Genomic DNA, 72,089 nt, shown 5'->3' with positions numbered 1-72,089 from the left:
AACTCCTGAAGGTTGGGCGTTAGTGACAGACGCAAAAGAATCAACGGATTCTACTCCAACCTGATTGAGAACCGACAGATGATTATTCATGCTGTGACAGAGCATTTGGACCATTTTCACTGAGAGGATGGGATGTAGCCATCAACAAGGGTGATGCCTCCAGACGATTAGCCGTGCAGTGACAGCGCATAGGACCATTTTTCCGAGAGGATTAAAAGTAGCCATTGATGATGGTGATGCCCTACATACAGCTTGCCATGGAAAGGAGTAAGAAGGATTGGATGAAAGTAGTAAGAAAGTAGAGATTCGAAAGGATTCTAGCATCTCCACACGCCTATCTGAAATTCCTACTATTGATTTACATAAGTATTTCTATTTTATTTTATTTTCTGTTTATTATTAATTTTCGAACTCATCATAAACTATTTTAATCTGCCTAACTGAGATTTACAAGGTGACCATAGCTTGCTTCATACCAACAATCTCTATGGGATCGACCCTTACTCACGTAAGGTATTACTTGGATGACCCAGTACACTTGCTGGTTAAGTTGAACGGAGTTGTGGAAAGAAAGTGCTGAGTTAATTTTTATGCACATGCCAAAGAGCCATTATTGTTGATCACAATTTCGTCCACCAAGTTTTTGGCGCTGTTGCCGGGGATTGTTCGAGTATGGACAACTGACGATTCATCTTATTGCTCAAATTAGGTAATTTTCTTTTCAAAAAGTTTTCAAAAAATTTTTCAAATTTTTTTTATTTTTCGTTTTTCTAATATTGTTTTTCGAAAAAAATAATAAAAAGACAAAAAAAATTCATAAAAATAAAAAATATTTTGTGTTTCTTGTTTGAGTCTTGAGTCAACTTTTAAGTTTGGTGTCAATTGCATGCTTTAAAAAAATTTTTTTTGCATTTTTCGAAAATTCCATGCATTCATAGTGTTCTTCATGATCTTCAAGTTGTTCTTGATAAGTCCTCTTGTTTGATCTTGATGTTTTCTTGTTTTGTGTTGTTTGTTGTTTTTCATATGCATTTTTCGTTTGTTAGAGTCCATGCATTAAAGATTTCTAAGTTTGGTGTCTTGCATGTTTTCTTTGCATCAAAAATTTTTCAAAATTATGTTCTTGATGTTCATCATGATCTTCAAAGTGTTCTTGGTGTTCATCTTGACATTCATAGTGTTCTTGCTTGCATCATGTGTTTGATCCAAAATTTTCATGTTTTGGGTCATGTTTGTGTTTTTCTCTCTCATAATTAAAAATTCAAAAATAAAAAATATATCTTTTCCTTTTTTCTCTCCAAATTTTCGAAATTTTGGGTTGACTTGGTCAAAAATTTTTAAAATTTGTTGTTTCTTACAAGTCAAGTCAAATTTTCAAAAATTTAAAAATCTTATCTTTTCAAAATCTTTTTCAAAAATCATATCTTTTCCAATTTTTCCTCTTTTTCGAAAATTTCAAAAATCTTTTTCAAAATATTTTCAAAACTTTTTTCTTATCTTTATATCAAATTTTTGAAAATTAGCTAACAATTAATGTGATTGATTCAAAAATTTGAAGTTTGTTGCTTGCTTGTTAAGAAAGGTTCAATCTTTAAGTTCTAGAATCTTATCTTTTAGTTTCTTGTTAGTAATTAATTTTAATTTAAAAATTAAATCTTTTTCAAACATATCTTATCTTATCTTTTATATCTTATCTTTTTCAAAATTTTATCTTTTTCAAAATTTGATTTTAAAATATCTTATCTAACTTCTTATCTTCTTATCTTTTTAAAATTTGATTTTAATATCTTTTTCAACTAACTATTTGACTTTTTGTTTGTTTCTTATCTTTTTCAAAAATCACCTAACTACTTTTCCCTCTCTAATTTTCGAAAATACCTCATCCCTTTTTCAAAATTCTTTTTAAATTAACTAATTGTTTTAAATTTTAATTATATCTTATTTTTAATTTTCGAAAATCATTAACTATTTTTTTTAAATTATTTTTGAATTCTCTTCCTCTTCTCTTCTTCTATTTAATTATTTAATTACTAACACTTCTCTTCACCTCTCTTCATCTAAAAATCCGAACCCATTCTTCTTCACTCTTCTCCCCTTTCTTCTTCTACTAACATAAAGGAATCTCTATACTGTGACATAGAGGATTCCTCTTCTTTTCTTGTTTTCTTCTCTTTCATATGAGCAGGAACAAGGAAAAAGGCACTCTTGTCGAAATTGATCTTGAACCTGAAAGGACTTTGAAGAGAAAATTAAGAGAAGCTAAGTTACAACAATCTAAAGGTAACCTTTCAGAAATTTTCGAACAAGAGAAGGAGATGGCAGCCGAAAACAATAATAATGCAAGGAGAATTCTTGGTGACTTCACAAAGCCAACGTCCAAATTTGATGGAAGAAGCATCTCCATTCCTGCCATTGGAGCCAACAACTTTGAGCTGAAACCTCAGCTAGTTGCCTTAATGCAACAAAACTGCAAATTTTATGGACTTCCATCTGAAGATCCTTATCAGTTTTTAACTGAGTTCTTGCAGATCTGTGAGACTGTAAAGATGAATGGAGTTGATCCTGAAGTCTACAGACTCATGCTTTTCCCTTTTGCTGTAAGAGACAGAGCTAGAATATGGTTGGATTCACAACCCAAGGATAGCCTGGACTCCTGGGATAAGCTGGTCACTGCCTTCTTGGATAAATTCTTTCCTCCTCAAAAGCTGAGCAAGCTGAGAGTGGATGTTCAAACCTTCAAACAGAAAGATGGTGAATCCCTCTATGAAGCTTGGGAAAGATACAAGCAGCTGACCAAAAGGTGCCCATCTGACATGTTTTCAGAATGGACCATATTAGATATATTCTATTATGGTCTATCTGAATTTTTGAAAATGTCATTGGACCATTCTGCAGGTGGATCTATTCACCTAAAGAAAACTCCTGAAGAGGCTCAAGAACTCATTGACATGGTTGCAAACAACCAATTCATGTACACTTCTGAGAGGAATTCCGTGAGTAATGGGATACTGGTGCACGAAATTGCAATAACACTTTTGCAACTCCGCACAACTAACCAGCAAGTGCACTGGGTCGTCCAAGTAATACCTTGCGTGAGCAAGGGTCGATCCCACGGAGATTGTCGGCTTGAAGCAAGCTATGGTTATCTTGTAAATCTTAGTCAGGATATCAGAAATTATCAGGATTGATTGTAAAAAGTAAAAGAACACGAAATGGTTACTTGTATTGCAGTAATGGAGAATAGGTTGAGGTTTGGAGATGCTCCATCTTCTGAATCTCTGCTTTCCTACTGTCTTCTTCTTCAGTCACGCAAGTCTCCTTCCATGGCAAGCTGTGTGTAGGGTTTCACCGTTGTCAGTGGCTACCTCCCATCCTCTCATTGGAACGATTCCTAATGCCCTGTCACGGCACGGCATTCCATATGTCGGTTCTCAATCAGACCGGAGTAGAATCCAGTGATTCTTTTGGCGTCTGTCACTAACGCCCCGCCTTCAGGAGATTGAAGCACGTCACAGTCATTCAGTCATTGAATCCTACTCAGAATACCACAGACAAGGTTTAGACCTTCCGGATTCTCTTGAATGCCGCCATCAGTCTAGCTTATACCACGAAGATTCCGATAAAAGAATCCAAGAGATAACTACTTAATCTAAGGTAGAACAGAGGTGGTTGTCAGGCACATGTTCATAGTTGAGAATGATGATGATTGTCACTGATCATCACATTCATCCGGATTAAGAACAAGTATTATCTTAGAATGGAAGCAAGCATGATTGAATGAGAAACAGTAGTAATTGCATTAATCCATCAAGACACAGCAGAGCTCCTCACCCCCAACCATGGGGTTTAGAGGCTCATACTGTGGAAAGAAACGTGTACAAAATGTTATGGGGTCATAGGGTCGCATTCCGTCCTGATTACAAGGTCAAAAGGTCCTATAAGTAGTAAACTAGTATCCTAAGGTTTACAGAAATGAGTAAATGACAGAAAAATCCACTTCCGGGCCCACTTGGTGTGTGCTTGGGCTGAGCATTGAAGCTTTTATGTGTAGAGACGTTTTCTGGAGTTAAACGCCAGTTCTCATGCCAGTTTGGGCGTTTAACTCCAAGTTTTATGCCAGTTCCGGCGTTTAACGCTGGAATTTCTGAGGCCGGTTTGCTACGCAGGTTTGGGCCATCAAATCTTGGGCAAAGTATGGACTATTATATGTTGCTGGAAAGCCCTGGATGTCTACTTTCCAACGCCGTTGAGAGCGCGCAAATTGGGCTTCTGTAGCTCCAGAAAATCCGCTTCGAGTGCAGGGAGGTCAGAATCCAACAGCATCTGCAGTCCTTTTCAGTCTCTGGATCAGATTTTTGCTCCGAACCTTCAATTTCAGTCAGAAAATACCTGAAATCACAGAAAAACACACAAACTCATAGTAAAGTCCAGAAAAGTGAATTTTAATTAAAAACTAATAAAAATATACTAAAAACTAACTAAAAGATACTAAAAACATACTAAAAACAATGCCAAAAAGTGTACAAATTATCCGCTCATCACAACACCAAACTTAAATTGTTGCTTGTCCCCAAGCAACTGAAAATCAAATAGGATAAAAAGAAGAGAATATACTATAGATTCCAAAATATCAAAGAAACATAGTTCCAATTAGATGAGCGGGACTAGTAGCTTTTTGCCTCCGAACAGTTTTGGCATCTCACTCTATCCTTTGAAGTTCAGAATGATTGGCATCTATGAGAACTCAGAACTCAGATAATGTTATTGATTCTCCTAGTTAAGTATAATGATTCTTGAACATAGCTAATATATGAGTCTTGGCTGTGGCCCAAAGCACTCTGTCTTCCAGTATTACCACCGGATACACACATGCCACAGACACATAATTGGGTGAACCTTTTCAGATTGTGACTCAGCTTTGCTAAAGTCCCCAATTAGAGGTGTCCAGGGTTCTTAAGCACACTCTTGTTGCCTTGGATCACAACTCTATTTCTTTTCTTTTTCTTTTTCTTTTCTCTTTTTTTTTTTCGAATTTTTTTTTTTTGTATTCACTGCTTTTTCTTGCTTCAAGAATCAATTTGATGATTTTTCAGATCCTCAATAACAGTTCTCTTTCTCCTCATTCTTTCAAGAGCCAACAAATTTAACATTCTTAAAAACAACAAATTCAAGAGACATATGCACTATTCAAGCATTCATTCAGAAAACAAAAAGTATTGTCACCACATCAAACTAATTCAACTAGTTTCAGAGATAAATTTTGAAACCCTGTACTTCTTGTTCTTTTGTGATTAAAGCATTTTTCTTTTAAGAGAGGTGATGGATTCATAGGACATTCATAACTTTAAGGCATAACTTTAATTTTATTAATTATGAATTAAAAACAAGACTCAAAAATAGATATAGAATGAGACTAGAAAAAAACGAAAAATAAAAACAAAATAAAGGAAAATAAAAAAAACGAAAAACAGAGGCTCCTAATGATAGAGGTTTTCACAGAGTTAGGACTCAACAACCTTGATTTTGAGAAGTGGATGCTCCCTCAGCTTGAGAGGAGAGCTTTTGGCGTTTCAACTCTTGGAGTTCACGCCCCTGCTTCTCTTGTTCCTTCAGCAATTTGCAGAGCATGCAATTCTGATTCTGCTGTTCTTCCTTCAGTTGCTCCATAGTCTCTTGCAGCTTGTTAATAGATGCTTCTAGGCTGGACCAGTAGTCAATTCTTGGGAATTCAGGGAGGAATTCCTGCGCCCTCCTCTTGATGGAGTTGTCTTGCACTTGTCCTTCCATTGACTTCTTGGTGATTGGGTGTTCAATGGGTATGAACTCATCTACTCCCATCTTCACCCCAGCCTCTTTACAGAGCAAAGAAATCAAGCTTGGGTAAGCCAGTTTGGCCTCAGTGGAATTCTTATTTGCAATGGTGTAGATCTCACAAGCAATCACATGATGAACCTCCACTTCTTTTCCAAGCATAATGCAGTGAATCATCACTGCTCTCTTGATGGTGACCTCAGAACGGTTGCTAGTGGGCAATATGGAACGCCCAATAAAGTCTAGCCAACCTCTTGCAATTGGCTTGAGGTCTCCCCTCTTGAGTTGGTTTGGGACACCCTTTGAATTGGTTATCCACTTAGTCCCAGGGAGGCAGATGTCCTCTAGGACTTGATCCAAACCTTTATCTACTCTCACCATCCTCCTATTGAAGGAATCAGGATCATCTTGTAGTTGAGGTAGTTTGAAGATTTCTCTTATTTTGTCCAGATGGAAGTACATAACTTTCCCTCTGACCATGGTTCTGTGGGTATGGTAAGCGGTTCCAGTCATTCTTTGCTTATCTGTTAGCCACAGATTTGAGTAGAATTCCTGAACCATGTTCCTTCCAACCTTTGTCTCAGGATTGGTCAGAACTTCCCAACCTCTGTTTCGAATTTGCTCTTGGATCTCCGGATATTCATCTTCTTTCAGATCAAATTTAACTTCCGGGATCACTGACCTCAGACCCATTATTTTGTGATAATGGTCTTCATGTTCTTTGGTTAAGAACTTCTCTTCATTCCAAAGATTCTTTGGATTAGTCTCTTTCTTTCCTCTTGAGTTGGTTTGTTTTCCCTTGGGAGCCATGATCTTGATAGATCTTAGCTTAGTGATCACGGAAAAGCACACCAAACTTAGAGGTTTGCTTGTCCTCAAGCAAAAGAAAAGAAAGAGAGAAGAGAGAGAGAGAGAGAGAGAGGAAATTCGAATGGTGTGAGGAAGGAGGGGTGAGGAACGTTCATTTATAGAGTGGGGGGAGGAGAATTTCGAAAACAAAAGAGAGATTTGAAAGGAAATTTGAAAAGATTTTGAAAAAATTTGAGAAAAGGGTGAGTTTTTGAAGAAGATTTGAGATTATTTTGAAATAGATTTGAAGAATGGTTTTGATTTGTGAAGATTTGAAAGTGAATGATGAAAGGTTGAAGTGCATTTATGTAGAAGATTATGGGTAAAAAGAGGAAAGTTTGAAAAAATTTGAGTTGAAAACAAAAATGTGGTCCCCCCACCTTTCTAGCGTTAAACGCCCAGAATGGCACCCATTCTGGCGTTTAACGCCCACTTGGCACCCTTTTTGGGCGTTTAACGCCCAGCCAGGTACCCTGGCTGGCGTTAAACGCCAGAAAACCTTTCTCACTGGGCGTTTTTCTGAACGCCCAGTGATGCTGCACACCTGGCGTTAAACGCCCAGAATGGTACCCATTCTGGCGTTTAACGCCCAAAATGGTACCATTACTGGCGTTAAACGCCCAGAATGGTACCCATTCTGGCGTTTAACGCCCAAAATGCACCTTACTGGCGTTTTTTCGCCAGTAAGCTCATTTTCTCTGCTTTTTGAGCTGAATCCTTCTGTAACTCTGTGAATTCCTTCATTTTTTGATATTTGCCTCTGTAAGAACAAATCATACAACCTACTAATGACTGGGTTGCCTCCCAGTAAGCGCTTCTTTACTGTCTTTAGCTGGACTTTCACTGAGAATCACTCAAGTCTCAGTTTTGAGCATTCCTGCTCAAAATTTCCTTCAAGATAGTGCTTGATTCTCTGTCCATTAACAATGAACTTCTTGTCAGAATCAATATCCTGAAGCTCAACATATCCATATGGTGATACTCCTGTAATCACATACGGACCCCTCCACCGGGATTTGAGTTTTCCTGGAAACAGTTTGAGCCTAGAGTTGAAGAGCAGAACTTTTTGTCCTGGCTCAAAGACTCTGGTTGACAATTTCCTGTCATGCCATTTCTTTGCCTTTTCCTTATAGATTTTTGCATTTTCAAAGGCATTGAGTCTGAACTCCTCTAGCTCATTCAGCTGTAGCAGTCTTTTTTCACCAGCTAACTGTGCATCCATGTTTAGGAATCTGGTTGCCCAGTAGGCTTTATGTTCCAGTTCCACAGGCAAATGGCAGGCCTTCCCATACACCAATTGGTATGGAGAGGTGCCTATAGGAGTCTTGAATGCTGTTCTGTATGCCCACAGAGCATCATCCAAGCTCTTTGCCCAATCCTTTCTTCGGGCCATTACAGTCCGTTCTAGGATTCTTTTTAGTTCTCTGTTAGAGACCTCTGCTTGCCCATTTGTCTGTGGATGATACGGAGTTGCCACTTTGTGGCTAATTCCATATCTGACCATAGCAGAGTATAGTTGTTTATTGCAGAAATGAGTGCCCCCATCACTGATTAGCACTCTGGGAACGCCAAATCTGCTGAAAATGTTCTTCTGGAGGAATTTCAGTACGGTCTTAGTATCATTAGTGGGTGTAGCAATTGCTTCTACCCACTTAGATACATAGTCCACTGCCACTAGAATGTAAGTGTTTGAGTATGATGGTGGGAATGGCCCCATGAAGTCAATTCCCCATACATCAAACAGCTATATCTCTAATATCCCTTGTTGAGGCATGGCATATCCATGAGGCAGGTTACCAGCTCTTTGGCAACTGTCACAGTTACGCACAAACTCTCGGGAATCTTTATAGAGAGTGGACCAGTAGAAGCCACATTGGAGGACTTTAGTGGCTGTTCGCTCACTTCCAAAATGTCCTCCATACTGTGATCCATGGCAGTGCCATAGGATCCTCTGTGCTTCTTCTCTGGGTACACACCTGCGGATCACTCCGTCAGCACATCTCTTAAAGAGATATGGTTCATCCCAAAGGTAGTACTTGGCATCTGAAATTAATTTCTTTCTCTGCATGTAACTGTACTCTTTGGGTATGAACCTCACAGCTTTATAGTTTGCAATGTCTGCAAACCATGGAGCTTCCTGAATGGCAAATAATTGCTCATCTGGGAAAGTCTCAGAAATCTCAGTAGAAGGGAGGGACGCCCCAACTACTGGCTCTATTCTGGACAGATGATCAGCTACCTGATTCTCTGTCCCTTTTCTGTCTCTTATTTCTATATCAAACTCTTGCAGAAGCAACACCCATCTGATAAGCCTGGGTTTTGAATCCTGCTTTGTGAGTAAGTATTTAAGAGCAGCATGGTCAGTGTACACAATCACTTTGGATCCTACTAGGTAGGATCTAAACTTGTCAATGGCATAAACCACTGCAAGTAATTCTTTTTCTGTGGTTGTGTAATTCTTCTGTGCATCATTTAGAACACGGCTGGCATAATAAATGACATGCAGAAGTTTATTATGCCTCTGTCCCAACACTGCACCAATGGCATGATCACTGGCATCACACATTAATTCAAATGGTAATGCCCAATCTGGTGCAGAGATAACTGGTGCTGTGACCAGCTTAGCTTTCAGGGTCTCAAATGCCTGCAGACACTCATTATCAAAGATAAATGGAGTGTCAGCAGCTAGCAGATTACTCAGAGGTTTGGCAATTTTCGAAAAATCCTTGATAAACCTTCTGTAAAATCCTGCATGTCCCAGAAAGCTTCTGATTGCCTTAACATTGGCAGGTGGTGGTAATTTTTCAATTACCTCTACCTTTGCCTTATCCACCTCTATTCCCCTGCTTGAAATTTTGTGCCCAAGGACAATTCCTTCAGTCACCATAAAGTGACATTTCTCCCAGTTTAAAACCAGGTTAGTCTCTTGGCATCTTTTCAGGACAAGTGATAGGTGGTTAAGACAGGAGCTAAATGAGTCTCCATATACTGAGAAGTCATCCATGAAGACTTCCAGAAATTTCTCTACCATATCTGAGAAGATAGAGAGCATGCACCTTTGGAAGGTTGCAGGTGCATTGCACAGACCAAAAGGCATTCTCCTATAGGCAAACACGCCTGAAGGGCAGGTGAATGCTGTTTTCTCTTGGTCCTGAGGGTCTACTGCAATTTGGTTGTAGCCTGAATAGCCATCCAAAAAGTAGTAATAATCATGGCCAGCTAGTCTTTCTAGCATTTGGTCTATGAATGGTAAAGAAAAATGATCCTTTCTGGTGGCTGTATTGAGCCTTCTGTAGTCAATACACATGCGCCACCCTGTGACTGTCCTTGTGGGAACCAGTTCATTTTTTTTCATTATGAACCACTGTCATGCCTCCCTTTTTGGGAACAACTTGGACAGGGCTCACCCAGGGGCTATCAGAAATAGGATAAATGATCCCAGCCTCTAGTAATTTAGTGACCTCTTTCTGCACCACTTCCTTCATGGCTGGATTTAGCCTCCTCTGTGGTTGAACCACTGGTTTGGCATTATCCTCCAACAGGATCTTGTGCATGCATCTAGCTGGGCTAATGCCCTTGAGATCACTGATGGACCACCCAAGAGCTGTCTTGTGTGTCCTTAGCACTTTAATCAGTGCTTCCTCTTCCTGTGGATTTAAAGCTGAGCTTATAATCACTGGAAAAGTGTCACCCTCTCCCAGAAATGCATATTTCAGGGATGATGGTAGTGGTTTGAGTTCAGGCTTAGGAGGCTTATCCTCCTCCTGAGGAATTTTCGAAAATTCCTTTACTTCCTCTAGTTCTTCTTGATCAGGTTGAGCATCTTTGAAGATGTCCTCAAGCTCTGATTCTAGGCTTTCAGCCATATTGATCTCTTCTACCAGAGAATCAATAATGTCAACGTCCATGCAGTCTTCTGGTGTGTCTGGATGCTGCATAGCTTTCACAGCATTCAACTTGAACTCATCCTCATTGACTCTCAGGGTTACTTCCCCTTTATGTACATCAATGAGAGTTCGTCCAGTTGCTAGGAAAGGTCTTCCTAGAATGAGAGTTGCACTTTTGTGCTCCTCCATTTCCAGCACCACAAAGTCAGTTGGAAAGGCAAATGGCCCAACCTTGACAATCATGTCCTCTATTATGCCTGATGGGTGTTTAATGGAACCATCAGCAAGTTGGAGGCATATCCTGGTTGGTTTGACTTCTCCAGTCAACCCAAGCTTTCTGATAGTGGATGCAGGTATTAGATTGATGCTTGCTCCAAGATCACATAGGGCTATCTTGGTGCAGGCGCCTTCTAATGTGCAGGGTATCATAAAGCTTCCAGGATCTTGAAGCTTTTCTGGTAAGCTTTTCAAAATGACTGCACTGCATTCTTCAGTGAGAAACACTTTTTCAGTTTCTCTCCAATTCTTCTTATGGCTTAAGATCTCTTTCATGAACTTAGCATAAGAGGGTATTTGCTCAAGTGCCTCTGCAAACGGAATCTTTATTTCAAGAGTCCTTAGATAGTCTGCAAAGCGGGCAAATTGCTTATCTTGTTCCGCTTTGCGGAGTTTCTGAGGATAAGGCATCTTGGCTTGATATTCTTCAACCTTAGATGCTGCAGGTTTATTCCTTACAGAAATGGTTGAAGAGGCCTTGTTAGGGGGATAATCATCAGAACTCTCAGGTGCCTGATTCTCCTTGGGCGTTTGAACGCCAGGAGTGGATGAAGTTTGGGCGTTAAACGCCAACTTCTCCCCCTTTTCTGGCGTTTGAACGCCAGAACTGGGCAGGGAATGGGCGTTTAACGCCAACTTTCCTTCCCTTTCTGGCGTTTGAACGCCAATAATATTCCTCTCTGGGCTCTTACTGTCCTCAGAGGGATTTTGAACAGTGGCTTGGTCATCCTCTGTCAACTGTTCCTTAATTGACTTCTTGCTCTTTTGGGCAGTGGCATTCAGTGTTTTCCCACTCCTCAGTTGAACTGCTTGACATTCTTCTGTTATTTGTTTAGATATTTGCTGTTTTGCTTGATTCAACTGCAGTTCTATGCTCTTGTTAGCAACCTTAGTATCATGGAGCATTTCTTTAAATTCTGCTAACTGTTCTGTCATCAGGAGCAATTGTTGATTAAGCTCATTCATCTGTTCTTGAGGATCAGGATCATTGACTACTGCCATGACCTCTTCTTGTGGAACGAATTCCTTGCTAGAATATAAGTATTGGTTTCTAGCAACAATGTCTATAAGCTCTTGAGCTTCTTCAATTGTCTTTCTCATGTGTATAGATCCACCAGCTGAGTGGTCTAAAGACATCTGAGCTTTTTCTGTAAGCCCATAGTAGAAGATGTCTAACTGTACCCACTCTGAAAACATTTCAGAGGGGCATTTTCTGAGCATACCTCTATACCTCTCCCAGGCATCATAAAGGGATTCATTATCCTCTTGTTTAAAGCCTTGGATGTCCAGCCTTAGCTGTGTCATCCTTTTTGGAGGGTAAAAATGATTCAGGAATTTTTCTGATAACTGTTTCCATGTCTTTATGCTTGCTGTAGGTTGGTTATTCAACCACCTTTTTGCTTGATCTTTTACAGCAAATGGAAACAGTAACAGTCTGTAGACATCCTGATCTACCTCTTTATCATGTATTGTGTCAGCAATTTATAAGAACTGTGCCAGAAACTCAGTAGGTTCTTCCTCTGGAAGACCGGAATACTGGCAATTTTGCTGCACTATGATAATGAGTTGAGGGTTTAGCTCAAAGCTGCTTGCTTTGATGGGAGGTACACAGATGCTACTCCCATATGCAGCTGTATTGGGGTTGGCATAGGACCCCAGAGTCCTTCTGGACTGGTTAATTCCACTTAAGTCCATAATGGACAAAAGGGAAATGATAACAATTGCAAAGAGATAAATTTTGTTTGTTTTTTTTGTTTTTTTTTTTTTTGAAATAACCGAAAAATAAAAATAAAAACAAAAAGGAAATTTAAAATAAAAATTCGAAAGTCAAAAGGAAAATAAAATAAGATTTCGAAAATTAGAAAGAAAATAAGATCAAAGCAAATTGAGAACTGAATCAATTAGTTAATTAAAAAGATTTTGAAAACAGCAATTAAGAAGATATGATTGAAAAGTTTTTATGAAAAAGATTTGATTTTTTTAAAAAGAGGAAAGAGAAAAACACAAAATGACACCAAACTTAAAATTTTAGAAAATCAAACACTATTTTTTTTTCGAAAATTTTAAAGGAAAAACACAAAGGGGACACCAAACTTAGAACTTTTATGAATCAAAAAGGGACTAAGAGCATGCAGAAATCGAAAATCAAAAAGAAAAACAAAAACATGCAAATGACACCAAACTTAAAATATGAAACTAGACTCAACTAAAAGACTCTAAACCAACAAAAATAAAACAGTCCTAATCTAAGCAACAAGACAAGCCGTCAGTTGTCCAAACTCGAACAATCCCCGGCAACGGCGCCAAAAACTTGGTGCACGAAATTGCAATAACACTTTTGCAACTCCGCACAACTAACCAGCAAGTGCACTGGGTCGTCCAAGTAATACCTTGCGTGAGCAAGGGTCGATCCCACGGAGATTGTCGGCTTGAAGCAAGCTATGGTTATCTTGTAAATCTTAGTCAGGATATCAGAAATTATCAGGATTGATTGTAAAAAGTAAAAGAACACGAAATGGTTACTTGTATTGCAGTAATGGAGAATAGGTTGAGGTTTGGAGATGCTCCATCTTCTGAATCTCTGCTTTCCTACTGTCTTCTTCTTCAGTCACGCAAGTCTCCTTCCATGGCAAGCTGTGTGTAGGGTTTCACCGTTGTCAGTGGCTACCTCCCATCCTCTCATTGGAACGATTCCTAATGCCCTGTCACGGCACGGCATTCCATATGTCGGTTCTCAATCAGACCGGAGTAGAATCCAGTGATTCTTTTGGCGTCTGTCACTAACGCCCCGCCTTCAGGAGATTGAAGCACGTCACAGTCATTCAGTCATTGAATCCTACTCAGAATACCACAGACAAGGTTTAGACCTTCCGGATTCTCTTGAATGCCGCCATCAGTCTAGCTTATACCACGAAGATTCCGATAAAAGAATCCAAGAGATAACTACTTAATCTAAGGTAGAACAGAGGTGGTTGTCAGGCACATGTTCATAGTTGAGAATGATGATGATTGTCACTGATCATCACATTCATCCGGATTAAGAACAAGTATTATCTTAGAATGGAAGCAAGCATGATTGAATGAGAAACAGTAGTAATTGCATTAATCCATCAAGACACAGCAGAGCTCCTCACCCCCAACCATGGGGTTTAGAGGCTCATACTGTGGAAAGAAACGTGTACAAAATGTTATGGGGTCATAGGGTCGCATTCCGTCCTGATTACAAGGTCAAAAGGTCCTATAAGTAGTAAACTAGTATCCTAAGGTTTACAGAAATGAGTAAATGACAGAAAAATCCACTTCCGGGCCCACTTGGTATGTGCTTGGGCTGAGCATTGAAGCTTTTATGTGTAGAGACGTTTTCTGGAGTTAAACGCCAGTTCTCATGCCAGTTTGGGCGTTTAACTCCAAGTTTTATGCCAGTTCCGGCGTTTAACGCTGGAATTTCTGAGGCCGGTTTGCTACGCAGGTTTGGGCCATCAAATCTTGGGCAAAGTATGGACTATTATATATTGCTGGAAAGCCCTGGATGTCTACTTTCCAACGCCGTTGAGAGCGCGCCAATTGGGCTTCTGTAGCTCCAGAAAATCCGCTTCGAGTGCAGGGAGGTCAGAATCCAACAGCATCTGCAGTCCTTTTCAGTCTCTGGATCAGATTTTTGCTCCGAACCTTCAATTTCAGTCAGAAAATATCTAAAATCACAGAAAAACACACAAACTCATAGTAAAGTCCAGAAAAGTGAATTTTAATTAAAAACTAATAAAAATATACTAAAAACTAACTAAAAGATACTAAAAACATACTAAAAACAATGCCAAAAAGTGTACAAATTATCCGCTCATCAGATACCTCAGAAGAAAGGAGTTCTTGAAATTGATGCTCTGAATGCCATATTGGCTCAGAACAAAGTGTTGACTCAACATGTCAACATGATCTCTCAAAATCTGAATGGATGGCAAAATGCATCCAACAGTACTAAAGAGGCAGCTTCTGAAGAAGCTTATGATCCTGAGAACCCTGCAATGGCAGAGGTTAATTACATGGGTGAACCTTATGGAAACACCTATAATTCATCCTGGAGGAATCATCCAAATTTCTCATGGAAGGATCAACAAAAGCCTCAACAAGGCTTTAACAATGGTGGACGCAATAGGCTGAGCAATAGCAAGCCTTTCCTATCATCTTCTCAGCAACAGACAGAGAATTCTGAACAAAATACTTCTAATTTAGCCAATCTAGTCTCTGATCTGTCAAAGGCCACTTTCAGTTTCATGAGTGAAACAAGATCCTCCATCAGAAATCTGGAGGCACAAGTGGGCCAGCTGAGTAAGAAAGTCATTGAAACTCCTCCCAGTATTCTCCTAAGCAATACAGAAGAGAATCCAAAAGGAGAGTGCAAGGCCATTGAAATAATCAATATGGCCGAATGCACAAGGGAGGAGGAGGACGAAAATCCTAGTGAGGAAGACCTTCTGGGACGTCCCTCAAGCAAGAAGGAGTTTTCTATTAAGGATCCAAAGGAATCTGAGGCTCATATAGAGACCATAGAGATTCCATTAAATCTCCTTCTGCCATTCATGAGCTCTGAAGACTATTCTTCCTCTGAAGAGGATGAAGATGTGACTGGAGAGCAAGTTGCTCAATATTTAGGAGCTATCATGAAGCTGAATGCCAAGTTGTTTGGTAATGAGACTTGGGAAAGTGAACCTCCTTTGCTCATTAGTGAACTGGATACCTGGATTCAGCAAATTTTACCTCAAAAGAGACAAGATCCTGGCAAGTTCTTAATACCTTGTACCATAGGCACCATGACCTTTGAAAAAGCTCTATGTGATCTAGGGTTAGGGATAAATCTTATGCCACTCTCTGTAATGGAGAAGCTGGGGATCATTGAGGTACAACCTGCCTTGTTCTTATTACAATTGGCAGACAAGTCATTGAGACAAGCTTATGGAATAGTGGAGGACGTGTTAGTAAAGGTTGAAGGCCTTTACATCCCTGCTGATTTCATAATCTTAGACACTAGGAAGGAAGAGGATGAATGCATCATCCTTGGAAGACCTTTCCTAGCTACAGCAGGAGCTGTGATAGATGTCAACAGAGGTGAACTAGTCCTTCAATTGAATGGAGACTACCTTGTGTTTAAGGCACATGGCCATCCCTCTGTGACAAAAGAGAGTAAGCATGAAGAGCTTCTCTCAGTTCAGAGTCAAGAAGAGCCCCCACAGTCAAACTCTAAGTTTGGTATTGGGAGGCCACAACCAAACTCTAAGTTTGGTGTTAAGACCCCATATCCAAACTCTAAGTTTGGTGTTGGGACTATACAACATTGACCTGATCACCTTGTGGCTCCATGAGAGCCCACTGTCAAGCTATTGACATTAAAGAAGCGCTTGTTGGGAGGCAATCCAATTTTATTTATCTAATTTTTATTTTATTTTATTTTATTGTTATTTTGTGTTTTATTAGGTACATGATCATGTGGAGTCACGAAAAAAATATAAAAATTAAAAAACAGAATCAAAAACAGCAGAAGAAAAATCACACCCTGGAGGAAGCACAGACTAGCGTTCAACGCCAGTAAGGAGCATTTGGCTGGCGTTCAACGCCAGAACAGAGCATGAATCTGGCGTTAAACGCCAGAAACAAGCAACATTCTGGCGTTTGAACGCCAGGAATGTGCCTAGAGGAAAAGCTGGCGCTGAACGCCAGTAACAAGCATGAAACTGGCGTTCAATGCCAGAAACATGTTACATATGGGCGTTGAACGCCCAGAATATGCACCACTCGGCGTTTAAACGCCAGAATAGTGTGCAAAGGCATTTTACATGCCTATTTGGTGCAGGGATGAAATTCCTTGACACCTCAGGATCTGTGGATCCCACAGGATCACCTCAGGATCTGTGGACCCCACAGGATCCCCACTTATTATATTCCCACCTTACCTTCTAATCCTATTTCACTCTTCCCCATGTCACACTTCCCAAAAACCCTTCACCAATCACCTCAATCTCTCTTCCCAATCACCTATTCACCACTCACATCCATCCACTCTTCCCCATAAACCCCACCTACCTTCAAAATTCAAAAACATTTTCCCACCCAATCCCACCCTAAATGGCTGAACCTACCCTCTCCCCTCTCCCTATATATACCCTTCCATTCTACTTCATTTTCACACAACACAGCCCCCTCTTCTATACCTTGGCCGAAACACCATCTCTCCCTCTCCTCCATATTTTCTTCTTCTTCTCTTCTTTCTTCTCTTGCTCGAGGGCGAGCAATATTTTAAGTTTGGTGTGGTAAAAATATAAGCTTTTTGTTTTTCCATTACCATCAATGGCACCTAAGGCCGGAGAATCCTCTAGAAAAGGAAAAGGGAAGACAAAAGCTTCCACCTCCGAGTCATCGGAGATGGAAAGATTCATCTCCAAGAGCCATCAAGACCACTTCTATGATGTTGTGGCAAAGAAGAAGGTGATCCCTGAGGTCCCTTTCAAGCTCAAGAAAAATGAGTATCCGGAGATCCGACATGAAATCCGAAGAAGAGGTTGGAAAGTCCTAACCAACCCCATGCAACAAGTCGAAATCTTAATGGTTCAAGAGTTCTATGCCAATGCATGGATCACTAGGAACCATGATCAAAGTATGAACCCGAGTCCAAAGAATTATCTCACAATGGTTCGGGGGAAATACTTAGATTTTAATCCGGAGAATGTGAGGTTGGCATTCCACTTGCCCATGATGCAAGGAGATGAACGCCCCTACACTAGAAGGTTCAACTTTAAACAAAGGTTGGACCAAGTCCTAATGGACATATGTGTGGAAGGAGCTCAATGGAAGAGAGACTCCAAAGGCAAGCCAGTCCAACTAAGAAGACTGGACCTCAAGCCTGTGGCTAGAGGATGGTTGGAGTTCATTCAACGCTCCATCATTCCCACTAGCAACCGATCTGAAGTTACTGTGGATCGGGCCATCATGATTCATAGCATCATGATTGGAGAGGAAGTAGAAGTTCATGAAGTCATCTCCAATGAATTCTACAAAATAGCCGAAAAGCCCTCCACCATGGCAAGGCTAGATTTTCCTCACCTTATTTGCCATCTATGTTACTCAGTTGGAGTTATCATAGAAGGAGACATCTCCATTGAAGAGGATAAGCCCATCACCAAGAAGAGGATGGAGCAAGCAAGAGAGACCCTCCACGGTTCTCAAGAGATGCATGAGGAAGCTCATCATCAAGAAATCCCTGAGATGCCTCAAGGGATGCACTTTCCTCCCAACAACTATTGGGAACAGCTCAACACTTCCTTAGAAGATTTGAGCCACAATGTGGAACAATTAAGGGTGGAACATCATGAGCACTCCATCATTCTCCATGAAATAAGAGAAGATCAAAGAGCAATGAGGGAGGAGCAACAAAAGCAAAGAAGGGACATAGAAGAGCTTAAGAACATTGTTGGTCCTTCAAGAAGAAGACACCACTAAGGTGGATTCATTCCTTGTTCTTATTTCTTTCTGTTTTTCGGTTTCTATGTTATGTTTATCTATATTTTGTGTCTCTACTTCATGATCATTAGTATGTAGTAACCATGTCTTAAAGCTATGAATAAAATCCATTAATCCTTCACCTCTCTTAAATGAAATATGCTTTAATTCAAAAGAACAAGAAGTACATGAATTTTAAAATTATCCTTGAATTTAGTTTAATTATATTGATGTGGTGACAATACTTTTTGTTTTCTGAATGAATGCTTGAACAGTGCATATTTTTGATCCTGTTGTTTATGAATGTTAAAACTGTTGGCTCTTGAAAGAATGATGAACAAAGAGAAATGTTATTGATGATATGAAAAATCATGAAATTGATTCTTGAAGCAAGAAAAAGCAATGAAAAAGAAGAAGCTTGCGAAAAAAAAGGGCGAAAAAAAAAGAAAAAGAAAAAGCAAGCAAAAAAAGCCAATAGCCCTTAAAACCAAAAGGCAAGGGTAAAAAGGATCCAAAGCAAAGGAGTGTGCTTAAGAGCTCTGGACACCTCTAACTGGGGACTCTAGCAAAGCTAAGTCACAATCTGAAAAGGTTCACCCAGTTATGTGTCTGTGGCATTTATATATCCGGTGGTAATACTGGAAAACAAAGTGCTTAGGGCCACAGCCAAGACTCATAAGTAGCTGTGTTCAAGAATCAACATGCTTAACTAGGAAAGTCAATAACACTATCTGAACCTTGAGTTCCTAGAGACGCCAATCACTCTAAACTTCAAAGGAAAAAGTGAGATGCCAAAACTGTTCAGAAGCAAAAAGCTACAAGTCCCGCTCATCTAATTAGAATTAATATTCATTGATATTTTGGAATTTATAGTATATTCTCTTCTTTTTATCCTATTTGATTTTCAGTTGCTTGGGGACAAGCAACAATTTAAGTTTGGTGTTGTGATGAGCGGATAATTTATACGCTTTTTGGCATTGTTTTTAGGTAGTTTTTAGTAAGTTCAAGCTACTTTTAGGGATGTTTTCATTAGTTTTTATGTTAAATTCACATTTCTGGACTTTACTATGAGTTTGTGTGTTTTTTTGTAATTTCAAGTAATTTCTGGCTGAAATTGAGGGACCTGAGCAAAACTCTGAAAAAGGATGACAAAAGGACTGCTGATGCTGTTGGAATCTGACCTCCCTGCACTCAAAATGGATTTTCTGGAGCTATAGAACTCCAAATGGCGCGCTCTCAACGGCGTTGAAAGTAGACATTCAGAGCTTTCCAGCAATATATAATAGTCCATACTTTATTCGGGAATTGATCATGTAAATTGGCGTTGAACGCCAATTACATGTTGCTGTCTGGAGTTAAACGCCAGAAACACGTCACGACCCGAAGTTGAACGCCCAAAACACGTTATAACTCGGAGTTCAACTCCAAGAAAAGCCTCAGCTCATGGATAGATCAAGCTCAGCCCAAGCATACACCAAGTGGGCCCCGGAAGTGGATTTATGCATCAATTACTTACTCATGTAAACCCTAGTAGCTAGCCTAGTATAAATAGGATAAGTTACTATTGTATTAGACGTCTGATCTTTTGACAATTTAATCTTTTGACTGTTTAGTCTTTTGATCATTCAGAGGGCTGGCCATTCGGCCATGCCTGAACCTTTCACTTATGTATTTTCAACGGTGGAGTTTCTGCACACCATAGATTAAGGGTGTGGAGCTCTGCTGTACCTCAAGTTTCAATACAATTACTATTACTTTCTATTCAATTCTCTTTTATTCTTATTCCAAGATATACGTTGCACAACACTTTGATGAATGTGATGATCCGTGACACTCATCATCATTCTCACCTATGAACGCGCGTGACTGACAACCACTTCCGTTCTACCTTAGGCCGGGCGCATATCTCTTAGATTCCCCAACAGAATCTTCGTGGTATAAGCTAGATAGATGGTGGCATTCATGGGGATCCGGAAAGTCTAACCTTATCTGTGGTATTCCGAGTAGGATTCCGGTATTGAATGACTGTGACGGGCTTCAAACTCCTGAAGGCTGGGCGTTAGTGACAGACGCAAAAGAATCAACGGATTCTACTCCAACCTGATTGAGAACCGACAGATGATTAGCCATGCTGTGACAGAGCATTTGGACCACTTTCACTGAGAGGATGGGATGTAGCCATCAACAAGGGTGATGCCTCCAGACGATTAGCCGTGCAGTGACAGCGCATAGGACCATTTTCCCGAGAGGATTAAAAGTAGCCATTGATGATGGTGATGCCCTACATACAGCTTGCCATGGAAAGGAGTAAGAAGGATTGGATGAAAGTAGTAAGAAAGTAGAGATTCGAAAGGATTCTAGCATCTCCACACGCCTATCTGAAATTTCCACTATTGATTTACATAAGTATTTCTATCTTATTTTATTTTTTGTTTATTATTAATTTTCGAACTCATTATAAACTATTTTAATCTGCCTAACTGAGATTTACAAGGTGACCATAGCTTGCTTCATACCAACAATCTCTGTGGGATCGACCCTTACTCACGTAAGGTATTACTTGGATGACCCAGTACACTTGCTGGTTAAGTTGAACGGAGTTGTGGAAAGAAAGTGCTGAGTTAATTTTTATGCACATGCCAAAGAGCCATTATTGTTGATCACAATTTCGTCCACCAGTGACTTATCCATATAAAATATTTTCAAGATCTTTTTTGTGTATGTTGTTTGATGAATAAAGATCCCACCTTTTATATGCTCGATCTGCAGGCCGAGACAAAACTTAGTCTTTCCAAGATCTTTCATCTCAAACTCTTCTTTTAGAGTTTTTATAATTGTTGGAATCTCTTCAGGAATCCCAATTATATTTAAATCATCAACGTACACAGCAATTATAATGAACCCAGATGTAGTTTTCTTTATGAAAACACATGGGCATATATCATCATTCTTGAATCCGTTTTTTGCCAGATACTCAGTAAGACGATTATACCACATTCGTCCAGATTGTTTCAGACCATATAAAGATCTTTGCAATTTGACTGAGTATAACCCTTGCGAATATTCACTAGATGGTTTGGATATCTTTAGTCCTTCAGGGACTTTCATATATATATATATATATATATATATATATATATCCTGATCTAATGAGCCGTATAAATAGGTTGTTACCACATCCATTAAATGCATATGCAGTTTATGATATGCAGCTAAACTGACCAAATAACGCAATGTTATCACATCCACTACAGGGGAATACGTTTCTTCATAATTTATACCGGGCCTTTGTGAAAAACCTTGTGCCACAAGTCGGGCTTTATAGTGCACAACTTCATTTTTCTCATTTCGTTTTCTCACAAATACCCACTTATATCCAACAGATTTTACATCTTCAGGTGTACGGACTACAGGTCCAAAGACTTCACGTTTTGCAAATGAGTATAATTCAGCCTTCATGGCTGCTTCCCATTTTGGCCAATCATTTCTTTGTCGACATTCTTCATCTGATCTTGGCTCAATATCCTTACTTTCATGCATGATATTTAATGCCACATTATATGCAAATATTTCATTGACAATTGTTTTATTTTGGTCCCATTTTTCTCCTGTAAAGACATAATTTATCGAGATCTCATCATTTTCACTATTTTCAGGTACCTGAACGTCTTATGACGTTATATCAGAATTTTGGACAACTGCAGGTGTCTTTACTATGTCTTTTTCAACAGGAATATTATTTACCTCTTTTCTCTTTCGAGGATTTTTGCCTTTGGAACCGACAGGCCTGCCACGCTTCTGGCGTGAATTTGCTTCAGTGGCTACTTGTCCTACTGGGACATCAATTCGAATTGGGGCATTTTCCGCTGGTATATAAGATTTAGTTATCCTCTTTGTATCAAAAAATGCATCAGGCAAATCATTTGCTATTCTTTGCAAATGTATAATCTTTTGAACTTCCAGTTCACATTGCCCTGATCGAGGATCTAAATGCATCAATGATGATGCATTCCAATTAAGCTCCTTTTCAGGAAGCTTATTCTCTCCCCCTAATGATGGAAATTTTGATTCATCAAAATGACAATCCGCAAACCGGGCTTTAAATACATCTCCCGTTTGTATCTCAAGATACCTCACTATAGAGGAAGAATCATATCTAACATATATCCCCAATTTTCTTTGGGGTCCCATTTTGGTGCGATTAGGTGGTGAAATGGGAACATATGTTGCACACCCAAATATTCTTAAATGGGAAACATTTGGCTGCTGGCCAAAAGCTAATTGCATAGGAGAGAATTGATGATAACTCGTTGGCCTCAAACGAATAAGTGCTGCGGCATGTAAAATAGCATGCCCCCAAACTGAGGTTGGGAGATTTGTTCTCATAAGCAAGGGTCTAGCAATTAATTGGAGGCGCTTAATAAGTGATTCTGTTAACCCATTTTGTGTGTGAACATAAGCTACTGGATGTTCAACACTTATTCCATTAGCCATACAATAAGCATCAAAAGCTTGGGAAGTAAATTCACCAGCATTATCAAGACGAATTGCTTTGATTGGATTTTCTGAAAATTGCGCTTTTAATCGAATAATTTGAGCCAGTAATCTCGCAAACGCCAGGTTGTGAGAAGATAATAAGCACACATGTGACCATCTCGAAGATGCGTCTATTAGGACCATAAAATATCTAAAAGATCCACATGGTGGATGAATAGGTTCACATATATCACCTTGAATCCTTTCTAGGAATTCAGGGGACTCGAATCCAACCTTTACTGGTGATGGCCTTAAAATTAACTTTTCCTGAGAACATGCAGCACAACAAAATTCACTAGTTTTAAGAATCTTCTGGTTCTTTAGTGAATGTCCATGAGAGTTTTCAATAATTCTCCTCATCATGGTTGTTCCCGGATGACCCAATCGGTCGTGCCAAGTTATGAATTCATTTGGGCTAGTAAACTTCTGGTTTACAGTGGCATGTGATTCAATTGCACTAATCTTGGTATAATACAACCCAGATGAAAGTGAGGGTAATTTTTCTAATATAACTTTCTTATTTGAATCATGAGTTGTGATACATAAATACTCATGATTTTCCTCATTCATTGTCTCAACATGATATCCATTTCGGCGAATATCTTTGAAACTCAACAAGTTCCTCAGAGACTTGGTAGATAATAGTGCATTATTTATTATAAATTTTATTCCTCTAGGAAACAAAATTATAGCTCTTCCGGAGCCTTCTATCACATTGCCTGAGCCAATAATAGTATTAACATATTCCTCTTTTGACACAAGATGGGTAAAATATATATCACTTTTGAGAATAGTATGCGAACTTGCACTATCCGCAAGGCATATATCTTCATTACATATCCTTGCCATTCTCTTCAAAAACAAATAATAATAAAATGAGTAGCATGTACAGTTAAATTGAATACTTGATCGAAATTATTTTCCTAAGAAACACTGTACACAACAATAATATCATATACTAAAATTTTATTTTAAAATTTGACACATTTAATAATTTCAAAATTCATAAATATTAATACTTCATTATTTATGTACATCACATTTGAAACTTAAATACATAGAAAATAAAACTTAACAATAAGTTCTTTACATTATTTATTTACATAGATACTTCATAATCCCACGTATTAAACTATTCCATCATTGATCAAATGACCAATATTTCCTTCAAGATCCTCAAAGAAATCAGATACATCATAATGAGTGGTGGAGTTCTCAGCATCATTTGAAACGAAATTTGTTTCCTTTCCTTTGTCGTCCTTTTTCAAAGATGCCTGGTAAAGATCGACTAGGTGCCTTGGGGTACGACAGGTACGTGACCAATGACCCTTTCCACCACAACGGAAACACTTATCCTCTGTTGATTTATTCTGCCCGATATTCCTTTCTTTATTCCACTTCTGGTGAGATCCTCTCTTTTGAATATAATTCCTTTTCCTTCCATAATTTTTCTTGTTATTAAAAACTTGCCATTTACCTCTTCTGGAGTAATGATTTGCCGCATTTACTTCAGGAAATGGGACGGCGCCAGTTGGGCGTGCTTCATGATTTTTCAAGAGTAACTTATTGTTGCGTTCAGCAACAAGAAGGCAAGAAATTAACTCAGAATATTTTTTAAACCCTTTTTCTCGATACTGCTGCTGCAGGAGCACATTCGAGGCATGAAAGGTTGAGAAATTTTTCTCCAACATATCATGATCAGTTATTTTTTTCCCACACAATTTCATTCGTGAGGTGATTCGAAACATTGCAGAATTATATTCATTTATAGATTTAAAATCTTGTAAACGCAAATGCGTCTATTCATACCGGGCTTGAGGAAGTATCACCGTTTTCTGATGATTGTACCTTTCTTCAAGGTCTTTCCAAAGATCTGCAGGATCTTTTAATGTGAGATATTCATTTTTCAATCCCTCGTCAAGATGACGACGAAGAAAAATCATGGTTTTGGCTTTATCCTTCTGGGATGCATTATTTTCAGCCTTAATGGTATCTCCAAGATCCATTGAATCAAGATGGATTTCAGCATCTAATATCCATGATAAATAATTATTTCCAGATATATCAAGAGCATTGAATTCAAGATGAGAGAGCTTCGACATAATGAAAAATTGTTACCTGAGTCTTCCTAAAAATTTGATCAGAGTCTCGTGCGGATAACGTGTTGTAAAATAAATAAAAGATATATTAAATATAAAATAAAGATGTATAAATAGAAGACTCTATTATTAATATAATTAGCTCAATAATATTTATATATATATAATAATATTATATGTTGTATTGTGTATATATATACAAAGATAGAAAGAAGTATTAAAAATAAAGAGAGAGAGAATTGCATTTGTTTATTGTTACTATCTTAATATAATAAAGATGATTAATATTGCTATTAATATTATATGTAAAGAGTAATAGAAAATAGAATTTAAAATACTTATAAAATAAAAGAAGAGAAAGAATTGTAGTAGAAATATAAGGAGAAGAGTATTTGATTGTAACATAAAGAGAGAATAGATTTCTTATTTCTTGCTTACTTTTCTCGGAGGCAAATGCCTCTATTTATACATGTATGAGGAGGATCAATTTCAACATTCATTAATTATTATTCCTTCTTTGAGAATGTGAGTTCTGTATGGGAATTGGCATCCACGTCCCATTCTTATCACAATAAGATAGTCTTCCATTTCTTTTTTAGAAAATTACTAAAAATTCAATTCAACACATTCAGCCACAAGAATTCAAAGCTAAATATAGTTTCAGTCGAGTGAGGAGTACGCAAAGAATGATATTTTAACCTACCAAAAATTTTTATTTATATAAGTTTTGAGGTAGCTTACAACCTCCGGAGAGAGGTGAGTATGTTTTGAGACTTATAACATATTATTTTGGTCAAGAATGATCTCTTGTGTATATTTCGAGACTAAATATAGTTTCAATGAGTAAGGAACACTTGATGAATGATAATTTAGCCCTCGTTTTGACTGAAAATTTTTATTTACATGAATTTTGGCGTAAATTATATACCGTAAATTGTAAATTCTAAAACCTAAGCATATGATGTAAATCCTAGCATATTGATTTTTTTCTAACTTTGCTAAAAAAAACTCATTTATTCAATTAAAGGCTTTTAAGTTATTACACTTTTATTTTTGCGTTTTAAATGAGTCCAAAGCTTAGTTTGGTAAAATTTTTATTTTTTAAAAGTAGTTTATAAAAGTTAACTTTTAAAAGATAACTTTTTAAAAAGTATAGTATCTATATTTAGTAAATCAAATTAAAAATGACTTTTAATAAACATAAGCAATAACAATTATATTTAATAAAATAAATTTAAAAATTTTAAAATACTATAAAAAACATAAATTTAAGCGTTAAATTTAAAAATTAGTTAATATATGAAGTTATATTAAATTTTTAGATTTTAAAAAGTACAATACAACTTTAAAAAATTCCATCTTAATTGCTTTCAAAAGTACTCCCAATCTTTCAACGAAAAGTTTGTGGTTTTAAAAAATATTTCTCTGCTTGAGAGTTATATCCACAACTAAGATTCACAAAAATAATGGCTCAAGTCGAAAATGTGCATGTCAAAGTAGCAAAATGGGCATAAACAACAAAATATTCCAGCACCATAATTATCATCATTAACAACACATTAATCCTTGCTAATTAAACTACATGCTTGCGACAAAATCTACATTCTGTGTTTCCATAAATGTTCCAGCAAATACTGTCTGCGCGTGCTCAAACAACTTCAACACACGTTAAACTCCAATTATGCCACGCTTTTTTAACACCTGCTAAATAAAAAAATGTTCTTTTACATCATAGCACTGCCCTTATAATTATTGTTGTTTGCTAAACTAAAACTGGTGCAGCAAACTAAGGTAAATTTTTTATTTTTTAAAAATAATTTATAAAAATTAACTTTTAAAAGATGACTTTTTAAAAATTGTGACATTTATGTTTGGTAAATCAAATTAAAAATTGCTTTTAATAAACACAAGCAACAATAATCGTATTTGGTAAAATAATTTTTAAAATTTAAAAATATTATAATAGACATAAATGCAAGCATTAAATTTAAAAATTAGTTAACATATGAGATTATATTAGACTTTTAAATTTTGAAAAGCACAAGCCAACTTTAAAAAGCTCTATCTTAGGGCTTAGTTTGGTAAAACTTACTTTTCAAAAGTAACTTATAAAAGTTAACTTTTAAAAGATGGCTTTTTAAAAGTTGTAACATTTATGTTTGGTAAATTAAATAAAAAATAGCTTTTAATAAATATAAGCAACATCAATTGTGTTTGGTAAAATAGCTTTTAAAATTTAAAAATACTATAATAGATATAAATGCAAGCATTAAATTTGAAAATTAGTTAACATATGAGGTTATATTAGACTTTTAAATTTTGAAAAGTACAAGCCAACTTTGAAAAGCTCTATCCTAGGTGCTTTCAAAAGTACCTGATCTTTTAAAAGCTGCAAGCACAAGCACATGATATTTTTTATTTACTAGACACAAGATGAGGAGTTTGAGCTTTTAAAAAGTACAAGCACATGATATTTTTTATTTATTAGACACAAAATGAGGAGTTTGAGCTTTTAAAAAGTACAAGCACCTCTTAAAAAAGCTTTACCAAACCAAACCTAAGTGTTTTCAAAAATACCCCGATCTTTTAAAAGCTGCAAGCACAAACACATGATCTTTTTTACTTACCAAATATAAAATGAGGAGCTTGAACTTTTAAAAAATACAAGCACCTCTTTGAAAAGCTTTACCAAACCAAGCCTAAAAAGATGAACCCAATTTTTCAGTAGAAGAATTTTATATACATTATCGATATATATTTTGTTTCTATATTCTTAATTTTGTGCTAAAATTAATTGGTAAAAAGTTATGATGTATGAACACTAATACGGACACGGAATACGATATGATATAAGATACATCAATATAGGGATTTTAAAATTTTATAAGACACGAGAATACGCATATATATAAAATATGATGTATTTTTTAGAAAAATAGTAATGATATATTGATATTTTATTGATATTAAAACATAAATTAATTTTTTAATTATTTTTAATATCTTATTTAATTATATAAAATATTTAAAATATTTTATTTTAATAAATAATAATATATACTATTTCTAATTTATTTTAAAAATACATGTTAAAAATAAGGTTGGACATGCTGACACATGATATATAATATTTAGGTGTATTTAAACGTGTTCGAATTTTTTTTATTTTTTATTAAGACATGGTTGGACACGGTCTATCTGTGTTCTCTTATTAGAAGAAGAATATCTCCAATAAAACATTAGAAGAAGAATTAGTATCAGTAGGCATACCTGTGTTTTCTGATTTATTCTCATTCATCAATAAAAAATTGGCAGTTCTTAGATTTATGTCCCAATTTTGCACAATAAATACAGAACACACATATACGTTCATAGCGTACTACAATTTCCAACATTTTCTGATTAGGATCAAGCAATTTCAGTGTATCCCTCACTCTTTTATCGTCGTTCAATTCCACTTTAGCTTTCACTATGTGTGTATCTTTGCTTCTAACTTCAAATAGAGCAACATCTTCAATTTGACCAAGTCTCTCACTCAATTTTCGGCCAACCTCAAGCGTTTTTTATTGTTCAGGCAATCCCCAAAATTGTGCCCATACAAAAAAAGAAGAGATGTGATTATCCTCCATGTTTATTTATTGCTTCATCTGCGAATATGAATAACAAAACTCTTGAATAACTAAGACGAATCCCTTTCAATTCGAGTCACATCAGAATCATTCTCAAAGAAAAATTGAAATTGATTCCTGAATTTTTCAACTACTCTGAATCCTTCTGGTTTATTCCATATTGTATAGAGAGCTCCCTCCATAGTACCTATGGAAAAGATCCGATCTAAGAAAATTCTTTCGCACAGGCTCCGTGTACAGGCTTGAATTCCTTCGGAAACATCTTCATACGCTAAAACATCAAACGTGTACAGGCTTGAATTCCTTCGAAAATATCTTCATATGCTAAAACATCAAATCTTCCTCCTGATCACTATAAATTATACGAGAGTTTTGAGCCTTTAATTTGTTGCTCATGGTATAAAGAAAATTAGAATTGCTATTTAATAATTCTAGAGAGAAATAAAATATATGGCATGAGTGAATTGGAAAATGAAATGAATTAAAAAAGGAATGAATTGGAAAAGGAAACAAAAATTAAGGAACTAAATGGGAAAGAAATCAAAAGAAGAAAGTAGAAAAAAATAGAAAATACTTTGATGAAGAAAAGATAAAAAAAAAGTGTAAACATAAAAATGGTACAGTAAAATCCTAGAAGAGCGTGAACGAACTCATGGGATGCTAAACGAAAATTGCGTACTTCTGCTTAAATTTTTTCTTTTTTTGTTATTCTCGCAAAACAAAGAATGAGAGTTATATCCACAACTAACATTTAAAAATAATAATAGTCCAAGTTAAAAATGTGTAAATCAAAGTAGCAAAACGTATATTAACAATAAAAATGTCCGACACCATAATTATCATCATTAACAATATATTAATCTCTAGCAATTAAATTGCATGTTTGCACGCAAATTGGCAGAGATAGTAAAAATATGTGTTTTTTAAATTTTAATCATTTCTTTCAAATTCGAATTGTCTACATTTATGCATACACAGTAATTCAGTGAAATATACTTTATTAGTAAAAAATAAAAAATAAAAAAAATAAATGTATAAAAAATAGTACACATTTTTATTTTTTAAATATATTTCGGGTAAGTTTGCCAAAAAAAATAATTGTATTTAATGTAAACAATGGCGAAGACTTACGTGTCAACTGTTTTCTTTCTAGATGCTGCTTTCATAAATTCTAACTAACATAAATAAATAAATACTAGTGTTACAATAGTATATGGTTTCTAGAAGGCACGTTGAAAATGGTATGATTCTTCTAGTGTTACCTCATATAAAATATCATCCGGGGTTAATTCTTAAGATTTTGTTAACAAAAATTATAAAAGTACTTATTAAAGTTACTAATATGATAAGTTTTCATAGGAGGAATCAAAAGCTATTATCTTTACACAAAATTAGACAAGAACAAATATTCTCAATAGTTGCATATATCATATATGATTTAGGATTTATTTTTTGTAGAGTTTATTTGAAAATTATTTAATCTAAAATTTTTTTATTTTTTAAAATAATTTATTTTTATTTAAAATTTAATTTTATAATTTAAAATAATTATAATATATTAATAGAATAAAATTTAAATTAAAAGAATGTATAAATAAATTTGAAAATCGGACTTTTTTTATTTAATTTATAAATGAATAAAAAATTAAAATTAAAATTTTTAAAAGAATTTAAATTATTTTTTAAAAAAAATTCAACTCTTAAATAAATTATAATTCCTAACCTTCCAAAACAGTTCTTAATAATTAAAAACAAAGAAAGTAGACAGAACTGTGATATCTTAGAGAGAAGAAGATGGAAATTGAAGAAGTCAGAGTCAAGTGGTTTGACCACACACACAAAGTCATTGATGAAAGGCAGCTTCCTCATTCTCGTTCATTTAAATTCAACAACTTTGGTTTCAACATTCCAAAACACTATAATCTAAGCACTTACATGTTTATGAGTTTTAACTTGCTTTAAGTTTCAAAGCTCCTACACAGTTCCATTGTTTTTATCTTAGTTTGTTTGTTGTTCTACAACACCATGGCTTCTGAGGATTCCAAACAGAAACCCCATGTTCTAGAACAAGACAAAGGTGTGGTGGTGGTGGAGGAGGAGGAGGAGAAGGAGCTCAACAATGAAACAAAGAACAGGAAGAAGAGCAAGAAGAGAAGGAGTAGTTCTTACTTGCCTAAGTTTTGTTTTAGAATCGAATATGGTGCTAAAGGGGAGGGTTTTGATATGGAAATGGTGGATGCTTCTGATTCTCAGCGTCCCAAACCCACTCATTTGATCATCATGGTTAATGGTCTCATTGGAAGGTTTGATTTGGTTCCTTAATCATTCATTATTTTAGCTTAATTAAGTTAAACCCTTCTGGTTTAATATGATGAAACTTGTGTTTAATATGTTTGCAGTGCTAAGAATTGGAAATTTGCTGCAAAACAGTTTCTGAAAAGGTATCCACATGATGCTGTTGTACATTGTAAGTTTCTATTTTTCTCTAATGTTTGTTTTTGAGTTTGATCCCAATTTTCTAAAGTGTGAATAGTTTAGTCCTCATAAATTAACTTTGGATTAAGTGAATAGCCTGTGTAAATTGATCACAGTCGAGAATTATTAGACGATAAATTTAGACAAATTATCAAATTATCTAACAGTCTCAACTATTAATTTCATATAAAGATAACTGTACTTGAGTCTTCGTCTTATGCAGGCAGTGAATGTAACCCTGCAAGGTTGACATTTGATGGCGTCGACGTAATGGGAGACAGATTAGCTAAGGAGGTATGTCATAAATCGCCAATTCGGCTTTGGCTTTGGCTTTGACTTCGGCTTTTGGTTGCATCAAATTCAAATCCAGAAACATAACCATTTTGTTTTCCCTTTTTACAGGTGATTGTAGTTATAAAACGTCACCCAAGTGTTAAGAAGATTTCATTTGTAGGTCACTCTTTGGGTGGATTGGTTGCAAGATATGCAATTGCCAAGCTTTATGAGGGAGACATTTCAATGGAATTTTCTCATGAGAGCAAGAATTGTGAAGGAAAAATTGCAGGATTGGAGCCTATAAATTTCATTACCTCAGCAACACCACATCTTGGTTCTTGTGGTCATAAACAGGCAAGAATGATGGCATTTTTATCCATTACTTTTTATATGACATTGTGAAAATTTCTTGCATTCTTGAATCAATGTATCTGGAAGTTACTCAAAGTGATTTGAATTCAGATGCAGTCAACTTCACATGAAGTTGATAACTGAGAATCGTTAGATAAAAATTTAGTCAAATCATTCAAATTATTTAACGGGCTCTCACCTATCAACTTTACCTGAAAATTGACTGCACCACCTGAGTTTTCACTATTAAATGATGGAAATTCAGATGCAGTCAACTTTACACGAAGTTGATAACTGAAAGTCGTTAAATAAAAGTTTAGTCAAATAATTCAAATCATTTAACGGCTCTTAACTATCAACTTCACGTGAAATTGACTGTACTTGAGTTTTTACCGGTGAGACACTGACAAATGGTTTCGCAATGTTGCATACTTCAGTGTCCAATGTTTTTCGGATCGCGCCACGCCGAGAAAGCAGCAATTCGGGCTTCGGGGCTTCTTCGTAGAACAGGAAAACATCTCTTTTTAACAGATGGTACCAATGGAAAGCCTCCTCTTCTTCTCCAAATGGTTCGAGACTCTGAAGATCTTAAATTCATGTAAGGTTCTTACTTTGGCTAACTTTCATGTTTATGTGACAATTAATTGATGTTACTCTGCATCTCTTTCTTTGCAGCTCTGCCTTGCGATCCTTCAAACGCCGTGTTGCCTATGCAAATGTTCGCTACGACAGTATCCTATGTTTTCTTGGACTATCTAAGGACACTTTTTAAATACTCAAACTATTTAACAGTTCTCAACTATTATCTCTTCACGAAGACATCTTCATATTAATAGTAACGTAATAATTATAATAATCACAAGTTATTATCTTATTTGTATCTTTTGTTATTACAATGCATGAAGGACTTAACTTTTAACTAGAGCTTGTTGGATGGAGTACATCATCTATAAGGCGAAGAAATGAGCTTCCAAAGGTGATGATTAATTTCTCAACTCAGTAAAAAAGACTTAATTAATTGTTATTGTGGTTGAATTGTATTTAAATAGCTTTTTTTTATTCAGCGCCAGAATCTTTCGAGTCACGAGGACTATCGACATATAGTAAATGTCGAGACAGCAGCACCCTCTTCGGATCCCAATCAAGTTCCTACAGAATCCCAAGTGAATAGTAATGGATCTAGTAGACTTGACATGGAAGGTACTTTCACCCATTTTGAACTAACATGCATTTCATAAATCAGACATTGCAACATGACATAAGCATTTATGATAACATGCTTATGCTTCTAATTGAAGACGGAGCATTGATTTGTCTCAAAAAGAAGATGGAGCATTGATGATTTGTAGTTTCACAAATCATCTCTTCTCTTTGAATTTTACTTCATAATAATAATCATTTTTCATAACAGCTTGAACTATTGAATAGAGATAAATATAAATTCAATTAATCAAAATGAATCTAATAATTAATTAGAACACCTATATGATTATACTAAAATCTTAATCATGTTAGTGTGTTATCTTATTATTAAAGATGTCGCACTGATATTTTAATGTTTTATGTCAACACCGTATTAATAGTAATTAAATTAAGAACCAAATAGATTCACAAGCTGTAAATTTAAAGATTAATTTAATTATTTTTAAAAATGGACTATTTTGATGAATGTTGAGAATTTCAAAGGCCAAATCATTTTATATCTAATGCATATAACAACAATGTACAGAGGAAATGATAAGGGGGTTAACAAGAATGAGTTGGGAACGCATTGATGTGCGGTTCAAGGGTACCATGCAGAAATTTCTGGCTCATAGTACCATTCAGGCAAGTTATCAAAATTCAAAAGCTGTTTCAATTAGGGGTGTTCATTTATCGAATTCGATTAGCATATCCGCGGTGTTTATCCGAATCCGATATAAAAATTACAGATATGGATCTGATCTGCAAGGCTTTTGAATTGGATTGGATCTGCATACTAATCGGATTGTATTGCGGATTTTGTGTTGGTATCGGTATATTCGCGTATCAGCAAAACTAAAAAAATAAATAAGTAAATATTTTTTTATGTTTTATTTCAACTAATAATTATCATATACGTTGTATTATTTTAATTTATTATTTACAAAAAAGTATATTTAATATTATTTTAAAAGTAAATATTATTTTTTTATTGATATTTTTTAATAAAAATAAGCTTTTAAAAATATTTTTTGTATTTTGCGGATATATTCGATATCTGATCCGATCTGCAAATGTGCGGATCAGATCGGATCCAATCTAAAAAACTGCAGATATTGGATCCGATCCGATGATTTTAGTGCGGATCGAATCAAAATTTTGGTCATATCCGATCCGATCCGATCCCTGTTCACCCTTGGTTTCAATGTTCAATCACATGATATATTATTTGGTGAATTCTATAGTGCTTTTTATTGTGATGTCTAAATTATTTAATTTGTTTTTATAAATAAAAAATAAAATATATAAAATAAAAATAAAATACTTAAAATTTATTAAATATTTTTTTATTTATTTTTTAGTAAGCTAGACAATAGACACAATATCTTAGGCACTATAATATTCACTATATTATTTTGAATTGAACACTTTGAGAGGCTAATTTTTTTAGTTATGGAAGTTTAAAATGTATTATACTCAATTATAAAAATATGGTGTGTTTTTATGAATATGAAAATATTTTTTTAAATTGAAATTCACAAATCGGAGGCTCAGTTTTGTTTTTGGAAACAAAACTTAGGGTTAGATTTGGGATAATAGAGAAATCTGAGCCTCAGATTTGTGTAGGCTAAAAATTTTTTTTAATGGATAAACAAATCGGTGGGTCAGTTTTGTGAAAAAAATTATAAACCACAAATCTAACCCTCAGATTTATAGTAAAAAAAAAATTAAAATTCACAAAATTGTGCCTTAAATTTAAGATCATTCATACAAAAAAAAAAAAAACACTAACTCTCTACATTATTTAAAAATACCACCATAATTTCAATAATAAAAATAAAAAGTACCACTTTGAGATGCCAATGTTATTTGTACACGAATGAACTCTTGCAGGTGACACATCACCTCATCAATTCTGCTGGAGAAGACGTGATCCAACATATGGTTGACAATTTTCAGTTGTAGAATTATTCACAAATTTGCCCAAATTTTTTATTTTTTAATTTTATTATTGAGGAGAAGGGTGGTGAAGGTGTTTGTGGACTTCTTCACCTTTTGCGGCTACAAATACACAAGAATTTGGGGGTTCCATGATATTTTTGTAAAACTTATTAGGATTATTAGAGAGATGAGTAATATGTGTTTGAAATTGATGTAAAATCTTAATAAGTGTAATAGAATGAGATGGTGAAATTGTCTATAAAAAAGTTAAGTTCCTATATTTTCTTAATTTTGATATATTGATATTATATAAAAAATTTATTTTCTCACAAGCTTGTTAGATTGTATATTATATTAGAGATTAGAGAACCATCAATTAACTTCATTCCAAATTTTCCAATGAAACGTGATGAATACTTTAGGTTTTTTTTTTTTCATTAACATGTTAATATTCATAAAAATACAAAATATAATAATTTATATGTATATATTCTCTATTATTAAACCTCTTTTGCGTATTAGGTGGTCCATCTAGAAAACAATAATTTATTATTGGTAATGCTTTATAATAAATTAATATATAATCAATAATGAATGGTCACTATCTACATGACTTTAGTGACCGATTGAAAAAGAATGATGAAACATGAAACGAGAGGCAGTTTCATTTGACAAATCATGCCACGTGAATGAGACATACATCATAGATCATTAGATCCAATATTTATTTGAAGTTAGGACATCCATGGACACAATATTACACAAAATATATAAAATATAAAATATTTTTTAAATAAATTATAATAATTTTTTATTATTTTTTAATTATATAAAATATTTAAAATATTTTTTATTTTAATAATTAATAATATATACTATTTTAAATTTATTTTAAGAATATATATTAAGAATAAGATTAGATATACTGTTACATGATAGTATTTAAGTATGTTTAAGTGTTTTTAAAAAAGAATTTTTTATTTTTTATTAAGATACAGTTGATGAGTGTTAATAAGTATGGTGTTTTAAATAGATTTAATTATTCTGTTGGTCCATATAGTTTCACTAAATTTTTAATTATGTTTTTATATTTTTTTTCTTTCAATTGGATTCTTACACTGTTTTTAATTTTATAATTACGTCATTTTTATGTTAAAAATGTTAAAATTAACATAATATTTTTATCAAAATATATACGGTCAAAAATTTAATTAAGTTTTTAATTATAAATACCTTTAATTTTGCAAAAAAAATATTTAATTAACTCTAATATTTTTTATAATACTATTAATTACAAAATTAAAGTAATATAAAAATTCAATTAAAAAATATAAAAATTTAATTAAAAATTTAATAAAATTATAAAAACTAATAAAATAATTAAATTTCTAAAATGTATCCGACAAAAAGTGTCTGTGGTTCACAAATTTGAAAAACCAATAAAAAAAAAGTTAAATCATTTAGGACGTGCTTTGGCCTTGATATCATTAAGATAATCATAGGATTTGTTTTTTTTTTAATTTTATTTAATAAATAGGAATATACTAATTATGACACAGATTTGTTTTACGCCAAAAAAGTGGTTGGGATGCACCTTCGTGTTCTGTCCCTATTTTTTTTATTTATTTCATTTTTTGGACGTATTTCTGTCCCTATTTAAGTACCACTTTAATTCATTGACTAGCCACAAATCCTTTAAATAAAAATTAATATTGCAGCAGATTAGTCCTTAATCTATCGAATTAGGAGATATAGTGAGAAACAAAAAAAATACCACTTTAAAATCTGTTGAAGGAAAAGCCCGCTAAAATTTAAGGACACGTTATATTAACATGATTATTATATAAAAATATTCAATAAATCTAACAATGAACTACCAATAAGAATATATTTATATTGGTTTAATTATATATTTTTTACATAATTTTTAAACAAAACAATAAAAATGAATTTATAACTTAATAATTTAAATTTTTTACAATTATTTAATCAAATTTTAATCAATACAGAAGATCAATTACTACGATATTTTTATTTTTTATTACAAATAAAAATTAAATTGTATTGTATTATTTAAATAATTGAATATTTTAATATATTAGTTTAATTAATTAGTGACTCATTTTTACTATTCATATAATATAACTAAATTAGTTATAACTTTAACTAAAAATAATTATAATTGATAAAATTGTGAAAAAATAAAAAAAAAGAATACGAACTTTTATTGATTATTGATTGATTGAATTGAATTGTAAATTATGAAGGTAAAAGTAAATATATTATATATATAGAACATTATCTTATGAAAGATAAAAACAAATAAAGATAAGATAAGAATAACTAAAGATAAGATAAAGATAAGATAAGATAATAAAGACTAAAACTATAATTGAATTTATATATTCTGTTGGGTTAAATTTGTGAGTCACGAGACTTTTTTATTGTTGTCATGTGTGTTAAAGTAGAAGAGTAGTTTAATAATAATTGTAATCAATTAAAATGAAATAATAAATATAATTTTTTTTTGTGACAATAAATATAAAATCTAATCCTAAATGAAATCAAATGTAGGATTCACTCCATTTAATTTTCATTAATTAATAATTAATTAAGTAATTAACTACTTAAACTGCCGGCTCCCTAGTCCCTGCACTGCAACACTAATCACTAATCCTTCGATTGAGTTTCGAGCTTCTTTAAAGCTTCCATGGCTTCCGGGGAACAACGCCAACAAGGTCTCCGTGACAGTGGGGGAGAGGGAGGGATCCACAAGGAAGAGATGGCGGTGCAGCTCAACAACAATGAAACTAAGAAGAAGAAAAAGAGTTATTATTTGCCTAAATTTTGTTTTAGGATTGAGTATGATGCAACTGGAGAGGGCTTTGATATGGAGATCGTTGATGCTTCTGCTTCTCGGCCTCCCAAACCCTCCCACTTGATCATCATGGTTAACGGTCTTATAGGCAGGTTTGATTCCTTTCAATATCTAACTCAATTAACTTTAATTTTATGATTATGATAATTAATCAAGTATTAATTAATATCTCAATAATTTGCATAAACTTGTGTAGTTAGGGTTAATTAATGTGCTTAGTAATGTGGCTCTTTTTTCTCAGTGCTCAGAATTGGAAATTTGCTGCAAAACAGTTTCTCAAGAAGTATCCACATGATGCAGTTGTACATTGTAAGCTCCTAATTACTATGATAATCATGACATTTATATTCTCTATTGATTTAGTTTGATTGTTTTGAGTGTAGAATAATAGTCTAGTAACAAACTTGGTTGGCTGAATGGTCAGCTTCCTTGTCCGCTTAAACAAGTGTTGGGGGTTGAATCCTGGGTTGTGTATGTAGTAACCTATTGGCCAATAGCAGATCTTAAATGAAGCTCAGATCCGCGATGGATTAATCCTTATAGCCTGTTGGGGATACCGTGGGCAACAGAAAAAATAGTCTAGTCGTATGGAATTGTGCAAGCTGAAATTGATTAACTTATGATACCATCAATTGAATTTGAATATTTAGAACAAGATAATGGGAATTGTGCAATGCAGGTAGTGAGTGTAATTCTGCAATGTTGACATTCGATGGCATCGACGTAATGGGAGACAGATTAGCTAAAGAGGTATGTGAATGTTCATTGTCATAATTTCTTTGCCTCTGCATTCAATTTTGGGAAATTGATTTGGCTTTAGCTCCAATTGCATTAACAGGTAATATCAGTTATAAGGCGTCATCCAAGTGTTGAGAAAATTTCATTTGTAGGTCACTCGTTGGGTGGCTTGATTGCAAGGTATACAATTGCCAAGCTTTATGAGAGAGACATTTCAATGGAATTTTCTTATGAGAATGGAAAAAGTGAAGGCCAAAGTTCTTTAGTTCAAGAGTTTCATGATAGGAAGAAGAATTATGAAGGAAAAATTGCAGGATTGGAGCCTATAAATTTTATTACCTCAGCAACACCACATCTTGGTGCTAGTGGCCATAAACAAGTGATTCCTTTCTACCTTCTAAAAATTATTGACCTGTTTATCCATTAATTTCTGCACTGTTTTGGAAATTATGTATTTTGGTGATTTAATTAGTACTAGCATTGTGTGACATGGGTTTTTTTTCAATTCTGCACATTTCAGTGTCCAATGTTTTTCGGATTTCGCTATGCGGAGAAAGTGGCAACTCGAGCTTCAGGGCTTCTTGGTAAAACAGGAAAACATTTGTTTTTAGCGGATGGTAGCAATGGAAAGCCTCCTCTTCTTCTCCAAATGGCTCGCGACTCTGAAGATCTTAAATTCATGTGAGGTTCAGCTTTGGTTGGCTACATAATTTTCTTGGTGACACTAAACTTTAGACTTTCAACAAAGAAGAATTTAGAACAATCTGCACCTCTTTCTCTGCAGGTCTGCTTTGAGGTCCTTTAAACGTCATGTTGCCTATGCAAATGTTCGTTACGATAGTATCCTTTGTTTTCTTAAGGCATTCGTTAACGAAACGTTCTAATTACAATCATTACAAGATACAGCTGCTCTTATCTTTAGTTCTTACATGAACAACTTGACTATTAAACAGAGCTGGTTGGTTGGAGTACTTCGTCTATAAGGCATAGGAACGAGCTTCCAAAGGTAACTATTAACTTCCTTAGAAACAATATTCCTCAAGTAAATTGTATCTAACTTTTGTATCATCAGATCCTGTTTTAGCTTGTGAAAGTTATTGTTGTTTAACTGGGTCTAACTTGTTTTCTAATTCAGCGCCGGAATCTTTCCAGTCACGAGAGGTACCCGCATATTGTAAATGTTGAGACAGCAAGATCCTCTTGTGTTCCTACCGAACGTGGAACGAAGAATAGTGGTTTGCATAGACTTGACATGGAAGGTCTCTTCACCATTTTGAAACTATGAAAGTTTTCTTGAGTAATTGCTAATGTATTAGAACTCAGACATTTCAAAAACACAATACTATGATATAAGTGACAAGGTTTTGGTATCATGTCCTTGGCTGAATCTCAAAAATAGTGGCATTATTTTAGATACTAGACCTTGTTTTGAGACTCAATTGTTGCATGCATATATTTCTGCTTCTCATTGAAGATGTAGAAACTGATGAATTACGTTTTGGATGTTTACTAAAATACATTGCAGAGGAAATGATCAGAAGCTTAACAACAATAAGCTGGGAACGTGTCGATGTCCGATTCAGTGGTACCATGCAGAAGTTCCTTGCTCATAGCACCATTCAGGCAAGACTAATCACATTCCATACATACAAATACAATTCTGTTATTTGAACACCAAACTCAATTGCAATTCAAATCACTTTGAATTCCTTAACATAAATTATTTTCTCTTAGTCTATCAGTTTATGTCTCCATCCTTAACACAAGGTGGACCATGATGGGGTCTTCTAAGTTCCCACATAAATTATTTACTCTTTATACAACTTTATAGTAGTGAATTATTGATATTATATATTATAGTCTGCTATACTGTACATACATTGTATCATTTGTCTTAAGTCTCAACAACATTAAGCATGCTTGAATTTCGTTTTGTATATGCAGGTCAAGACTTATTCTATCAATTCTGCTGGAACAGACGTGGTCCAACATATGGTTGACAATTTCCAACTATAGATTTATTTTTTTACCATATTGCCCCCTTCCAACATGAAGGTTGATAATGTGAAGGAGGATGAGGGATGAGGATGTTATGATCTTTTCAACCTGCCTCAATCTTTTGCAAGTGATGCAGGAAAATTGGTTAGATCACAGAAGTAGCAAAATCAAAGGGTAGAATGAGAGGTGTATCTAAGCATACGATCATTGTTATTTCAAAACTTGAAAAATAACATTTTACATAACATTTTTATACAAGAGTTTAATTTTGATGCACTGTAATCACATCCTTCTTTCGGATGATCATTCACCCGGTCAATGTAAAAAGTAGTTATTGAATGTATGTTTTTACAGTGTATCAAAATTAAATTTTTTATATAATAGTATATAAAAATATAATATTAGATATTAATTTGGCCAATTTTCTAGTACCTATTATTGTGTGCCCAAAACTTACTTTTTAAATATACTAATTTTTATACTTTTAAATTAAATATTAATTATTTAACATTTTTTAACAAATAAATTAGACACCAAAATTTTATACACTATAGCAAAAACTATTAAAATTTATCCTATGGTATCTAATACTACATGGGTTTGGGTTTGAAATATCTGTACTCCATTTAAGTCACTGTAAATATATGTCTGAAATATTTTTATTATTGCACGAATTCAAATGATCACCAAGAAGTAAATTTTGAGGAGTGAGGAGTGAGGACACATCAAACATTTGAGTGAAAAAAAAAAATGGGGCCCTAGGTGGGTCACAAAATCAAATTATATATTCTTATCTCTTCATGAAAATAGCCAAGCCATGGGATATAGTAATTCAGTAGGGTCCATGATAGTTATTACTGTTTCTTTGGACAAACCAATGCAAAACATTTTAATAAGCTACCTTGAACTGACCCACCATTCCAACATCTTTTCATGGACTTAATGACCAACACACATTATTTTTGGAAGGAAGGAGATGCATTTATGTTTTTGTCCAAGTAAAAATTTTACCCTTTTTTATTATTTTGTTTAATTTCATTTTATTTTTAAGAGTTTTGCTAACAGCTAGTGTCATAGGATCATTTGTTGACAATACAAAAATAAAAATTATTTTCCTGAAGCACCTGACAGAAAGAAAGTAGTGAAAGGCTAAAAACACCAAACAAAGTTCTTCCCAAAACCCAGTTATGAAAGACAAGTTAGCCAACTTTAACAAGAATATCCAGAACTACATGGTTGAAAAAGTCGATCTTTCTACAACTTATTGAAAGCAAAAAATGGGAATAGGGGTAGCAATGGATAGGGTAAGGTAGGGTTTGAATCCAACCCTAACTCTATCCGCGTGTTGAGAATATCTCAACTCTAATCCTACTCGCTTTTAACCCGCGAGTTATAGAAAATATACATTATTATTATATAACTTGATGATAATTTAAAATAGAACTGAATTTTATGTAAAAAAAATATATTAAATTATCAATTAATGATTTTCTTTTAGTGGCTAAGGATCTTTTACATTTACTGAGAGGCTTTTGGTTTAACATTCACTTAAAACATATTTTTATATAAGTATATAACATATACATATATAGAGTGCGGGTTGGTCGGGTAGAGTTGAAGTTCAATCCGCACCTTACTCTACCTGCATGAGAACCCTACCCGCACGCTACCCTATCCACTGCGGATCGGATTGACAACCCTATCCGATCGGATTGGATACCCACAGGTAGGGTACATATTGCCACCCCTAAATGGAAATACATACTTTTTATTTGTCCAGATAATACCTCATTATTATACCTTTTTAAATGAGACTAATAGAAAATATGTGAGAGATGTTGTCTAATACTTTATAACATTAATTGAGAGGGAAAAAAATTAAAAGAAGTCGTTTTCTATTACAAACTAGTCATCAGCTATTTTTTTGTCTACTAGTTGAGATTGGACAACTTCTCTCGAGGCATAAACTAATAGGAAGAGACATATAAATGATTATATTTTTAATACGTTCATTCAAGTAAGAGCATCTCTTAAAGTTTATTTAAATTTTTATATTGACTTTCTTTCTATTCTTTTTATTTTTTTGTGTTGAAATTTATTTTCTTTTTAGGGTTCAATAAGAATCAAATTCTACATCTTTCAATTATAAAAACTCTAATATCATACCATGAAATTACTCTTCTCAAGAGTTACATATCAAAAACAAAAAATATTATGTGTACTAAAAACCAATGATTTATATATTTAATTATAGTAAACTTTTTTTATACACGTAACATAATTAATTTAAATTCGCATACCCAATTACCCGGGGTAAAAATTACCAAAGACAAATAGTTTTTGTTAGCAAAACCCTATTTTTAAGACAACATGTTAATGGCTAAGGTATATAATACAATTAACACAAATATGTATATGTTTTAGTTTCTACTTTCTAGTGGCCTTTTCCAGTTCCGTGACTTCCTTGGAAAAATATAGACATATTTGGCGTGTTCGAATGAAGCTGATGATAATTTTCCACCCTAAAAATGAATGTTAGAAAACCAATGAATTTGTACCAAAATGCAAAAAAAGAAGACATGCAAGAAGAAAATAAAAAGGAAAGCAAGCAATAATTTAATATACTAGTTGTCATTTGTTCTTTCCCTATTAGTATTTGTTTTTTCCTTTGTATCTTGGCATTTGTAACTTTGCTACAACTTTAACACACATGATCATATTTTAGTTAAGGATCTCTTTATGCAAAACTAAGAGTTCTCTATGGTTCACATAACGAGGTAGCTAGCTATGCAACAAGAACAACACATATATATGTCTGAATTTGTGAGGGTCCATCTCTCAACATCCAACAGAATTCATAATTCTCCTTTTGCAGTTCATGTTTTATAAATTCATGGGAAAAATTAAATGACAGAAATAATTCAGTAATACCAAAATTTACATAAATGTGTATTTGAACTACTTGTTATATAAGATTTATAGTATATAATTGTAGGGCTGGAATTGAGTTGAGCTGAGTCGAGCTAGATCAAGTTTAACCTTGACTCACGAAAATTAAGTTTGGCTCACGACTTGACTCATTAACAATCAAGCCTATTTCGTAAGCTCAACGAAAGCTCACGAGCTGGCTCAAATAATAAGAACATAATCTATAATTCTATATCAATAAATTATAACTTATATATATTAAAAAAATAAATTTAATATATTGTCTATCTACCAATTATAAATTTTTTATTTGTATCTTACATCAAAATTATATATAAAAAATAATTATAAAATTTTAAATAATTAAGAACATTAATATATATGTAAAATTATATATTACTATTATATATATTAAATTATTAATACGCATATCCTATATGCATTTTATCTATACTTTTAATATTATAATATATATAATCGAGCCAGCTTACGAGCTAATGAGCTGAGCTTATCTAAGCTCAAGCTCAGCTCATTTAATTTATGAGCTCACGAGCTAATGAGTTGAGCTTATCCAAACTCAAGTTCGGCTCACCAATTCATGAATTCAGCTTATCGAGCTATTAATGAGTCGAACTCGAATTAACGCATGAGCTAACTTGACTCACTTCTAGTCCTATATAATTGTATATACTTGTCAAAATTAATTCTTCATCTAACCATTTTTGTAAGATTAACCATAATGTCAATAAAATGTAATTTATATAAGAATTTAATTTTCATACAATAATAATATAAAAATAATTTTATATAAAAATCTAATTGTATATTATTATATTATTAAAAATAATTAATTTTTAAAATTATTATTTTTAATTTTTTACCCTATTTCTTAGTTTCAGCAAACCAAAAAACAATTATGTCGCAAATTAAAATTTTATTTAAGAATCTATTGTTAATTAATAAATGATAGTATATACAAAATAATATTTAAACCAACAAATAAATTAACAAATTGATTTGACTCATCATTTTGGTTTTCAAATTTACTACTTAAGAATAATGATCTAAATACATATAAAGTAAAATAAAAGGAGAATTTAGTTTTCTTGTATTGTGAAAAATAATTTGTGTGAGAATCAATAAATGAGGGGTTACATGACCTTACCATTACATAGGGTACACGCATTAAATAAGGTGACCCATCTTAGGACACCTTTTCAGAATTTCACCCTTCTATACTGCCACATGCACATATATCTCTCTACTATTCTAGGGTGAGTACCATTCATTTACCATACCATTCATTTATCATCATAATAAGGTTAGTGGGAGTGGCAATACAATAAGGTAGTAGTGACTAGTGAGAATATATATATTGGTTTTTTGTTGTGTGCAGCAGTCTCTTTCAATTGAATTGTGCCCCTTCCTTAGAAGATGGGAATGAATAATGGATCCTCATGTTGGCACAAATATAGACAAACCACCTTCATCAGCATCTTCATTCTCTTTGCAGCTTCTTCTACTTCCTTATTCATGGCTCAAGGTTAGTAATAACTTATTAGCTTAATTAGCTTCTAAGTTAGTTAATTAATATATTAATATGTGCATGCAGGAAGAGCAATGTCCAATGTAATTGAAGTTTCCCAGGTACATACAAAATAATCAAACTTAATTATTAGCTAATTAATGTTTTAATTAATTAAGTGTATGTTAATATAAGAATGTTGTTGTGAAGAATAAGGTAAGAGTGATAGGGTCAAGGCCACCAAGGTGTGAAAGTAGATGCAGCAATTGTGGACATTGTGAAGCAGTTCAAGTCCCCATTGTACCTACCTTTCATCATCATCATGAAGCAGCCATTGTTGCATTCTCATCAAGAGGGGATGCACTTTCCAACTACAAACCCATGAGTTGGAAGTGCAAATGTGGGGACTACTTTTTCAACCCATGATTCTTCTTCCTTCTGATCTTCAATCAAATTCTATCAAATTATTTTGCTAATAATAGTATAAATATATATATGTATGTATGTATACCTCCTTGTATTTTGTCAACTTATATATATATATATATATATATATATATATATATCTTTGTTTAATTTGATGGTATGAAGTATGAAATGAAATTAAATGAATGGGAGTGTAAAAAGGAGATAAGAAGAAGAAGAGAGAAAGGTGTGTGTCAGATAGTGGTGTTTTCGTATGAAACAAGATTAAGATTTTGTGTGATGATGTGATGAGATCATATGTCATGCATATATGATATGATATGATATGATATATAACCTCGAAATGATGGAGAGGGAGAGGGTCATGTCCCACCACACCATTCCTTTCATTCTTCAATTCTCAGTTACAAAGTCTCTTCTTATTAGTATAATTAATTGCTTTTGTTTAACGTAACACAGTGAAATGAATAGTATAGATAACTAATAACATTTTTGAACAATGTGTGAACAATATGAGTTAATAGAGTTAAAAGAATAAATTTAATGAGTAACATTAAATTAGAATGTAGTGTACTTATATTTAATTGGTAGTTGTTCATGTTATTTAAGATAATTATTGTTTATCTACTACTCCCCAAAATGAAATTAACTAACACGTACAAAAGTATTTACAAAACAATCACCAAAGCAATCCTTACATTATTAACACTGAAAAATGAACTCAAATCTTCCTAGGATTCAACTTCAATTCTTACCATATATGCTCTAACTATCATTACCAACAAATTGTAATTCATGGTATTGAGTGAGTGTAATACCTATCAAATGGCTACAAATATTATGCCCATAATCAAACATGATTAAAAAAAAAAACATCAAGTCCATCCAAACACAAATAGTTTTTCTAAGAACCACCAACATAAACCAAATCATTAACATTACAATTAGTTTGTACTAATATTTTTACTCGAAATAACAATATGAGAATATAATTTTTTGAAATTATATTAGTTTTGTCTTAGCATTATGAATTATGGCAAAAAAAATTTAGAATCAAATTACTTTTTCAAAAAGGTCGTATGGGACAAAAATTTTCGTCGACTAAGAAGACCTGGGTTTCTGTAAATGAAAAAAATCAAATAATAAACTTTTTAGTTATTATTTTCATGTGAAAGAGTTTAATTTTTTACTAATAATTAATTTTAACATTCATTATCTAAAACATGAAAGAATTTAACGTGTATACTTTTACATTTGATTAGATGTTAAGTCTGTTATACAAATAAAAATAGTTAATTTTTATGTTTGTTATTTAAAAATAATATTTTTTTTCTCTGTATATGTGTGTATATATATGTAAAATTAGATATTAGTATAACAAAATTATATTGACAGTTATAAAATTAACTAAAAATTAATTTTTTAAACAATTAAATTTTTATTCTAATTATTAATCACAACATTAGTATTCTTTCCAAATTATATGTAATAAATATTTGAACAAAAAAAAGTGATGAAAATATAAATTAAAAAGATAAGCATAAAAATTTAAAACTAAATAAAAACAAAAAAAAAAGTATGAATATAATAATAATGATAATATATTTTTTTATATGAACAATATTATATTAGGGGATTATTTTTTAATTATATTTAATTATAAATTTAAGATATTTTTTATAATTTTACGAATTTATTTAAATTATATTATTTTATTAATTTTATCTTTTGAGAACAAAAAGGTAGAGAGATAGAGAATGAAAGAGAAAAGACCGAGAAAGATAAATAAAAAAAGAGCGAGAGTATTTTTTAAATTTGGAGAAAAAAATTTTATTTTAATCGTAATAAAAGAATATATCATGATATATTTTGATTTGTCAAATTAGTAATATAAAATATAAATTATAAGTTATATATATAGAGTGGGAATAGTAGAAAGAAATAGAGAATGAGAGAGAAGTAGATAAGAGAATGGAAGAGAAAGAGTTTATTAATTTTAAAAGAAAATATTTCATCTCAATTTTAATGAGAGTGTATCGTGTGACACATTTTGGTTGTTAAATTAGTAATATAATATATTTATACAATTTTAATTTTAATATTTTAATTTCAACTTTAATTTAGTTTTAATTGTAATTTTAGAAAATGTCTACATTTTGATTGTCAAATTTATAATTAGTTATTGATAATAATATATAAGAGATATAAAGTAGGTGAAAAAAATGAGAGATAGAAAAAATGAAAGAGAGGAAGAGAGAGTTCTTTCATTTTATTTGGAGAAAAAGATTTAATTTTAATTATAATAAGAGAGTGATATGTGGTATATTTTAATTGTAAAATTAAAAATATATAATAAATATATAATATAGTTATATTTCAATTTTAATTTTAGTATTTTAATTTTGATTTTAGTTTAATTTGAATGTAATTAAAAAATATTATATTGCACATTTTAATTGTTAAATTTATAAGTAATCATTAATAATGATATATAAGAAAAATAAAGTAGATGAAAGAATGAGAGAAATAGAAAAAAAAAAAGAAGAAAAGAGAAAAAAAAAACTCTTTAATTTAAAAAAATTAATTTTAATTATAATAAAAAATTATATATGATATATTTTAGTTATAAAATTAATAATATATAATAAATTTGCAAAACTTAACGAATTTTTGACAGTTCTATCGGTTTCAAATGGTACAAAATCCTTTTCAATTTTTTATTTATTCTAAAAGTAATATAATTTCTTAAAAAATATAAAACCTATCATTATTTTAGATATCCTACGAGTTTCAAATTATTTGAATTACGCTAATTCTAATTATGCAATTTTATATTTTTTAGATCACTTGTTACAAGCTCAATTCAAAACGAAGAAAGAAAAAATAAAAATGTCTTATATTATACTAATTATCTTTTTTGATATTACCATCAAGAATAGTTAGCTTTTATAAGCCAATCCAGTAAAATACAACACATATCAATAATCTACAACTAATCTAATTCATCTATTAAATAATCAAAATTAAAGCAGACACATCCTCCAAGAAATAACTTTTTTGGTTCTACTGTACCTTATTTTGGCTCTAAATTTAACCTGCACATGTCAAAACAAGACTCTAAAACATAAAAGATAGACGAGTTAATACTCAAATTGGTTCTTAAAATTTGACCCTGACTCAATTTAGTCATCAAAGTTTCAATTGACTCTAATTGTATCATGAAATTTTGTTCCGCGCCTCAATTTGGCCCTTCCGTCGTTTTCTGTCACCGAAAAACTAACCTAACTATTTTAAATGACACCTGGCAGTCTCAAAACGACGCCATTTTACTGTTGGCACTGAAATCTTTAGAAACGACGTCATTCACCTTAGAAAGGGATTAAATGAAAATCCAAACATTAATCACTTCAACGGTGAAACCCAGTTGACCCTTTCTCTTCTTCCTCTTCCCCTCATTTTTCTTTCCGTCAGAGAAGCACCATGGATGTCGCAATAATGGAGTTTTGAAGCTTTTCTTACTTGTTTCTACTCCCATTGTGAAGATTAATTACTTAGGAGTCATCTTTTGAAAAACAGGTTAGTAACAAAATCGATGCTCTCAACTACCGTGCTATGTTTTTCTCACATGTTGGTTGTGGGTTGCTTTTCATTTTTTTTCACTCTACTTCATCAGTGAAACTTTGGGAGAATGTGGTTGATTATGGTTGTTGATGATGATAGAGTTTTTGTATGTTAGGGTTTAATTTTTTTGTATGTGTGTGGCTGTGATCAACTGAATCGTTCAATTCTTTGTCCGTTTGAGCAGTTTTTGATTCTTCATATTCTATTTTAAAATAACAATTTTACTCCTTTATATCCCATTTTAATTTAATTGTTGATTGGGTAATTTCTTGTAAAAATAAAGTATTTTTTGTGCTGAACATTGTCTGCATCAATGAACACACGACAATTTTGCTTTCATGTGTTTCTTTGTTCCTTCTTGTACTATTGTTTACAAGAGTGCTGATATAGTAGAAAGGGAGTACTACATTATGTAATGATCATAAGAAGAATATAATTTTGATAAAAGAATCCTACTTTTATACATGAACTTTAAAGGTGTGATTACTAGTTGGAATCTGCGAGGGAAGGATTAACTTGATGATTAAAGTGGAGTCTATTTTATTTCTCAAGAATCCTTCCCTTAAATTTTCTGCAAGAAGCTTGTGTTTATCCTAGTATGTGCTTCATTAACATTAGTTGACTTCAACTCTTTGCATATCAATTTGTTAAATGGAAGAATGTGCTCTTTTGGTAAAAATATTTGAAGAAGTTTGAGTAAATGAGAATTATACCGTATCTTTAACTTTCCTTCTTAATGTTCTAATTTGAATAGAGCTATCTGAGCTTTGGCTGCTGCTTCTCAACATTCTTCTCACCTCTTGGAGACACTCTTCGATTTGGGGAAATTGGAACTTCTAGGTTTTATTTAAAATTTTTAGGGGTTAAATTGATGCCTTCAAATATTTTGCTACGTCATCTAACTGCTAGGGTGCTAGGTGTCTACCAAAATTGCCAGGTCAGCTTTTCGGTGACGGAAAACGACGGAAGGGCCAAATTGAGACGCAGGACAAAATTTCAGGGTACAATTAGAGTCAATTAAAACCTTGAGGGCTAAATTGAGTCGGGGTCAAATTTCAGGGGCCAATTTGAGTATTAACTCAAGATAGACACTTAAATCTAGATTCTTAGCACCTACGATATAAGGATGGCAAAATAATTTTGCACCTATGGATATCCGTGACAAATCTAATAAAGACCTGTAAAATCTCTATGGAGGCGGAACTCGCTGGCACAAATAAATAGGAATGGGGACGGAAATTGAAGTACCCACTTCATAGAGCTTTATAAAATTTTTGCGAGGGAGAATTTACTTAAATGCTGTTATATATTTTTATTTTAATTTGTATTGCTAGAGTATAATTAGGATTTGTTTGGTATTTTGGATTTTGGACGAGTAGGTGGAGTTCTGGGGATGGAATGGTAGGAACCAGTCTTGGTCTGGATCCAGAGGAAGAGAGCGGAGACTTCACGATCTTCCGAGTTACTGCGTTGTGAGGGGGTGCCACATGCAATGACACTATGACGCTTAAGTCAGAGAAGGTACAAATGACAATGAGAGTAATGGAATAGTGACGTACCGTGGAGGAGGGGTAGGGCCCTCCCCATATATACCCTGTTAGTAGGGCGGGTCCACAGGATTGGTGCCTTTCTTGAAAATTTCCTTTCCTAGCTGTCAAGTAACTGGCTGCTAGAGGATAGGTGTCCGAGTCGTGGTCCGGACGCGCGACACCCGTCAAACCGGTCTCTCGGGTCGGGTAGTCCTATACACTGGGTCGGATTAGGCAAGGTGCCAGTTGGGCTGGGTCGTAATAGTGCCTCCAACGCACCAGCTAATGTTGTGAGCAACTTTGGCGGTGCATTCCCTGGCTTCCGGTAGCTTCGTCGCTTGATCGGTTAGTTGTTGGTTGTAGTAGGGGCGTGCCCCCTACAAGCGAGTAGGGGTGGCAAACGGGACTAAACCCGTCGGACCGGCCCGTGTAACCCGCCAAAAAGGCGGGCTGGGCTGGAAAATTGGAACCGCCAAGTAGTAAAAGTCCGTCTAACCCGCACCGCTTAAACTGCGGGCTTTGGCGGGGCGGGCGAGCTTCTCCGCCGGGCTTAGCATTTTTTTGGCAAGGGGTATTTTTACAATTTTTTTGCCAAAACCCAACTTCCCCCAACCCAACTTACAAGAGAATGAAGATGAAAATTGAGTGTTTTGGATTATGATTATTTTGTTTTAGAGACAATATTTATAATTATGTTTTGGATTATGTTTATTTTGCTTTGGGAATAATATTTATAATTATGTTTTGGATGAAAACTTAGTTTATAATTATGTTTATTAGGTATTTATAATTACAAAGACTTTAATGTTTGTGAATATAAAAATTATAATTTGTTTATACTTTTAGAAATTATAATAGTTAAAAGTAAAAAATAGAAGAGATTTTTTTATGCCTTAATATATATAATTTAATAGTCAAAAGTAAAAAAAATGAGAAAATTTGGCGGGCTTAGCCCGCCGGCCCATTGTTAGGCGGGGCAGGGCGGAGCGGGGCGGGGCGGGCGCAAGTGAGGCTCGTCGCTTTGAAGGGATGCCTTTTGTCGTCTCGTTCTTCGCACCGAGCATTTAATGCTCTTAATGGTTGATTTGAACCTGCGTGAAAAAACTACTTTGCCCCTATATTTCGCGCTTCTAGGAGGCAGTTTTCCTTTCAATTTTCATTTTTCCATTATCATCGCGTCTCTCTTCGTCTTTCTTCCTCCCCTCCAGACCTCTTTGCTGTGGATAACCTGTTTCGTTCAAATCTTCCCAAGGTTTTTCAGCATCCTTCGATCGTTACTGACATCTTGGTTAGTTCCTTTTTCATTCTCTTATTATGGTTAGTTTAATCTTGTTGTTATGCCACTCATTCTTCTATTTCGATTTTGCATGTGCACTGTTCCTTTGGTTGAATTGCATGCTTGATTGCATCTGTGTTAAGTAGATGGATAGGGAGGGGGTAACCATTCTAGATTTTTGGTGTTTAGGTTTCGGTTTAACTGTAGATTTGGTGTTTTAGGTTCGACTGTAGATTTTGGTTAGAAAAATTGTAGTCTCTGGTGTTAGTACTGGCTTTTTGACCGACTGACTTTGAGTGGTCCCCCCACTATAGGTATGGCCCAGCATCCGGTCGCGCGGGTTCTCGTCGTGAGAGCACCCTATGATCGATTTGCCTAGGTGACCTCAGACGTGAAGGATACCTCCAACCAGATGACATTAGAGGAACTTACAGAGTTCCGACAAGTCAACTACCTATGCGGGGGAGGCCCCGAAGAAGACAACTATGAAGTTTTCGTTCCTGCCGACCACGAACGGATATTCCACATAAACTTGAACACTCCTCGGATCGCCGATTGGATCTGGGTGTACAAAGCGATGTTCACCAACTTGGGCATTCGCATACCCTTCTCCCCTTTTCAGATGGCACTGCTGAACCGTTGTGATGTAGCGCCGTCCCAACTGCATCCGAACAGCAGGGCCTCTATCCGCTATTTTGAGATGGTTTGTGAATACTTAGAGTTAACGACCTTCGTTGAGGTCTTCTTGTTTCTCTTTATCTTAAAGAACCCTTCCAAAGAAAGGAGGGCCAAGAAAGGCTTCATGTCCTTCCAAGCAGCCCAAGGTCAAAGAGTCTTCGGCTTGATCGAGGATTCTTACCATGGTTTCAAGGATAAGTACTTTAAGGTTCGCCCTATTGAAGGTCGGCATCCCTTTTGGCTGACCTTGGAGGGGGAACGTAGCATCCCGACCTATTTTCGGTTGTCGTGTGCAGGGTCGTTAAACGAGACAGATCATCAGGATTGGACATATGTTAGAAGTTTGTTTGAACTCGAGAATCTTCATATTCTTTCTACGTCAAATTTCTGTGCTATTTTTTCTCTATCTACACTTCACTTGTGGCATTGCCATCTTGCCCACAGCTCCTTCGAAAAATTACATCATCTTATATCTAAAAGTATTTTAAGTCAAATTAATCATGAGTCTTTTGATTGCATTTCTTGTCAAACTACAAAACAACGGGCATTATCCTTTCTTAATAATCCATCTCTTACTTGCTCTCCTTTTGATCTTATTAACTCTGATGTTTGGGCCCCGCTTCCACCGCTTCTATGGGAGGGGCTCGATAATTTGTAGTATTTATTGATGATTATTTATATTTTACTTGGATTTATTTGATGACTAGTCATCATGAGTTGCGTCAACTTTATATTAACTTTGCTACTATGATTAAAACTCAATTTTTCAAGGACATTAAAGTCTTCTGATGCGATAATGCTATGGAATATCGTGACTCCAAAATTTTAAATTTTCTCGCTGAACAGGTTAATTTGTCTGAGTTTTCTTGTCCTGGTACCTCTCAACAAAATGGAAGAGTTGAACGCAAATACCGGGTCACATTCCTGACTCTGTTCGTGCTATGCTTATTTCTTTTTCGTGTCCTGAGCGTACTTGGGGTGAAGCTATTCTCACTATTGTCCATGCTATCAATAAACTTCTTTTTTCTATCCTCGGTAACACTACTCCCTTTGAGCGTCTTTATCATACCTCTCTAGATTATAGCTTGCTTCGTATTTTTTGTTGTGTCTGTTTTGTCCTTCTTCAGCCTCATGAGCATAATAAATTTGAACCTCTGGTTTGCGTGTGTTTTTTTTTTGTTATAGCACTGAACACAGGGATTATCACTGTTAGAATCCTATCTCTCGACATATTCGTATATTTTGTCATGTTCTATTCTGAGAGCATCACACGATCTCTAGTTTTTTCTCTTTTGAGTCCATTTCTTCTACTCAGTCACTGTTTTTCAATAATCTATATGTTGAACTTTTTCCTAGTGATGATACTACATGTTCTATCTCTAGTCAACCTCTCGAGCCTCCTACACTTTTGCCTTCTCTATCTCCCGATGATTCTAGACCAGACGATAACCCTACTTCTGCTATCATGCCTCCTTCCTCCACTCATTCTTCTAGGGTAAGAAATTTACCTCCTCATATTTTTTATTTTCATTGTTTTTTTACTATTCTTCATCACCATAAACCTAAGTTATTCCAAGAAGCCTCCACAAATCCAAATTGGCAGCAAACAGTGTAGAAAGAAATCCAGGCACTTGAAGAAGCACACACTTGAGATTTGGCTAATCCTCCTTTTGATCAAGAAGTTGTGGGTAGTAGATGCGTATACAAGATGAAGACTCGCTCTTATGGTTCTATTGACCGTTATAAGGCGCGATTAGTTGTTCAAGGATGTTTGCAAGAATATGGTATTGATTATGAAGAGACTTTTGCTCCTGTTGCTCATCTCACATCTGTTTGCGCTCTCCTTGCCATTGCTATGGTAAAAAAATAGGTTCTCAATCAGATGGATGTGAAGAATGCATTTCTTAATAGGATTTGAAGAAGAAGGTTTATATGAAACCACCCCCAAGATATCTTTGTCCTTCTAGCAAAGTCTGTCTCTTTCCTAAGGCATTTTATGGTCTTAAGCATGCTCTCCGTGAATAGTTTGAAAAGTTCAGTACTACTATATGCAATCTCGGTTTCACTTGCAGCCCTTATGAGAATACTCTTTTTATTTGTAAAAGTGAACGTGAAGTTGTTCTTCTACTTTTGTATGTCGATGACATGATCATTACCGAAGATGGTGTTGATGACATACTCTCAAGTTAAGTATGCTTTTGATTTTCTTGCTCGAACCGGAATTATAGATAGTCGCATTGAGTCTATTTCTTTTGAGCCTAATGTTCGGTTTACTCCTATGGATAACATTATTTTGGATAACCCTACTCTTTATCGACAATTAGTTGGAGGTCTCGTCTGACTATCACATGACCAAACATCGCCTATCCAGTTCATGTTCTTAGCCAGTTCTTGTCAGCTCCTCGTAGTACTCACTATGCAGCAGTTCTTCACATTCTTCGCTACATCAAAGACAATTTGTTTCATAGCCTTTATTTTTCTGTCCATTCATCTTTAACCTTTCAAGTGTACTCTGATGCTGATTGGGCTAGTGATTCCACTGATCGTTGTTCTACTACTGGTTATTACCTGTTTCTTAGTGACTCTCTCATTTCCTGGTGAGCCAAGAAGCAAAAGTTCACTGCTCGATCAAGCACCGAAGCTAAATTCCATGCTCTCGTTGACACTACTGCTAAGATTGTCTTGATTTGTTGGCTTCTCGAAGACTTGGGTGCTCTTTAGTCGTCTCTAACTGATGTTTTTTATGACAACAACGGTGCTATTTAGATTGTCTATAATGATCTTTTTTATGAACGTACTAAACACATTGAAATTGATTGTCACTTTATCCAACAATGTCTCCTTATTGATGTTATTCGTCTTATAGCTGTTGGGACTCTGGATGGTATCCTTAGCTCAAGATGGTATCCTTAACTCCCACTTGATTTTGAAGGGGAGATGTTAAAGTATAATTAGGATCAATTAAAATCAGTTAGTATCAATTATATTTATTTAACATATCTATATATACCCTTGTATATTATATTATTTCAACACACTCAATAATACACAATAGTACTTATATATACCCTGAGATTGGCGTTTTGCACTAAAATCATTCCTGAGATTCCAATTACACCAATTACGTCCCTGAGATTGAAAAAAATGCACCATATTAGTCCCTAACCTATTTTTCATTAACGACGTGATGACATGGCATGATGACGTGGACTGTAAGTGACACGTGTCACTTCATGATTTGGCTACGTGTAATGATATGATGATGTGGTGACCAGTGACATGTGGCATGCTGACGTGGATGGTTGTGCCACGTGTCACAATGTTATTTGGCCACGTGTCGCAACAGTATTCGTTCACGTGTCATCCATTATGCCATCGTTTTATATGCACCAAATTAGTCTCTCACTTTGCATTAAGTGACTCATCTTAGTCCTTGAAATTGAATGTCGTGCACCAAACTAGTCCCTTCACCAATTTTTTCTCTTTTTTTTTAAATTTAAAATTTTAATATCTTGGATACACTAATTTCAATTCTATTTTTTCATATTTCGTTTAAATACAAGTGCTTTTATAAAAATTTTTAAGATTTTAGTTTTAATTATTTAATTTTGTTAATAATTTAACATTGGTAAATTTTGTAATATATAAGTATGTTTTTATAAAAAAATAATTATATGATTGATTAGACACATTTTTTTCATAAAAAAACATGTGTTTTTAACAAGAAATTAATAATCTAAATAAATATTTTTTTCTTATGAAATACACGTTTTCGTTATGTATAAATGAGCTAGATTGAAGGAACTTCAAGCACCCTCACTACCACCTTTGACCTCTGCAGTCTAGACGAAAGAAGTCGGAGATGGTAATGAGGGAAGTTTGAAATGCCTTCACGTCAACTCCAAGATGGCGACTATTAGAGGTATCCGCAAGAAAAAAAATATTTTATAAAAGTACTGAAAGAGGTTGGAGATGGTAGTGAAGGTGTTTGAAAAGCCTTCACGTCAACTCCAAGTCGGTGATTAGGGTATTCACAAGAGAAAAAAATATTTTATAAAAACACTTTATTTGAAGAACATGTGAAAAAATAGAATTGAAATTAATGCATTCAAAAATATTGAGAATTTTGAATTTATAGAAAAAAATAAGAAAAAACTGGTGAAGGGACTAGTTTGGTGCACGACATTCAATTTCAGGGACTAAAATGAGTCACTTAATGCAAAGTGAGGGATTAATTTGGTGCATATACAACGATGGCATAATGGATGACATGTGGACGAATACTGTTGCAACACGTGACAAAATCGGACACATGGCCAAATAACATTATGACACGTGGCATAACTATCCACGTCAGCATGCCACATGTCATGGTCACCACGTCATCATATCATTACACGTGGCCAAATCATGAATTGACACGTGTCACTTACAGTCCACGTCATCATACCATGTCATCACGTCATTAATGAAAAATAGGTCAGGGACTAATATGGTGCATTTTTTAATCTCAAGAACGTAATTGGTGCAATTAGAATCTCAGCGACGATTTTAGAACAAAACGCCAATCTCAGGGACCATTTTGGAGTTTAATTCCTCTTTTGTTTCTAACATATATGTTACAAATTTTGTGTATATATTGATTATGTTAAATTTTTATTTTGATTGTGTTTAATTTAATACATTTTATTGAATTGTATTAGATTTTATTATAATTATGTAAATTTTAATTTTTTTTAATTTAATATCTACTAACAAGTCTCTTTTGCGTTGCTACCAAGACGGATAAAATCTAACTATCAACAAGCATCACAAAAAAACACCACTTTCAAGACAAAAGAAAAATAACATATATCCATATATTGTCTCACCATCTTTAATAGATGCAATTTTTAGTTTTACTAATTTTTAAGATAAAATATGATGTCTCACTGTTATGACTAGCATGTGATATTATATATGACCAATCATATTACATGAACATTTAAAAATCATTGTTTTTAGTGTAAGTAAATTGCGGCACAGGTTTAAATTTTGTAAATTAGCAAGCAAATTACAACATTTTTGGAGGGATTTATTTTTGGCCCAAATAAGAGTAAATCATATATACCAAAAGAAGAGAACTTAAAACGAAATGTAAACCCTCCTTATCTCCTGCGATTTAAGCTCAAATTTTACAGAAATAAATGAGCTTAAATCACACTAGTAGTGCGAGTTAAGAACAAATGGCGAGACTTCTCAAGAATCAATGTGATTTATTGCGAAAATAATTGAAATAAGTTTCAATGTAGTCTCTGAAATTGCACTCGAGTCTCATAGTAGTCTTTGAATTTAAAAGTTCCTCAGAGTCATTCCCAAACTTGCACTCCAGGACTCAAAGTAGTCCTTCCGGTAATTTCAGCACACATGGCGCAACCGGAAAGATTAGCTAGCAGCGTTGGTGACACGGGAGACTCACAACGGCTAGCTGATGTGGCAGAATAAACTCTTCCGACTCAATTTGGTCCCTCAGGTGAAATTAAAACCCTAATCCCCTTTTTTGAAGGCCACATTGTTCACTCTGCTGTCTCTTCATCGGTGTTGTGTTCTTCTGTTCTCCCTCTCTGAAGCCCGAAGGTTATGGCTAGCACGAGCAATGCAGCTGGGAGCTCGAACAACCCACGATCGTTTGGAAGCATCATGAGGAGAATGAACAGAAACAGAGAAGCTCGTTTATATTACTCTAACTTATGTATGCAAGAATCCTTTATGATCACACACTCAGTTTAACTAAACAGTATTACATATTACATTCAAATTAACTAAACCAACCCAATACAAAGAAAGGCAATTAGGTAAATCAATCAAATTCAGAATCCATTATCAGAATTACAAAAAATTTCAACTCCCAAAAGATCTTTACTTCTACTGTGATCATGCAAACTCTGTTTAACAAATTCATTGATCAGAGTCATTGTCCTGAAACACATTAACAGTTTGGAAACTCCTCCACTAAGAGCAGTAAATCCTAACACATAAAGAACACATTTTCATATCATCAAAACACAAGAAACACTTCTACTCTACAATTTTCTTGTCCAAACCACTACGAAAGCCAGTAATGATCAAACCCTAGCACAGAGAACAGAACAGAAGCGTTCATACCCACCAATTACAATCGAAAAAAATGGCCTGAACTTTTGTGAATATTAGATTAACAACAATATCAAAAAACAGAGGAACCACATTTTTTTTTCATTTTTGGCTTACCTCTTTCAGAGAAACCAGGCTTCCCATGATTTTTTTTTTCATTTTTGGCAAACGAGCTTCTCTGTTTCTGTTCATTCTCCTCATGATGCTTCCAAACGATCGTGGGTTGTTCGAGCTCCCAGCTGCATTGCTCGTGCTAGCCATAACCTTCGAGCTTCAGAGAGGGAGAACAGAAGAACACAGCACCGACGAGGAGACAGCAGAGTGAACAATGTGGCCTTCAAAAAAGGGGATTAGGGTTTTAACTTCACCTAAGGGACCAAATTGAGTCGGAAGAGTTTACTCTGCCACATCAGCTAGCCGTTGTGAGTCCCACGTGTCACCAACGCTGCCAGCTAAACTTTTCGGTTGCACCACGTGTGCTGAAATTGCCGGAAGGACCACTTTGAGTCCCGGAGTGCAAGTTCGAGAATGACTCTGAGAAACTTTTAAGTTCAGGGACTACTATGAGACTCGAGTACAACTTCAGAGACTACATTGAGACTTATCTCAAAAATAATTAGTATGACAAATTATTCTGTCAAAGCCCATGTTAAGTAGACAAAATAAATATAAGTCAAGTAAACATTCTCACGAATAAATAATCTATTAATTGATTATTATTATTATTATTATTATTATTATTTTAAACTTACATGTTTATACTCTCAGAATTTGGTGGGTGTTGCAGGTTTTTGTAAGGTTTATAGAATTTTTTATACGACTTTGCATGATTGTGAAAGTTAATTAGTATATGAATAGGCTGTCGGTGATGTGATGTTGGAACGGTGGGAGGCAAAGTGGTAGCTCAAAGATTAATGTAAACAATAAGCATTAGACATTTTATAACGCTTGGGGAAAAATTCAGTATCTCCAATTCTTCATTCTATGTACCCAGGCCCAGGACCAGACGGACATCGATCTATGTGTCCTACACGTAATAATGTAGTTATATAATTTAGAGTATTAAGTTCGATTTTGATCTCTAACATAGAAGTCAAAAATTTATTTTATTTTTGGCCTTTTTTTTGTTATAAAATGATTTTGAAGGTTTCATTTTATTTTAAAATTATCTTTTTTTATCAAATTTTTATTTTTTATTCCAAAAATATCTCTAATTATAAAAAAAAGAAAAACGTTGAATAAGGAAAAAACGGAGAAGGGAGAAGGCATTCGCGGGGGATGGGGGAGGGATCTTGCCACTTCAATCCGTCGTCGTTGTTCGTCGTCGTTCGGTGGTTGAATTTCGCCGCTGCTCCTCTACGTTCGGCGGAGATGCTTGATGGCGGTGGGTTCTGGTTCGAGACAATAACAGGGAAGGCTTCGGTGGTGAGTCGAGGGAGGAGAAGAGGTCGCATTGTGACGGTGGCGCTAGGACAGCGCAAAGAGAGAAGAAGAAAATGGTTGCGGCGCTGTGATGGCTGTGATGGCGGTTTTGGGTGGCTCACCGGCTTCTATTTCTGCTTCCATTATGCTTTTGCTTCTATTATGTTATTGATTTTTTTATTATTATTGCTTCTGGTTGCTTCTACTTTTGATTGATTATATTGTTTCATTGTTATTGTTGTTGTTCTGCTCCTGCTTCTATTTCTGCTCCTGCTCCTGTTTCTTTTTTATTCCATTGTTGATTCACTGTTGTTGTTGTTGTCCTGCTCCTACTTCTACTTGATTATATTGTTGATTCATTGTTGTTGTTGCTTCTAGTTATGTTTCTGCTTGTTCTTGTGCTTCTGCTTGTGCTTGTGCTTGATTTTAGGGAAGAAGGGAAAGGGGCATTTTGGTCCGAAGGACGGTTTTAAAATTAAGTTAAACTTTCGGGGCCATTTTGTAGCGAAACAAAGGCCAGAGACGAAATAAATTTTCGGCCTCTACGTTAGAGACCAAAATCATACTTAACCCCAATTTATAAGTTTTTCATATGGTTTTATTTAATGTTTTTTAAGTGAGAACAACAAGAATATATGTGTTTCGGAGGTTATTTGAAATAGTAATTTAGGTCCGAATATGAGGTCCAACTCCCTTTAGAAGTTGTGTCCGGCGTCTTCAGAGAGAAGGAAGCCTCGCCGCGCCTGGCCATCGCCATCACGACTCACCATCGCCCTCGCAGCGCCGCGATTCACCGTCGCCCTTGCAGCGCTGCAACTCCCCCTCGCCAGCGCCACGACTCGCCCTTACTTTCGATTCGGCTTCTTCTTATGATTTTGCTTTCGATTCTGCTTTTCCTTCTGCGTTTGCTTCGGCTTCTGTTTATGATTCGGTTTTTGCTTCTGCATCTGATTTTACTTCTGTTTCTGCGTCTGCTTCTATTATTTTTCTGATTTCATTATTGTTATGTGTTGATTTTTTTTGTTGAATTTGATATTGTTGTTTCTGAATTTGAATAATGTGTTATTGTTGGTGTTGAATATTGTATTCTTGAATCTGACTATTGATATTTGGTGGGAGTAAGGGAGATGACGGTGGTGGTAAAGGTGGTAGTGGTGGAGGGTATTTTTATCTGTAAAAAGTCAAAAGGACGATTTTAATACCAAAAAATAATGTTGGGGACGATTTTAAATCCTAAATAACGCTGGAAACGAATTTGATTTTGATACTAGACCTTAGAGACCAAAACAATACTTATTCCTATAATTTATAAGTTTTGCATATGGTTTTATTTAATGTTTTTTTAAGTGAGAACAACTAGAATATATGTGTTTCGGAGGTTATTTGAAACAGTAATTTAGGTCTGAATGTGAGGTCCAACTCCCTTTAGGAGTTGTGTCCGGCGTCTTCTAATGCTAAGGTGCTGTCGTCCGACATTTGGGTGAAGGAGGTGGGGGTGGTACCTGCAAGAGATTCTGATATTTAAGTTAGCAAAAATTTTAGGCAGGTTTTTAGTTGATTGGAGTTCGAAGAATACCTAAGAGTGTCAAGGTATTTATTTATAAGTGTAGAGATGGAGTCAATAACCACCTTTTGAGTAGTTTCACATTTTTTTAGTATAAAAAAGGAGGTCTAATGCCCCCAAAAGATAAAACCAGGAATTTACAACTCAGAAACTAAACGGGGACTATTTACCCCTCTTACATCATCAACTAAAAAGAGTTTTTATCCCTGTTGGAAGAAGATTAATAAAGTGATATCCAAATTTCATCTTCAAGCTTTCTGTTGTCAATTAATCCACACTATTGTTACCTTCTCTGTAAGTGTGTGTGATTTTGACGTCTTAATCATTCTGAAGCTATCTTTCAATTTTCCTTATGCTAGCATTAGGGTGTTTTTTTTTTTTTGACAAAATTTTATAAATGCTCATGGAGTCTGTTTTCAGTATCAAATGTCTAACTTCCAAATTCTAGGTTGTTCTCAACGCGTTACGAACTTTTCAAATTTTTGCTTGAAAAGTGGTACAGCATCCTAAATTCACCATGAACCCTGCCAGTCATCTTCCATGGCTATTTCCTAGCAGACCTCCACATCCTGCCCACCCTGGATTTCCATTCGATGACCCATCTGCCATGTGTACGTGCAATTTGGGATTCATGCAAATGATGCATACGCGCAAGGGATGCGTGCACACTGCTTGGGATTCATGCGTACGCATAAGGCATGCGTGCGCATGACCATGAGAAACTCCACATTTCATTTCTTCATAAATTCTCTACTTTTGCATGTTTTTTTTTTCACTTCTTCAAATCATACTTGTCTTTTAAGTCTGAAATCACTCTACAAACATATGAAGACATCGAATGAAATTAAAGTGAATTAAATTTAACAATTTAAGAGCCTAAAAAGCATATTTTTTAATCATTAAGCACAATTAGGAGAAATTTACAAAATTATGTTATTTCAATGAATAAACGTGAAAAAGTCGACAAATTTCACTCATTTAAAGTAGATAAAATACCATGAAATATGAACTTATCCGTGAGTTAATACTCAATTTAGTCCCTGAATTTGCATGTAAGTCTTAATTTAGTCTTTAAAACTACAATTGCATTTCTTTAATCCCAAAACTTTACAAACGTGATTCATATTAATCCTAAAAATTTTTGTAACACAAAAACGTGAAGCGTTGATATGGACAATCAAATATCATGCTAGAACTTATAAAACGATGTCATTTTGGTTTTGACGCTCAAATAGTTCAAAAATAACGCCAGATCACTTGTTTTAGAAAAAAAAAATTTAATAAATACATAATCACTTGTTTTAAAAAAAAAAGTTTTAATAAATACATAATCTAACGTGGTATCCAGTTATTCACCGGTTATTTACGTCAATGTTTTGTTAATATTTGTATGTTGAAAATAATCTCATATTCATAAAATTTAAAAACTAAATAGAAATAATTTAAATTTTAGAGATTAAATTAAAATTTGTATACAAATTAAAAGATCAAATTAAATATTGCACTTTGACACCAGATGTAAGAATAGAAGAATGAAATGATGACTGCAAGTATGGCGTGGCACATGCATTAAATATTGAAAATCTTGGTTAACAACCTGTAATAAATAGCCTCTCTCATGGGAAGGAGGCAAAACGACGCCGTGTTGCCACGTTGAAGGAAGCAGCACGTACATACATGTGTGGCTGCCCCGTGACTTTCATGTCACTCACGAGCTTTCCACATCTTCTTTTCATCCACTCACTCACTCCCTCACACTTCCTCATTTTCTTCGGTTAGTTATTATGTTTCATTTCCAGTTATATTTATCTTTTGCTTTATGTTTTTTCATAATCCATCTGCCTTCCCTATGTTTCTGTCACACAGATTCTAAATTTAAACCATGTTGAAGCAATCACCAAGCAGAAATCAAAGGACTAAAAGCTTCAAGGTAAAGCAGGGTTTTCAAATATTTACTTTGATTGTTGTTGCTATCTGGTTGATTTACCAACTCAAGCACTCGCATGATGATTCTCCTCGTCATGATGAAGTCGCAAAGCTTGGAAGAAAAGTTTTGAATCCGTACGAACTGATCGATGATACAGAAGAGAGCAAACCCCAAAGAGTTGAAGAGGAAGAACATGAGGAAGTAGAAGACCTCATTGACGAAGAAGATAAAGAGAAGGAGGACGAGATCCAAGATGAAGAAGAAATCATTGAAAAACAAAACTTGTTGCAAGGTCAAGGTCAAAGTCAAAGAGAAATAAACACAGGTGTTTAATGTTACCTGTGGAAAATGGAAATAGAATACTCTTCTTTTTCAAATTCATGGATTATTACTAAAACTGAACATGCTGTGCTTAACTCTAATAATTCTAGAAATGGATTAAATTCTAATTCTTTACTTCATTGACAAGGCAGTATTTGATTTTATCAGAATGATACATATATAGGGCACTGAAATGGATTAATATTCAGCTTTTGTATATGTAAATAATAACAAAATGGGACGAATGAGTTATAGCTCAAATGACATAGTCTCTTTGTACTCATTTAAGATGTTGCGGGTTATAGCTCAAATGACATAGTCTCTTTGTACTCATTTAAGATGTTGCGGGTTTGAGTCTTCCTATTTTATAAAAAAAAATAAAAAAAAAATCATAATATATAGAAATCATTTTCATGTTTAGTGCATGACAATGATTTATGTCATATTGTCCAAAGATATTTACTGAAATTTACTTTAATCTGTCAAGAACATGTTATTGGTAAAAAAGATGATAAATACTTAAAATTTTGTTTATTTTAGTATTTTTGGCTTTTTTTTGGAGACTATATTTTGGAAGAGTATAAGAAAAATATTATGTCCACATGTTATATGTTAGATATGGTAGTGATTTAGTGCGGCTGCTGTATTTATGGGATAAAATATGAATCTAATTTAAACTCTCTATATTTCTGTTTAAATGTATATTACTATTTAAGAGACTTAAATATTTTGATTGTATAACAACATAATGAAAATTTAGAAGATGCTGTAAATTATAAAATTCAAGTGCCTTGGTCAAAGTGGAGGAGTGTTTCAAATTTCTTATGCAACCAAAAAGATATATATTAACAAATTTTATCACACTAATATTAAATCAATTGTGTTAAATGTTTCGGTAGGTAATTTTTTTAACTTTTAATTTAAGAAAATTATAGCAGGTGTAATTTTCAAAATCAACTTATAATTTTTTAAAAATCTATTTAAGTACTTATAAATTTTTTTATCATTCTTCTTTTAAAATAAAAAAAATTAAACACAAAATAATTTATTTATAAATTATTTTTTAAAAGAATTTAATTAAATTATTTATTCACATTAGATGATAAGAACTAATGGCAAACACCAGCAAGATTAATATGTTTAGAATGTTAATTTTATCGTAATATATATTTGTTGACCAAAATAAAATCACAATATATAGTTGAATAATAATAAGTTTTCTAGCAAATAGACCGAAGATATTTGTTAACGCTGCTAAATTGCTTAACAAAGACTAATAGTTTGAATATTTACCATTTTAGTAACCTAAAGGTGTTTTAGAATTCTCTAGTCATTCACAATAACTATTATTATTATTATTATTATAAACAGAATATAGTAGAAACAATGACAATATTTATTTTCTGGTATATTTATATTGAACAATTATTGAAATTCCTTTGGTAAACCACGGGCTAAAGGCCGAAGGGAAAAAACGGTAGGAGCACGGTGCAGAGGGTGGGTTAGTGTTGGTTTTTGATATGGGCCTCAAATCGGTGTTTTCTATATTAAAATCAGCCCAATTGATTGCTCACAAAATGGTAAAGTAATACAACAAATTTGTATGGTGGGCCTCTTAGGCCCTGTCCAAAAACTATAAACCCATTGTGTGAACATTAAGCGAAGCTTGACCCAAAAAAACATTACACGAAGTACTTGGGTTGGAAGATTAAAATCATTGAATAGAGGATTTGCCTGATTTATTTGTGTCATTCTCAAGTCTTTTCAAAGTAAATAAACTCTTTCAATTAATTTATGATGCATTTTGTTGAGAGCAGCAGTAATTGTGAAACTACCTTTACTGCTCATAACTAACAATACATCAAAGAATTCAAAACAACCTTAAAAATCACATGATCTCACTTGACTTGTCTCTTTGCTCACTAATCCTTTCTAAGAATGCTTCAAGTGGACTCTCCCATGCGAATTCCATTGCAATAGCATCCACATAATCGATGTTCCTGTCAGTAAAATGAAGTTAAGAGGCAAATAATAAGCAAAAAGAATTAGCTCCAAAAGTAGCAATTAGTTCCTACAACTACAAGCAAGGTTATCCAGATCGAGTTTCTGAGTTTAGTTTTACCATTCAAGACTACCTATAATATCACAAAGTTTATGTGAATGTGAACTCTCGAGTTTGATAACCTTGACTACAAGTAAAATTTCAGTGGAAAAAGATAATGAAATTTATCATACCTGCAAAAAAGGCAACAGCAGACAGATTTTGAATCTGCATTGTTTGATAAATAAAGTATTCAGTCACAAAGTGACCAAGAGCATAGATAAATGATAAGAAAGTAGCCAGGTAAATGGGCTTATTGTCAAGGTTGAATGCACAGATATAGCAAAGTGTGCAGGTCAACAATGTCCAAGTTCCAAATGTGCGTCCATGAACTTCAGTCACTATAAAAATTTAACAAACTCTTATCAGTGCTCGGAGTTAAAAGCTAAAATAAGTGCAAAACAACTTAGAGATCATAATTACTTATTGAATTTCCTTTAGTTCAAGATCAACTTGAGAACAAACCATTGTCATTGCGCCTAGTAAAGACACTCAACCAAGCTTTAGAAGAATGGCAAGTACAATTAATTTCATTCCAATTCGGCATCCTGGTAAGTTTTCTTCATCCCCCTCTCTACATTGCTAAAAAATTGGAATATATAAATCATTCAGATACATTGATCCAAACATATACTAAAGGAGAACCGGAGGAAGTATACTTTTTCAGATTCACTGTTTTGACTGCGAAATCAAATTTGTTTACTTGTTTAGTCAAATTCCACCATATTGAAATTGGAAAAGAATCATTGTTTGCTTCTCTTGGTTAGAACAATTAAATTCCAACTTGCTCAAAAAAATCCATATTTTCTCATTTAGTAATGCAATGCAGGGATAGCATCAAGATTAGCATAACTATGAAATCTAAGTGCCTAGAAAACATCAAATCATATATGACTTGCGTGAATGCAAGTGTATTAGACTATGTATTTATAGAATAATCAATTAGTTAGTAATAACAATTAGGTGCTAGTTAGTTATCTTTTTTCTCTTGTTAATGTTTATATATATAAAATGTACTCCTTTGTACTCTTCCTCAAGTTCTGTATTAAAATTTTAAGAAATAGTATATAGAAATACATTATATATATGCATACATGTGCTAACAAGAGAAAGAAAAATAACTAACTAGCACCGAATTGTTATTACTAATTAATTGATCATTCTATAAATATATGTCTAATAAAGTGGCAGAATGAACAAATGGAACAGAAAAAAAATATCTCATTGTTTGTGAAGGTGAAAAAGTGGAAGAAAAACTGATGTTTGTTTGGATCTAGGTTCAATAAATTCAGAATATACACTACACAAAACTAGAAAGATCTCAATTCTATTCGAATTCATATACAAGCTTACAGTAGATCTCCTACATTCACTTCTTACACGATTCAGAGTAACAAAATCAAAATCAAAATATGTCTGAATCTCAAACACGCAAAAGGAACTACACAAGCATAAGCAGCTACATGAGGAACATGAATGCCTTCACATTTCAATGAATCCATAGAAATTAATTTAAGAGAGAGAGAGAGAGAGTTAGTTACTGGTGGTATTGGAGAAGACGCCGAGGTGGAGAGCCCAAATGTTGAAGAAACCGAACCAAACAGAGGCAAGTCGGAGAGTGCCAACTGCTAACAGCCACCATCCTAACGCCTTCATTTTCTAATTATAATTTCTATCGATGTTTGTGAAAGATGCAAGATTGTGAATTAGAAACGTTCGTTACTGTTGTCACTGGTTAGGAAATTAGGGATTAGGGTTCAAACATGAAGGGGAAGACTGGGGAGTGAGGAGTGTCGACATATTCCAATTTCAGGCTACTAATGTCAGATTAGTGAATACCCCGGCCCTGCTAATTATTTTGAAAGAACAACGAGATTTTTAACAAAAAATAAAAAAAAACACTTGATTCAGTTTTTAATTTTTTTATTTTAAAATTGGATAATTTTTATGTCAAAAAAAATAATATTAACTTTTTTTAGTAGAGAGACTAATTCGTCTCATAAAAATAAAGTTTAAGAATTAGATTAATTTTTTTCGTCAAAGATTTCATTCTTCTAAAATAATTGTCAATGACTATTTTAAATTTTTTTTAATGTCAGATTATATATATTATTTAAAATTTAAATACTCAAATTCGTTCTAATTATCTTAATTAAATATTTTAATATTTTTTATTTGATAAAATTTTAAAAATTATTCTTCAAATTATAATATCTTATCTAAAATCACTTAAAAAATAATTCGAGTATTTACCCCTTTTAAAATTATTAGAATTTATGAATATGAATAATCAAGACTATAGATTTATTAGATTTTAATATATTATTTATTTGTGCACCAAATTTTTTGATTTATTATGAATAATCAAGACTATAGTTACCGGCGGTGGTGTTAGAGAAAGAACTATTTTTTTTAATATTATAATAAAATATGTGTTATACTGTGTTATTTTTGTTATTGTAAAATTTTATATTACTATAAAACTTTTTTATTTTTAAAAAATATAAAATGTCACTTTTTTGTGTGTAAAAAATGATTTTTTATTTTCTGAATCACAAGACGGCAATCGCGTTTTTTGTTAAAAAAAAAAATTAAGCTTTTCAACACAAAATGGCATTGCCGTGTTGCTTCTTTTAATTGTTTTATTAAAATATAAAAAACCTATCAGTGCATATTAATAATTAATATAAATTAACTAAAATATAAATTAATCATAATTGAAACTTCTAATCTTTTATGTAAAAAAATTCTAAAAATAAACCCTAGTCATTAAATAATAATCAAGGCTAATATATTTCAATAAAATTTTAACACAAAAACCTAAATTACTAAAAGATATATGCTAACAACTATTAAATGAATAATTCAGTTTTTAAAAAAATAAAATAAGATAAAACTAAAATTATTAAATATTCTTTTAAATATTTAAAATAAAATTAAAATTATTAAATAAATAATATAATAATAAAAATAAAATTATAAGTTAGTTAAAATAAATAAATAATTTTTTTAAAATTTATAAAATATTTAGTAAATGATAATAATACATAAATAAAATAAAAATATATAACAAATTAAATATATTATAGGTAAAATTTTAAATAAAATAATAAAAGATAATATTATATCACATTGTGTAGTTTGAATTAGATTTAATTGTATCAATTTTAGAAAGTAGATTCGAAATTTGATCCAATTTATATAATTTATCAAAAATATAATAATTTAAATTTATTCAGTTTTAATCAATTTTTAATTTGTATTGAATTAAATGAATGATTTAATTTAGATAGATTTAAATTTAAATCAGAACCTTCTAGATCTTTCAAGGTGAATTCAGGTTCTATGATGACAAGGACTACGTGTTATTCTTTTTTCGATTTTTAAGATAACCATAAATTTTGTCAAAATGTCAATTTCTAATAGCACATACACATACATACACCTATCTAATCTAAGCGAAGCAATTATTAATCAGAAATAAAAAATAATAATAATAATTTTATGGTATAAAAATTAATAATATTATTTAATCTATAGTTAACTTTATCTAAAAAAATAAGTTTTGTTGTTATTATAGTATTATTATATTTAAAGAAAATAATAAATAGATTCTTGTCTTTTTAAGTTTTTTATAAATATATTTTTGACAAAATTTAAATACCAAAAAAATTTTTTTAATTTTCATAAACGAAAGACAATTTTATTCTTCTGTTTATTTGCCTCTCACAAATTAAATAGTATTGATTAATGTTGTTGTAATAGTGTTAAAGTATTCATTATGATGTCACATTAAAAGAAGGCTAAAATTTGTTGCTGATATAATATCAATTAACATAGTATTAACCTAGATATTTATACCAAAGTTAACATGCTAAAGACTGCATTCACATCAGATAAAGGCATCATGAACATAATTTGAAACTTGCCATTCTCTTCATTCAAACCTCTCAGGAATCTCACTAATTGTCACTATTTTCCGTATTTTCTTATCACTCCTAAACCACATGTGCATTCTACGTCACAGACGCAATTTAGAATAGGTAAAAAAGTTTCCAATTCTTCCCAAATAGTTTGCAATTTAGTGAAATAGGTAGTATACTGAGGTTTCTCTGTTTAGCTGTGTACATTTCTTCCTCTAGATCAATAATTTGAAACAGGTCTCCCTGATGGTATCTGTGCTTGAGATCATTCCACATGTCATATGCATTTTCATTCCAAATAATTATCTGGGAGATTTCATTACTCAGGAACAGATTAAGGGCTTGTTTGGGTGAGCTTCTAAGAAAAGATCTTTTTTCGAGTTATCTTTTTTTAAAAGATCTTATTGAAAAGTAAAAGTAATTTTATGTTTGGATATCTCATGTAAAAAGGTCTTTTTATCTATCAATTATGTTTGGGTATAACAATATAAAAGTACTTTTTTGTTTATTTATTACATGAAAAATATCTTTTTTTTAAGGAAAAAAGATCTTTTAAAAAAAGATATAAATTACAGCTTCTCAAAAAAGATCTTTTTTTTATTTTACTAGTGCTTTTACTTTTACTACTAGAAGTTTGCCAAACACGTTAAAAAATAAAAAAAAGATCTTTTTTCATTGAAAAAATATCTTTTTTTAACAAAATAATGGCGCCCAAACATGCACTAAGTCAAGCTACTACATAGGTATTATATTTTTTTCAAGTTAAAAAATTAGGATCAGTTTCTTCAGGTTTCGTTAGGGTTCCATCAATGAACTGTATCTTGTTCTTTGATTTTAATGCAAGTCTCATATTTCTTGACCAAGAATGATAATTCAAAACAGGTAAAGTCACATTCATTATTGAGATTCCAGGATTCTCACCTGGATGAAGATAATAAGGGCTGTACAAATCCAAGATCGAATTGGTTGAGGGATTGCGAGAGTCTGCACCATTCAAAGATGCAGAGCGATTTATTCTGCATTGAGAGTTCTGAAAATTGGTGAGTCGATTCAAGAGTCTTGTGAAGTTACGAATGTTATTTGGAAAGAGAATTCATCTTCCATATTTGAGTCTGGACTCTCCAAATATTTCTCATTCGTCATAGACGGACCGAATCGGAAACCTTCAGTAACAATCTCCTTCTTTCTCTTAACTCAACTCAGATTCTCATCACGATTGCAACTTCCACGCTCACCGCACCATGATAAAATCCAGAGTCATGAAGAGATTGCAGGTTGATGATGAGTGCAAGAGAAGAGAAACACAGAGAAAGAGCATGTGAAAATGTGAGATTTTTTGCTGAAAAAATAAGAAAAATCACAAAAATGTTAATTACCTCCTAACTAAAGATATATACAAGTGCTAACTAAAAGTTAATTCTAGTTAATTGGTAACTATAGTCAATTAACGCTTCTAACTAACTGTGGTATAAATATCTAGACTAACACTATGTAAAGTGATATTCTATCAACTAACAGTTGCAAAATAAAAAAAAAATTATGTTCATGAAAATGACGTCGTTTTACAAATTTTAAATTCTTATTAAAAATCTTTTTAAAAGACATAAATTATCATATATTACTCTAATCCTTTCACAAAAATTAAAGTTTTCTTTCTTCCAAAACAAAGCTAAAGTGTCATAAAAAAAAATAGAATAGGAAAAACAAAGCTGATTTGCTTGAGTAGTTCTTATTATTTAAAATGTAAATATTATAATACTTTTAACATTGTGCCTAAGTTATTAAAAAAAATAAATAATATTTAATATATTTTAAATCATTTATCTTTTATTTTTTTATTTTAAAAAATAAATTAGACAATTCAAACACAACAAAACATCTTCAAATTACCTATTTAAAAAAGCATAAAAACTTTGGATTCTCGTCCCCGTCCCTTCAGCATCCCCATGTTGTATTGATGTGTTTGTTATGCACGGCCTGGCAATTGAATCAACTCATGAGGATTTAAAGTTTCGCTTCTTTTAAATTTGCAAATTAATTTAATTGGGTTGTCACATTTCTCTGCAGTTGTTAAGATATAAATAAATATATTTATAATTTTTTATTATTAGAAAAAGTTATTGTGAAATTTGATATATTTTATTTTGTTATATATATGTATCTGTAAGTTCTTATAACATAAAAATCAATATATGTGATATATTTTTAAATTGGTTTAATAGTTCATTTAATCTGCATGCTTTAATTATTATTATTAATATTATTATTAGTAGTAGTATTATTATTTGTTTTATTATTGTAT

General features: G+C 33.5%; 4 protein-coding genes, 1 long non-coding RNA gene and 1 other non-coding gene across 8 annotated transcripts; 4 read left to right on the top strand and 2 right to left on the bottom strand.

Moving 5' to 3' along the window:
• Positions 1-2,711: 2,711 nt before the first annotated feature.
• LOC130947143 (small nucleolar RNA R71) lies at positions 2,712-2,815 on the bottom strand. The gene has a single exon (XR_009072552.1). It is a non-coding gene; the product is annotated as a small nucleolar RNA R71 (small nucleolar RNA).
• Positions 2,816-30,388: 27,573 nt separating this feature from the next.
• Positions 30,389-35,072, top strand: LOC130943728 (putative lipase YDL109C). 2 transcript variants are annotated; one of them, XM_057871730.1, is made up of 10 exons: positions 30,393-30,878; positions 30,975-31,042; positions 31,274-31,344; positions 31,453-31,680; positions 32,115-32,275; positions 32,353-32,408; positions 32,601-32,653; positions 32,742-32,877; positions 33,407-33,504; positions 34,753-35,072. In XM_057871730.1, the coding sequence occupies exons 1-10, from the start codon at positions 30,601-30,603 to the stop codon at positions 34,822-34,824; spliced, it is 1,221 nt and encodes a 406-aa protein (XP_057727713.1). In that variant the 5' UTR covers positions 30,393-30,600; the 3' UTR covers positions 34,825-35,072. The 2 variants fall into 2 exon arrangements, with proteins under 2 accessions (XP_057727712.1, XP_057727713.1); XM_057871729.1 differs by lacking the exon at positions 34,753-35,072 and having other exon boundaries at positions 30,389-30,878; positions 33,407-33,812.
• A 2,365-nt stretch (positions 35,073-37,437) lies between these two features.
• LOC130945024 (uncharacterized) lies at positions 37,438-40,930 on the top strand. The gene is made up of 10 exons (XM_057873676.1): positions 37,438-37,770; positions 37,920-37,987; positions 38,358-38,428; positions 38,517-38,795; positions 38,937-39,097; positions 39,201-39,256; positions 39,370-39,422; positions 39,552-39,675; positions 39,942-40,039; positions 40,361-40,930. The coding sequence occupies exons 1-10, from the start codon at positions 37,511-37,513 to the stop codon at positions 40,430-40,432; spliced, it is 1,242 nt and encodes a 413-aa protein (XP_057729659.1). The 5' UTR covers positions 37,438-37,510; the 3' UTR covers positions 40,433-40,930.
• Positions 40,931-44,722: 3,792 nt separating this feature from the next.
• On the top strand, positions 44,723-45,306 carry LOC130943674 (EPIDERMAL PATTERNING FACTOR-like protein 2). The gene is made up of 3 exons (XM_057871656.1): positions 44,723-44,885; positions 44,955-44,989; positions 45,078-45,306. Exons 1-3 carry the CDS (start codon positions 44,777-44,779, stop codon positions 45,291-45,293), a joined length of 360 nt encoding a protein of 119 aa, XP_057727639.1. The 5' UTR covers positions 44,723-44,776; the 3' UTR covers positions 45,294-45,306.
• A 17,880-nt stretch (positions 45,307-63,186) lies between these two features.
• On the top strand, positions 63,187-63,763 carry LOC130946787 (uncharacterized). Its single transcript, XR_009072357.1, has 3 exons — positions 63,187-63,289; positions 63,382-63,445; positions 63,546-63,763. It is a non-coding gene; the product is annotated as an uncharacterized LOC130946787 (long non-coding RNA).
• Positions 63,764-65,458: 1,695 nt separating this feature from the next.
• LOC130945174 (ergosterol biosynthetic protein 28) lies at positions 65,459-67,703 on the bottom strand. Of its 2 annotated transcripts, XM_057873873.1 has the most exons (4): positions 67,406-67,644; positions 66,330-66,446; positions 65,999-66,205; positions 65,459-65,763 (listed from the first exon to the last, which is right to left on the bottom strand). In XM_057873873.1, the coding sequence occupies exons 2-4, from the start codon at positions 66,409-66,411 to the stop codon at positions 65,696-65,698; spliced, it is 357 nt and encodes a 118-aa protein (XP_057729856.1). In that variant the 5' UTR covers positions 66,412-66,446; positions 67,406-67,644; the 3' UTR covers positions 65,459-65,695. The 2 variants fall into 2 exon arrangements, with proteins under 2 accessions (XP_057729856.1, XP_057729855.1); XM_057873872.1 differs by lacking the exon at positions 66,330-66,446 and having other exon boundaries at positions 67,406-67,703.
• Between the last annotated feature and the right edge of the window lie 4,386 nt (positions 67,704-72,089).

This window comes from Arachis stenosperma, chromosome 8 (assembly GCF_014773155.1).
Source record: "Arachis stenosperma cultivar V10309 chromosome 8, arast.V10309.gnm1.PFL2, whole genome shotgun sequence".
Lineage (NCBI taxonomy): Eukaryota > Viridiplantae > Streptophyta > Magnoliopsida > Fabales > Fabaceae > Arachis > Arachis stenosperma.
The sequence above is the reverse complement of the archived record's forward strand: the minus strand, read 5'-3'. Positions and strand labels throughout refer to the sequence as shown.

Bases quoted from the DNA above. Each gene is read 5' to 3' on its own strand.
- LOC130943674 (XM_057871656.1), top strand. From the start codon at position 44,777: ATGGGAATGAATAATGGATCCTCATGTTGGCACAAATATAGACAAACC. The intron at 44,886-44,954 runs GTTAGTAATAAC...ATGTGCATGCAG, and splicing joins TTCCTTATTCATGGCTCAAG to GAAGAGCAATGTCCAATGTA. The intron at 44,990-45,077 runs GTACATACAAAA...GTTGTTGTGAAG, and splicing joins ATGTAATTGAAGTTTCCCAG to AATAAGGTAAGAGTGATAGG.
- LOC130943728 (XM_057871729.1), top strand. From the start codon at position 30,601: ATGGCTTCTGAGGATTCCAAACAGAAACCCCATGTTCTAGAACAAGAC. The intron at 30,879-30,974 runs GTTTGATTTGGT...ATATGTTTGCAG, and splicing joins GTTAATGGTCTCATTGGAAG to TGCTAAGAATTGGAAATTTG. The intron at 32,409-32,600 runs GTATCCTATGTT...ACTTTTAACTAG, and splicing joins TGCAAATGTTCGCTACGACA to AGCTTGTTGGATGGAGTACA.
- LOC130945024 (XM_057873676.1), top strand. From the start codon at position 37,511: ATGGCTTCCGGGGAACAACGCCAACAAGGTCTCCGTGACAGTGGGGGA. The intron at 39,257-39,369 runs GTATCCTTTGTT...ACTATTAAACAG, and splicing joins TGCAAATGTTCGTTACGATA to AGCTGGTTGGTTGGAGTACT. The intron at 39,676-39,941 runs GTCTCTTCACCA...AATACATTGCAG, and splicing joins GCATAGACTTGACATGGAAG to AGGAAATGATCAGAAGCTTA.
- LOC130945174 (XM_057873872.1), bottom strand. From the start codon at position 67,520: ATGAAGGCGTTAGGATGGTGGCTGTTAGCAGTTGGCACTCTCCGACTT. The intron at 66,206-67,405 runs GTAACTAACTCT...AAATTTTTATAG, and splicing joins CGTCTTCTCCAATACCACCA to TGACTGAAGTTCATGGACGC. The intron at 65,764-65,998 runs GTATGATAAATT...TTTTACTGACAG, and splicing joins TGCTGTTGCCTTTTTTGCAG to GAACATCGATTATGTGGATG.